The sequence below is a fragment of the Chanodichthys erythropterus genome, chromosome 12 (assembly GCF_024489055.1).
Source record: "Chanodichthys erythropterus isolate Z2021 chromosome 12, ASM2448905v1, whole genome shotgun sequence".
Classification (NCBI taxonomy): domain Eukaryota; kingdom Metazoa; phylum Chordata; class Actinopteri; order Cypriniformes; family Xenocyprididae; genus Chanodichthys; species Chanodichthys erythropterus.
In genome coordinates this window covers 24157778-24229866 of record NC_090232.1, presented here as the reverse complement: position 1 = coordinate 24229866, position 72089 = coordinate 24157778, and positions in this window count along the sequence as shown.

Sequence of the window (72089 nt, the reverse complement as noted above, 5' to 3'; positions counted from 1 at the left end):
GAAGTCAGCTATTTTGGTTTGAATGTAAATTTTTTGAAAAAACAGGCTATGAATTTTATACTACTACTCCTACAGGGTTTATCCAATTTACACCAAGCTTTTTTAACTTGTTGCGAACACATTGAAGTTGTTTAATTGCAAACGGATTTTGGATATCTCAAACGGTTTGGCCGTGGCGAGGCAACGAATTTATGGCGAGAAAAGGGAAACAGGAAATGTGTTATAACTTCTGCATACATTGATTGATGTTTATGAAACTTCAGGAGTGTGTTGGTTGTAGTAGTCTGATCACATGGATGTAACTATTGTGAGTCAAAGTTATAGCGCCACCAAATGGCAGCAAGAAGTGTATCACTTTTAAAATGCTTTGAGATCACCCTCTTATTTTTACCTGATTTGCTTCAAACTTCATCAGTGTAATGTCAATACACAGCAGATGTAGACCTATGACAGGATTTTTGATATTTGAAATATTGTTGCCATGGCAACAGGTCAAACTGTAATAATATTCTTGAGTGTTTTTGAGGCTCTTAACATGCTTCAAATTGCATGAAACTCGACACACACATCAATATTGTCAACCAGTAGACATGGACAAAGCCATAGAAATGGGCGTGGTGGAGGGGCTCAGTAGCGCCACCTTTTGACAAAAGTGGGGGTTAGTTTTTCCTACAGTCACCAAACTCGGTACACATATTATTCTCATCAAGCCGGACAATTTTCTAATTTACATTCATTAGCTCCGACCAACAGGAAGTCAGCTATTTTGGTTTGAATGTAAATTTTTTGAAAAAACAGGCTATGAATTTTATACTACTACTCCTACAGGGTTTATCCAATTTACACCAAGCTTTTTTTAACTTGTTGCGAACACATTGAAGTTGTTTAATTGCAAACGGATTTTGGATATCTCAAACGGTTTGGCCGTGGCGAGGCAACGAATTTATGGCGAGAAAAGGGAAACAGGAAATGTGTTATAACTTCTGCATACATTGATTGATGTTTATGAAACTTCAGGAGTGTGTTGGTTGTAGTAGTCTGATCACATGGATGTAACTATTGTGAGTCAAAGTTATAGCGCCACCAAATGGCAGCAAGAAGTGTATCACTTTTAAAATGCTTTGAGATCACCCTCTTATTTTTACCTGATTTGCTTCAAACTTCATCAGTGTAATGTCAATACACAGCAGATGTAGACCTATGACAGGATTTTTGATATTTGAAATATTGTTGCCATGGCAACAGGTCAAACTGTAATAATATTCTTGAGTGTTTTTGAGGCTCTTAACATGCTTCAAATTGCATGAAACTCGACACACACATCAATATTGTCAACCAGTAGACATGGACAAAGCCATAGAAATGGGCGTGGTGGAGGGGCTCAGTAGCGCCACCTTTTGACAAAAGTGGGGGTTAGTTTTTCCTACAGTCACCAAACTCGGTACACATATTATTCTCATCAAGCCGGACAATTTTCTAATTTACATTCATTAGCTCCGACCAACAGGAAGTCAGCTATTTTGGTTTGAATGTTAATTTTTTGAAAAAACAGGCTATGAATTTTATACTACTACTCCTACAGGGTTTATCCAATTTACACCAAGCTTTTTTTAACTTGTTGCAAACACATTGAAGTTGTTTAATTGCAAACGGATTTTGGATATCTCAAACGGTTTGGCCGTGGCGAGGCAACGAATTTATGGCGAGAAAAGGGAAACAGGAAATGTGTTATAACTTCTGCATACATTGATTGATGTTTATGAAACTTCAGGAGTGTGTTGGTTGTAGTAGTCTGATCACATGGATGTAACTATTGTGAGTCAAAGTTATAGCGCCACCAAATGGCAGCAAGAAGTGTATCACTTTTAAAATGCTTTGAGATCACCCTCTTATTTTTACCTGATTTGCTTCAAACTTCATCAGTGTAATGTCAATACACAGCAGATGTAGACCTATGACAGGATTTTTGATATTTGAAATATTGTTGCCATGGCAACAGGTCAAACTGTAATAATATTCTTGAGTGTTTTTGAGGCTCTTAACATGCTTCAAATTGCATGAAACTCGACACACACATCAATATTGTCAACCAGTAGACATGGACAAAGCCATAGAAATGGGCGTGGTGAAGGGGCTCAGTAGCGCCACCTTTTGTCTAAAGTGGGGGTTAGTTTTTCCTACAGTCACCAAACTCGGTACACATATTGTTCTCATCAAGCTGGACAATTTTCTAATTTACATTCATTAGCTCCGACCAACAGGAAGTCAGCTATTTTGGTTTGAATGTTAATTTTTTGAAAAAACAGGCTATGAATTTTATACTACTACTCCTACAGGGTTTATCCAATTTACACCAAGCTTTTTTAACTTGTTGCTAACACATTGAAGTTGTTTAATTGCAAACGGATTTTGGATATCTCAAACGGTTTGGCCGTGGCGAGGCAACGAATTTATGGCGAGAAAAGGGAAACAGGAAATGTGTTATAACTTCTGCATACATTGATTGATGTTTATGAAACTTCAGGAGTGTGTTGGTTGTAGTAGTCTGATCACATGGATGTAACTATTGTGAGTCAAAGTTATAGCGCCACCAAATGGCAGCAAGAAGTGTATCACTTTTAAAATGCTTTGAGATCACCCTCTTATTTTTACCTGATTTGCTTCAAACTTCATCAGTGTAATGTCAATACACAGCAGATGTAGACCTATGACAGGATTTTTGATATTTGAAATATTGTTGCCATGGCAACAGGTCAAACTGTAATAATATTCTTGAGTGTTTTTGAGGCTCTTAACATGCTTCAAATTGCATGAAACTCGACACACACATCAATATTGTCAACCAGTAGACATGGACAAAGCCATAGAAATGGGCGTGGTGGAGGGGCTCAGTAGCGCCACCTTTTGACAAAAGTGGGGGGTTAGTTTTTCCTACAGTCACCAAACTCGGTACACATATTATTCTCATCAAGCCGGACAATTTTCTAATTTACATTCATTAGCTCCGACCAACAGGAAGTCAGCTATTTTGGTTTGAATGTTAATTTTTTGAAAAAACAGGCTATGAATTTTATACTACTACTCCTACAGGGTTTATCCAATTTACACCAAGCTTTTTTTAACTTGTTGCGAACACATTGAAGTTGTTTAATTGCAAACGGATTTTGGATATCTCAAACGGTTTGGCCGTGGCGAGGCAACGAATTTATGGCGAGAAAAGGGAAACAGGAAATGTGTTATAACTTCTGCATACATTGATTGATGTTTATGAAACTTCAGGAGTGTGTTGGTTGTAGTAGTCTGATCACATGGATGTAACTATTGTGAGTCAAAGTTATAGCGCCACCAAATGGCAGCAAGAAGTGTATCACTTTTAAAATGCTTTGAGATCACCCTCTTATTTTTACCTGATTTGCTTCAAACTTCATCAGTGTAATGTCAATACACAGCAGATGTAGACCTATGACAGGATTTTTGATATTTGAAATATTGTTGCCATGGCAACAGGTCAAACTGTAATAATATTCTTGAGTGTTTTTGAGGCTCTTAACATGCTTCAAATTGCATGAAACTCGACACACACATCAATATTGTCAACCAGTAGACATGGACAAAGCCATAGAAATGGGCGTGGTGGAGGGGCTCAGTAGCGCCACCTTTTGACAAAAGTGGGGGTTAGTTTTTCCTACAGTCACCAAACTCGGTACACATATTATTCTCATCAAGCCGGACAATTTTCTAATTTACATTCATTAGCTCCGACCAACAGGAAGTCAGCTATTTTGGTTTGAATGTTAATTTTTTGAAAAAACAGGCTATGAATTTTATACTACTACTCCTACAGGGTTTATCCAATTTACACCAAGCTTTTTTAACTTGTTGCTAACACATTGAAGTTGTTTAATTGCAAACGGATTTTGGATATCTCAAACGGTTTGGCCGTGGCGAGGCAACGAATTTATGGCAAGAAAAGGGAAACAAAGTGTTATAACTTCTGCATACATTAATTGATTTTGATGAAACTTTGGCTTAGCCTTCGTTGTACAAGGCTGATCACATGGATTTGACTATTGTGATTCAAAGTCATAGCGCCACCAACTGGAAGCAGAAAATGTGTCACTTTCAGCATACATTGAGATCACCCTCTTATTTTTACCTGATTTGCTTCAAAATTCATCAGAATAATGTTAAAACTTGGCACATGTAATCCTTTGAAAATGGGAAGGGAGGAGGGGCTCTATAGCGGCACCTTGTAGTGCAGTAAATGTGGAGTGAATTTGACATAGTCCTTTGATGTTTAACCGTTTTAAGTGCCTATTGCCCGCTGTGCGCAGTTGCCCTGAAGCCACCGGGGTGGCGGTGCCACCGGGCTTGGGCCCGCCATCGCTGCTCGCAGCTATATTTATTATTTTTATTTTTTTTTTTTTTTTTTTTTTTTTCCGTCTTCCGGGGCTTTTTGGGGGCCTTAACATGCTCAAAAACTCTTGAAAATTGGCACACACATTGGAATCCGCGGCCATTAGGACGCCGGAGAGGCTGGTACCCGGGCGTGGCAGGGGGGCTCGACAGCGCCCCCTTGAAAAAAGTCTGAAAATTTGGTCCATATATTAAACACGCTTGCACGTATTAGTATGAAACTCGGTACACATATAGACCTCATCGGGCCGAACAACTTTCGCGCTCTAAGTTAATCGCCACGCCAACAGGAAGTCAGCTATTAAGGGTTGTTTGAAAAACGCATGCTCTGGAATTTGATATACTCCTCCTAGACGATTAATCCGATCGCCACCAAACTCGGTCAGCATGAAGTCAAGACACTGATGATTAAAAATTGCCAGGGGATTTTTGATATCTCGAACGGTTTGGCCGTGGCGAGGCAACGAATTTATGGCGAGAAAAAGGAAACAGGAAATGTGTTATAACGTCTTAATACATATATTGATCTTTATGAAACTTCACGAGTGTGTTCGTTATAGGAGTCTGATCACATGGATGTGACTATTGTGAGTCAAAGTTATAGCGCCACCAACTGGCAGCAGGAAGTGTATCACTTTTTGAAATGTTTTGAGATCACCCTCTTATTTTTACCTGATTTGCTTCAAACTTCATCAGTGTAATGTCAATACACAGCAGATGTAGACCTATGACAGGATTTTTGATATTTGAAATATTGTTGCCATGGCAACAGGTCAAACTGTAATAATATTCTTGAGTGTTTTTGAGGCTCTTAACATGCTTCAAATTGCATGAAACTCGACACACACATCAATATTGTCAACCAGTAGACATGGACAAAGCCATAGAAATGGGCGTGGTGGAGGGGCTCAGTAGCGCCACCTTTTGACAAAAGTGGGGGTTAGTTTTTCCTACAGTCACCAAACTCGGTACACATATTATTCTCATCAAGCCGGACAATTTTCTAATTTACATTCATTAGCTCCGACCAACAGGAAGTCAGCTATTTTGGTTTGAATGTAAATTTTTTGAAAAAACAGGCTATGAATTTTATACTACTACTCCTACAGGGTTTATCCAATTTACACCAAGCTTTTTTTAACTTGTTGCGAACACATTGAAGTTGTTTAATTGCAAACGGATTTTGGATATCTCAAACGGTTTGGCCGTGGCGAGGCAACGAATTTATGGCGAGAAAAGGGAAACAGGAAATGTGTTATAACTTCTGCATACATTGATTGATGTTTATGAAACTTCAGGAGTGTGTTGGTTGTAGTAGTCTGATCACATGGATGTAACTATTGTGAGTCAAAGTTATAGCGCCACCAAATGGCAGCAAGAAGTGTATCACTTTTAAAATGCTTTGAGATCACCCTCTTATTTTTACCTGATTTGCTTCAAACTTCATCAGTGTAATGTCAATACACAGCAGATGTAGACCTATGACAGGATTTTTGATATTTGAAATATTGTTGCCATGGCAACAGGTCAAACTGTAATAATATTCTTGAGTGTTTTTGAGGCTCTTAACATGCTTCAAATTGCATGAAACTCGACACACACATCAATATTGTCAACCAGTAGACATGGACAAAGCCATAGAAATGGGCGTGGTGGAGGGGCTCAGTAGCGCCACCTTTTGACAAAAGTGGGGGGTTAGTTTTTCCTACAGTCACCAAACTCAGTACACATATTATTCTCATCAAGCCGGACAATTTTCTAATTTACATTCATTAGCTCCGACCAACAGGAAGTCAGCTATTTTGGTTTGAATGTTAATTTTTTGAAAAAACAGGCTATGAATTTTATACTACTACTCCTACAGGGTTTATCCAATTTACACCAAGCTTTTTTTAACTTGTTGCTAACACATTGAAGTTGTTTAATTGCAAACGGATTTTGGATATCTCAAACGGTTTGGCCGTGGCGAGGCAACGAATTTATGGCAAGAAAAGGGAAACAAAGTGTTATAACTTCTGCATACATTAATTGATTTTGATGAAACTTTGGCTTAGTCTTCGTTGTACAAGGCTGATCACATGGATTTGAGTATTGTGATTCAAAGTCATAGCGCCACCAACTGGAAGCAGAAAATGTGTCACTTTCAGCATACATTGAGATCACCCTCTTATTTTTACCTGATTTGCTTCAAAATTCATCAGAATAATGTTAAAACTTGGCACATGTAATCCTTTGAAAATGGGCAGGGAGGAGGGGCTCTATAGCGGCACCTTGTAGTGCAGTAAATGTGGAGTGAATTTGACATAGTCCTTTGATGTTTAACCGTTTTAAGTGCCTATTGCCCGCCGTGCACAGTTGCCCTGAAGCCACCGGGGTGGCGGTGCCACCGGGCTTGGGCCCGCCATCGCTGCTCGCAGCTATATTTAGGGCCCAAGCGAAAATTCGCGCAGGGCCCTCTTGTTCTTCTAAGGATTATTATTTTATTTTATTTTATTTTTTTTTTTTTTTCCGTCTTCCGGGGCTTTTTGGGGGCCTTAACATGCTCAAAAACTCTTGAAAATTGGCACACACATTGGAATCCGCGGCCATTAGGACGCCGGAGAGGCTGGTACCCAGGCGTGTCAGGGGGGCTCGACAGCGCCCCCTTGAAAAAAGTCTGAAAATTTGGTCCATATATTAAACATGCTTGCAGGTATTAGTATGAAACTCGGTACACATATAGACCTCATCGGGCCGAACAACTTTCGCGCTCTAAGTTAATCGCCACGCCAACAGGAAGTCAGCTATTAAGGGTTGTTTGAAAAACGCATGCTCTGGAATTTGATATACTCCTCCTAGACGATTAATCCGATCGCCACCAAACTCGGTCAGCATGAAGTCAAGACACTGATGATTAAAAATTGCCAGGGGTTTTTTGATATCTCGAACGGTTTGGCCGTGGCGAGGCAACGAATTTATGGCGAGAAAAAGGAAACAGGAAATGTGTTATAACGTCTTAATACATATATTGATCTTTATGAAACTTCAAGAGTGTGTTCGTTATAGGAGTCTGATCACATGGATGTGACTATTGTGAGTCAAAGTTATAGCGCCACCAACTGGCAGCAGGAAGTGTATCACTTTTTGAAATGCTTTGAGATCACCCTCTTATTTTTACCTGATTTGCTTCAAACTTCATCAGTGTAATGTCAATACACAGCAGATGTAGACCTATGACAGGATTTTTGATATTTGAAATATTGTTGCCATGGCAACAGGTCAAACTGTAATAATATTCTTGAGTGTTTTTGAGGCTCTTAACATGCTTCAAATTGCATGAAACTCGACACACACATCAATATTGTCAACCAGTAGACATGGACAAAGCCATAGAAATGGGCGTGGTGGAGGGGCTCAGTAGCGCCACCTTTTGACAAAAGTGGGGCGGTTAGTTTTTCCTACAGTCACCAAACTCGGTACACATATTATTCTCATCAAGCCGGACAATTTTCTAATTTACATTCATTAGCTCCGACCAACAGGAAGTCAGCTATTTTGGTTTGAATGTTAATTTTTTGAAAAAACAGGCTATGAATTTTATACTACTACTTCTACAGCGTTTATCCAATTTACACCAAGCTTTTTTTAACTTGTTGCAAACACATTGAAGTTGTTTAATTGCAAACGGATTTTGGATATCTCAAACGGTTTGGCCGTGGCGAGGCAACGAATTTATGGCAAGAAAAGGGAAACAAAGTGTTATAACTTCTGCATACATTAATTGATTTTGATGAAACTTTGGCTTAGTCTTCGTTGTACAAGGCTGATCACATGGATTTGACTATTGTGATTCAAAGTCATAGCGCCACCAACTGGAAGCAGAAAATGTGTCACTTTCAGCATACATTGAGATCACCCTCTTATTTTTACCTGATTTGCTTCAAAATTCATCAGAATAATGTTAAAACTTGGCACATGTAATCCTTTGAAAATGGGCAGGGAGGAGGGGCTCTATAACGGCACCTTGTAGTGCAGTAAATGTGGAGTGAATTTGACATAGTCCTTTGATGTTTAACCGTTTTAAGTGCCTATTGCCCGCTGTGCACAGTTGCCCTGAAGCCAGCGGGGTGGCGGTGCCACCGGGCTTGGGCCCGCCATCGCTGCTCGCAGCTATATTTATTATTATTTTTTTTTTTTTTTATTTTTTTTTCCGTCTTCCGGGGCTTTTTGGGGGCCTTAACATGCTCAAAAACTCTTGAAAATTGGCACACACATTGGAATCCGCGGCCATTAGTACGCCGGAGAGGCTGGTACCCGGGCGTGGCAGGGGGGCTCGACAGCGCCCCCTTGAAAAAAGTCTGAAAATTTGGTCCATATATTAAACATGCTTGCACGTATTAGTATGAAACTCGGTACACATATAGACCTCATCGGGCCGAACAACTTTCGCGCTCTAAGTTAATCGCCACGCCAACAGGAAGTCAGCTATTAAGGGTTGTTTGAAAAACGCATGCTCTGGAATTTGATATACTCCTCCTAGACGATTAATCCGATCGCCACCAAACTCGGTCAGCATGAAGTCAAGACACTGATGATTAAAAATTGCCAGGGGATTTTTGATATCTCGAACGGTTTGGCCGTGGCGAGGCAACGAATTTATGGCGAGAAAAAGGAAACAGGAAATGTGTTATAACGTCTTAATACATATATTGATCTTTATGAAACTTCACGAGTGTGTTCGTTATAGGAGTCTGATCACATGGATGTGACTATTGTGAGTCAAAGTTATAGCGCCACCAACTGGCAGCAGGAAGTGTATCACTTTTTGAAATGTTTTGAGATCACCCTCTTATTTTTACCTGATTTGCTTCAAACTTCATCAGTGTAATGTCAATACACAGCAGATGTAGACCTATGACAGGATTTTTGATATTTGAAATATTGTTGCCATGGCAACAGGTCAAACTGTAATAATATTCTTGAGTGTTTTTGAGGCTCTTAACATGCTTCAAATTGCATGAAACTCGACACACACATCAATATTGTCAACCAGTAGACATGGACAAAGCCATAGAAATGGGCGTGGTGGAGGGGCTCAGTAGCGCCACCTTTTGACAAAAGTGGGGGTTAGTTTTTCCTACAGTCACCAAACTCGGTACACATATTATTCTCATCAAGCCGGACAATTTTCTAATTTACATTCATTAGCTCCGACCAACAGGAAGTCAGCTATTTTGGTTTGAATGTAAATTTTTTGAAAAAACAGGCTATGAATTTTATACTACTACTCCTACAGGGTTTATCCAATTTACACCAAGCTTTTTTAACTTGTTGCGAACACATTGAAGTTGTTTAATTGCAAACGGATTTTGGATATCTCAAACGGTTTGGCCGTGGCGAGGCAACGAATTTATGGCGAGAAAAGGGAAACAGGAAATGTGTTATAACTTCTGCATACATTGATTGATGTTTATGAAACTTCAGGAGTGTGTTGGTTGTAGTAGTCTGATCACATGGATGTAACTATTGTGAGTCAAAGTTATAGCGCCACCAAATGGCAGCAAGAAGTGTATCACTTTTAAAATGCTTTGAGATCACCCTCTTATTTTTACCTGATTTGCTTCAAACTTCATCAGTGTAATGTCAATACACAGCAGATGTAGACCTATGACAGGATTTTTGATATTTGAAATATTGTTGCCATGGCAACAGGTCAAACTGTAATAATATTCTTGAGTGTTTTTGAGGCTCTTAACATGCTTCAAATTGCATGAAACTCGACACACACATCAATATTGTCAACCAGTAGACATGGACAAAGCCATAGAAATGGGCGTGGTGGAGGGGCTCAGTAGCGCCACCTTTTGACAAAAGTGGGGGGGTTAGTTTTTCCTACAGTCACCAAACTCGGTACACATATTATTCTCATCAAGCCGGACAATTTTCTAATTTACATTCATTAGCTCCGACCAACAGGAAGTCAGCTATTTTGGTTTGAATGTAAATTTTTTGAAAAAACAGGCTATGAATTTTATACTACTACTCCTACAGGGTTTATCCAATTTACACCAAGCTTTTTTAACTTGTTGCGAACACATTGAAGTTGTTTAATTGCAAACGGATTTTGGATATCTCAAACGGTTTGGCCGTGGCGAGGCAACGAATTTATGGCGAGAAAAGGGAAACAGGAAATGTGTTATAACTTCTGCATACATTGATTGATGTTTATGAAACTTCAGGAGTGTGTTGGTTGTAGTAGTCTGATCACATGGATGTAACTATTGTGAGTCAAAGTTATAGCGCCACCAAATGGCAGCAAGAAGTGTATCACTTTTAAAATGCTTTGAGATCACCCTCTTATTTTTACCTGATTTGCTTCAAACTTCATCAGTGTAATGTCAATACACAGCAGATGTAGACCTATGACAGGATTTTTGATATTTGAAATATTGTTGCCATGGCAACAGGTCAAACTGTAATAATATTCTTGAGTGTTTTTGAGGCTCTTAACATGCTTCAAATTGCATGAAACTCGACACACACATCAATATTGTCAACCAGTAGACATGGACAAAGCCATAGAAATGGGCGTGGTGGAGGGGCTCAGTAGCGCCACCTTTTGACAAAAGTGGGGGGGTTAGTTTTTCCTACAGTCACCAAACTCGGTACACATATTATTCTCATCAAGCCGGACAATTTTCTAATTTACATTCATTAGCTCCGACCAACAGGAAGTCAGCTATTTTGGTTTGAATGTTAATTTTTTGAAAAAACAGGCTATGAATTTTATACTACTACTCCTACAGGGTTTATCCAATTTACACCAAGCTTTTTTTAACTTGTTGCAAACACATTGAAGTTGTTTAATTGCAAACGGATTTTGGATATCTCAAACGGTTTGGCCGTGGCGAGGCAACGAATTTATGGCGAGAAAAGGGAAACAGGAAATGTGTTATAACTTCTGCATACATTGATTGATGTTTATGAAACTTCAGGAGTGTGTTGGTTGTAGTAGTCTGATCACATGGATGTAACTATTGTGAGTCAAAGTTATAGCGCCACCAAATGGCAGCAAGAAGTGTATCACTTTTAAAATGCTTTGAGATCACCCTCTTATTTTTACCTGATTTGCTTCAAACTTCATCAGTGTAATGTCAATACACAGCAGATGTAGACCTATGACAGGATTTTTGATATTTGAAATATTGTTGCCATGGCAACAGGTCAAACTGTAATAATATTCTTGAGTGTTTTTGAGGCTCTTAACATGCTTCAAATTGCATGAAACTCGACACACACATCAATATTGTCAACCAGTAGACATGGACAAAGCCATAGAAATGGGCGTGGTGAAGGGGCTCAGTAGCGCCACCTTTTGTCAAAAGTGGGGGGGTTAGTTTTTCCTACAGTCACCAAACTCGGTACACATATTGTTCTCATCAAGCTGGACAATTTTCTAATTTACATTCATTAGCTCCGACCAACAGGAAGTCAGCTATTTTGGTTTGAATGTTAATTTTTTGAAAAAACAGGCTATGAATTTTATACTACTACTCCTACAGGGTTTATCCAATTTACACCAAGCTTTTTTTAACTTGTTGCTAACACATTGAAGTTGTTTAATTGCAAACGGATTTTGGATATCTCAAACGGTTTGGCCGTGGCGAGGCAACGAATTTATGGCGAGAAAAGGGAAACAGGAAATGTGTTATAACTTCTGCATACATTGATTGATGTTTATGAAACTTCAGGAGTGTGTTGGTTGTAGTAGTCTGATCACATGGATGTAACTATTGTGAGTCAAAGTTATAGCGCCACCAAATGGCAGCAAGAAGTGTATCACTTTTAAAATGCTTTGAGATCACCCTCTTATTTTTACCTGATTTGCTTCAAACTTCATCAGTGTAATGTCAATACACAGCAGATGTAGACCTATGACAGGATTTTTGATATTTGAAATATTGTTGCCATGGCAACAGGTCAAACTGTAATAATATTCTTGAGTGTTTTTGAGGCTCTTAACATGCTTCAAATTGCATGAAACTCGACACACACATCAATATTGTCAACCAGTAGACATGGACAAAGCCATAGAAATGGGCGTGGTGGAGGGGCTCAGTAGCGCCACCTTTTGACAAAAGTGGGGTTGATAGTTTTTCCTACAGTCACCAAACTCGGTACACATATTATTCTCATCAAGCCGGACAATTTTCTAATTTACATTCATTAGCTCCGACAAACAGGAAGTCAGCTATTTTGGTTTGAATGTTAATTTTTTGAAAAAACAGGCTATGAATTTTATACTACTACTCCTACAGGGTTTATCCAATTTACACCAAGCTTTTTTTAACTTGTTGCGAACACATTGAAGTTGTTTAATTGCAAACGGATTTTGGATATCTCAAACGGTTTGGCCGTGGCGAGGCAACGAATTTATGGCGAGAAAAGGGAAACAGGAAATGTGTTATAACTTCTGCATACATTGATTGATGTTTATGAAACTTCAGGAGTGTGTTGGTTGTAGTAGTCTGATCACATGGATGTAACTATTGTGAGTCAAAGTTATAGCGCCACCAAATGGCAGCAAGAAGTGTATCACTTTTAAAATGCTTTGAGATCACCCTCTTATTTTTACCTGATTTGCTTCAAACTTCATCAGTGTAATGTCAATACACAGCAGATGTAGACCTATGACAGGATTTTTGATATTTGAAATATTGTTGCCATGGCAACAGGTCAAACTGTAATAATATTCTTGAGTGTTTTTGAGGCTCTTAACATGCTTCAAATTGCATGAAACTCGACACACACATCAATATTGTCAACCAGAAGACATGGACAAAGCCATAGAAATGGGCGTGGTGGAGGGGCTCAGTAGCGCCACCTTTTGACAAAAGTGGGGGTTAGTTTTTCCTACAGTCACCAAACTCGGTACACATATTATTCTCATCAAGCCGGACAATTTTCTAATTTACATTCATTAGCTCCGACCAACAGGAAGTCAGCTATTTTGGTTTGAATGTTAATTTTTTGAAAAAACAGGCTATGAATTTTATACTACTACTCCTACAGGGTTTATCCAATTTACACCAAGCTTTTTTAACTTGTTGCTAACACAAACGGATTTTGGATATCTCAAACGGTTTGGCCGTGGCGAGGCAACGAATTTATGGCAAGAAAAGGGAAACAAAGTGTTATAACTTCTGCATACATTAATTGATTTTGATGAAACTTTGGCTTAGTCTTCGTTGTACAAGGCTGATCACATGGATTTGACTATTGTGATTCAAAGTCATAGCGCCACCAACTGGAAGCAGAAAATGTGTCACTTTCAGCATACATTGAGATCACCCTCTTATTTTTACCTGATTTGCTTCAAAATTCATCAGAATAATGTTAAAACTTGGCACATGTAATCCTTTGAAAATGGGCAGGGAGGAGGGGCTCTATAACGGCACCTTGTAGTGCAGTAAATGTGGAGTGAATTTGACATAGTCCTTTGATGTTTAACCGTTTTAAGTGCCTATTGCCCGCTGTGCACAGTTGCCCTGAAGCCACCGGGGTGGCGGTGCCACCGGGCTTGGGCCCGCCATCGCTGCTCGCAGCTATATTTATTTTTTTTTTTTTTCCGACTATTCGGGCATTTTTGGGGCCCTTACCACGCTCGAAAACTCTTGAAAATTTGCACACACATTGGAATCCGCGGCCAACAGAGCCGGGCAGAAGCTGGTACCCGGGCGTGGCAGAGGGGCTCGACAGCGCCCCCTTGAATGGGGTCCGAAAACATGGTCTATATATCAAACACGCTTGCACATACAAGTATAAAACTCGGTACACCTATAGACCTCATCGGGCCAAACAACTTTCGTACTCCAAGTTAAACGCCACGCCAACAGGAAGTCAGCTATTAAGGGTTGTTTGAAAAACGCATGCTCTGGAATTTGATATACTCCTCCTAGACGATTAATCCGATCGCCACCAAACTCAGTCAGCATGAAGACAAGACATTGATGATTAAAAATTGCCAGCTGATTTTTGATATCTTGAACGGTTTGGCCGTGGCGAGGCAACGAATTTATGGCGAGAAAAAGGAAACAGGAAATGTGTTATAAAGTCTGCATACATATATTGATCTTTATGAAACTTCACCAGTGTGTTGGTTGTAGTAGTCTGATCACATGGATGTGACTATTGTGAGTCAAAGTTATAGCGCCACCAACGGGCAGCAGGAAGTGTATCACTTTTTGAAATGCTTTGAGATCACTCTCTTATTTTTTACCTGATTTGCTTCAAACTTCATCAGTGTAAAGTCAATACACAGCAGATGTAGACCTATGACAGGATTTTTGATATTTGAAATATTGTTGCCATGGCAACAGGTCAAACTGTAATAATATTCTTGAGTGTTTTTGAGGCTCTTAACATGCTTCAAATTGCATGAAACTCGACACACACATCAATATTGTCAACCAGAAGACATGGACAAAGCCATAGAAATGGGCGTGGTGGAGGGGCTCAGTAGCGCCACCTTTTGACAAAAGTGGGGGGGTTAGTTTTTCCTACAGTCACCAAACTCGGTACACATATTATTCTCATCAAGCCGGACAATTTTCTAATTTACATTCATTAGCTCCGACCAACAGGAAGTCAGCTATTTTGGTTTGAATGTTAATTTTTTGAAAAAACAGGCTATGAATTTTATACTACTACTCCTACAGGGTTTATCCAATTTACACCAAGCTTTTTTTAACTTGTTGCTAACACATTGAAGTTGTTTAATTGCAAACGGATTTTGGATATCTCAAACGGTTTGGCCGTGGCGAGGCAACGAATTTATGGCAAGAAAAGGGAAACAAAGTGTTATAACTTCTGCATACATTAATTGATTTTGATGAAACTTTGGCTTAGTCTTCGTTGTACAAGGCTGATCACATGGATTTGACTATTGTGATTCAAAGTCATAGCGCCACCAACTGGAAGCAGAAAATGTGTCACTTTCAGCATACATTGAGATCACCCTCTTATTTTTACCTGATTTGCTTCAAAATTCATCAGAATAATGTTAAAACTTGGCACATGTAATCCTTTGAAAATGGGCAGGGAGGAGGGGCTCTATAACGGCACCTTGTAGTGCAGTAAATGTGGAGTGAATTTGACATAGTCCTTTGATGTTTAACCGTTTTAAGTGCCTATTGCCCGCTGTGCACAGTTGCCCTGAAGCCACCGGGGTGGCGGTGCCACCGGGCTTGGGCCCGCCATCGCTGCTCGCAGCTATATTTATTATTATTATTATTCTTCTCCAAAATGAATCGCATTTGAGAGGGCCTAAACGTGCTCGAAAACTCACGAAACTTTGCACACGCGTCAGAAGTGGTGAAAATTTACTTCTGTTATGGGTTTCGGAATTGGGCGTGGCAAAATGGCTCGATAGCGCCATCTAACATACAGCCCCGCTCGCTACATAACACTAGGGGTTTGAAATTCGGTACACACATTTATCAGCCCAGTACCTACAAAAAATTCTCTTGGAGCGAAATCTGAAACCAAACAGGAAGTCAGATATTTTGAATTAATTCACCGTTTTTTGCATTTTCCAGACGTCGTACTTTAACGAACTCCTCCTAGAGATTTAATCAGATCAATGTCATTTTTGGTCAGTCTAATCTAAAGGCCTTGGTGACGTTAAATTGCGAAGATCTAGAGTTTTCACTGAAGGGCGTGTCCGTGGCGGCCTGACAAAGTTTGATGTTTTCGCCATGAAAAAGGAAGTTGTTGTAACTCAGACAAACAATGTCGGATCTGCCCCAAACTTCACATGCTTTATTAGAGTCCTGACCTGAAGACATCTTCATAACAATATTCAGTTACAGTCATAGCGCCACCTGCAGGCAACAGGAAATGACATGTTTTACACTGTGATTAACTCCTCGAGGAGATTTAACCAGATCAACATCATATGTTGTCAGTCTAATCTTAAGACCTTAGCGATGATAAATGTCAAAGATCTTGAGTTTTCGTTGAAGGGCGTGTCCGTGGCGGCCTGACAAAGTCTGATGTTTCGCCATGAAAGAGGAAACTGTTGTAACTCAGGCATACTATGTCCGATCTGCTCCAAACTTCACATGTGTGATAAGAGTCCTAGCCTAAAGACGTCTATATGATAATATTCAGTTAGTCATAGCGCCACCTGCTGGCAACAGGAAGTGGCATGCTTTATACTGTAATTCACTACCAGAGTCACATTTCATCATGCCACAAAGTACCAGACATGCTAGAAACACGTTAAATCATGCAACACTTGGCTGAGTGCTAATTTATGCGATTAACGCCACGAAAGAAACAGGAAGTTGTTTTAACTCAGACATACGATGTCCGATCTGCTTCAAACTTCACATGTTCGAAAATAGTCCTGGGCTGAAGACATCAACATGGAAAAATTCAGTTACGGTAAAAGCGCCACCTGTTGGCCGCAGGAAGTGTGGCATTTCGAAATGACTTTGGCATAATTCCCCTGTATTCACTCACTTAAATGCATGACGCCTACTGTTCACTGTTTTCCTGAGGCCAACGGGTGGCGGTGAGCCCGGGTGCGAGGGCCCTCTCAACGCTGCTTGCAGCTTTAATTATTTTTTTTTATTTTTATTTTTTTCATCTTCCGGGGCTTTTCGGGGGCCTTAACATGCTCAAAAACTCTTGAAAATTGGCACACACATTGGAATCCGCGGCCATTAGGACGCCCCAGAGGCTGGTATCCGGGCGTGGCAGGGGGGCTCGACAGCGCCCCCTTGAAAAAAGTCTGAAAATTTGGTCCATATATTAAACACACTTGCACGTATTAGTATGAAACTCGGTACACATATAGACCTCATCGGGCCGAACAACTTTCGCGCTCTAAGTTAAACGCCACGCCAACAGGAAGTCAGCTATTAAGGGTTGTTTGAAAAACGCATGCTCTGGAATTTGATATACTCCTCCTAGACGATTAATCCGATCGCCACCAAACTCGGTCAGCATGAAGTCAAGACACTGATGATTAAAAATTGCCAGGGGATTTTTGATATCTCGAACGGTTTGGCCGTGGCGAGGCAACGAATTTATGGCGAGAAAAAGGAAACAGGAAATGTGTTATAACGTCTGCATACATATATTGATCTTTATGAAACTTCACGAGTGTGTTGGTTGTAGTAGTCTGATCACATGGATGTGACTATTGTGAGTCAAAGTCATAGCGCCACCAACTGGCAGCAGGAAGTGTATCACTTTTTGAAATGCTTTGAGATCACCCTCTTATTTTTACCTGATTTGCTTCAAACTTCATCAATGTAATGGCAATACACAGCAGATGTAGACCTATGACAGGATTTTTGATATTTGAAATATTGTTGCCATGGCAACAGGTCAAACTGTAATACTATTCTTGAGTGTTTTTGAGGCTCTTAACATGCTTCAAATTGCATGAAACTCGACACACACATCAATATTGTCAACCAGTAGACATGGACAAAGCCATAGAAATGGGCGTGGTGGAGGGGCTCAGTAGCGCCACCTTTTGACAAAAGTGGGGGTTAGTTTTTCCTACAGTCACCAAACTCTGTACACATATTGATCTCATCAAGCTGGACAATTTTCTAATTTACATTCATTAGCTCCGACCAACAGGAAGTCGGCTATTTTTGTTTGAATGTTAATTTTTTGAAAAAAACAGGCTATGAATTTTATACTACTACTCCTACAGGGTTTATCCAATTTACACCAAGCTTTTTTTAACTTGTTGCTAACACATTGAAGTTGTTTAATTGCAAACGGATTTTGGATATCTCAAACGGTTTGGCCGTGGCGAGGCAACGAATTTATGACAAGAAAAGGGAAACAAAGTGTGATAACTTCTGCATACATTAATTGATTTTGATGAAACTTTGGCTTAGTCTTCGTTGTACAAGGCTGATCACATGGATTTGACTATTGTGATTCAAAGTCATAGCGCCACCAACTGGAAGCAGAAAATGTGTCACTTTCAGCATACATTGAGATCACCCTCTTATTTTTACCTGATTTGCTTCAAAATTCATCAGAATAATGTTAAAACTTGGCACATGTAATCCTTTGAAAATGGGCAGGGAGGAGGGGCTCTATAGCGGCACCTTGTAGTGCAGTAAATGTGGAGTGAATTTGACATAGTCCTTTGATGTTTAACCATTTTAAGTGCCTATTGCCCGCTGTGCACAGTTGCCCTGAAGCCACCGGGGTGGCGGTGCCACCGGGCTTGGGCCCGCCATCGCTGCTAGCAGCTATATTTATTATTTTTTTTTTTTTTTTTTTTTTTTTCCGTCTTCCGGGGTTTTTTGGGGGCCTTAACATGCTCAAAAACTCTTGAAAATTGGCACACACATTGGAATCCGCGGCCATTAGGACGCCCCAGAGGCTGGTATCCGGGCGTGGCAGGGGGGCTCGACAGCGCCCCCTTGAAAAAAGTCTGAAAATTTGGTCCATATATTAAACACGCTTGCACGTATTAGTATGAAACTCAGTACACATATAGACCTTATCGGGCCGAACAACTTTCGTGCTCTAAGTTAAACGCCACGCCAACAGGAAGTCAGCTATTAAGGGTTGTTTGAAAAACTCATGCTCTGGAATTTGATATACTCCTCCTAGACGATTAATCCGATCGCCACCAAACTCGGTCAGCATGAAGTCAAGACATTGATGATTAAAAATTGCCAGCAGATTTTTGATATCTCGAACGGTTTAGCCGTGGCGAGGCAACGAATTTATGGCGAGAAAAAGGAAACAGGAAATGTGTTATTGTTATGATATAGACACGGAGGCAGAGATAAAAGCAATCCAGGTGAGTTTATTGGAACAATATGTGGAACACAGAGTGGTAATGGCTGTTATCAGGTTCTTGAGAGATGAATATAAAGTAATACTGTCCTTGTGTGGTTTGTGGATCCAGGAGTTGAGCTGAGATGGAGGGAGACGTTGGAGACACTCACACACACAGATGGGTAAGCACACGAAGGGACCAGGAGACGAAGGAGATGAAGGAGATCGCTGGAGCAGGTAAGTATGTTGAAGGGGAGTCCTTAAGGTAAGCATATACATGGCGTAGTGCAAACGAGACCGGACAGTGAGTGTGTGTGAGAGTGGTGGCTTTGTAGTGCTGGTGATTGCAGAGTGAATGAGGTGCAGGTGGCGGTGATTAATAAGCTGGTGATTGGGTGCGTGGGTACTGTGGTGAGGTGGAGCCTGGCGTGTCTGTGACAGTACCCCCCCTCCCACGGCCCGCTCCTGAGGGCCGCGGACCCCGACGTCGTGGTGGTCTTCCCCTGGGTCGCGGGGCAGGTCTGTCTGGATGGTTGGTATGGAAGTTCTGTAACAGAAGAGGATCAAGGATATCGTTCCTGGGAATCCATGAGCGTTCCTCGGGACCATAGTCCTCCCAGTCCACGAGGTATTCGAGTTTACCACCACGGCGCCGGGAATCCAAGATCTCGTGGACCACATAGGCTGTGCCGTCTTCTAGGAGAAGTGGAAGGGGGGGCTCGGCGGCTGCCACGTCAGGCTCTGTGGAGGGAACAACAGAAGGGTGGTGAGGTTTAAGTAGAGACACGGGAAATGTAGGATGGATTCTACTATACTGTGCCGGGAGTTGGAGACGATAGGTGACGGGGTTGATCTGCCGAAGGATGGTGAACGGGCCAATGAAGCGGGGACTCAGCTTTTTGCAGGGCAGACGCATCCTGATGTCCCGGGTGGACAGCCAGACCTTCTGCCCCGGCTGGTAGACAGGAGCCTCGGAGCGTCGAAGGTCGGCTGCCATCTTGCGTCTGCGCAGGGCCCTCTGCAGCTGGTGGTGAGCTGAGTCCCACACCCTCTCGCTCTCCCGGAACCAGTAGTCGACTGCCGGAACGTTGGAGGGTTCCCCGTCCCAGGGGAACATCGGGGGTTGGTAGCCGAGTACGCACTGGAAGGGTGTTAGTCCCGTTGAGGCTTGGCGGAGAGAGTTTTGTGCGTACTCGGCCCAACCCAGGTACTGGTTCCAGGAGTTCTGGTGGCCGTGACAGAAGGTACGCAGGAAGCGGCCGATCTCCTGGATCTTCCGTTCCGTCTGCCCGTTCGACTGAGGATGGTATCCAGACGATAGGCTGACGGTCACACCCAGGAGGGAGAAGAAGGCTTTCCAGACGTGTGAGACAAACTGGGGTCCTCTGTCGGAGACGATGTCTTCAGGTAATCCATAATAGCGAAAAACATGATTAAACATTAGTTCTGCGGTGGCCATGGCGGTAGGTAGACCCTCCAGGGGTATCAGACGGCAGGACTTTGAGAAGCGGTCCACCACCACCAGGATGCATGTGTGACCGTCAGACTCGGGGAGATCGGTGACGAAGTCCACTCCCAGGTGTGACCAGGGTCTCTCAGGAACGGGCAGAGGAAAGAGCTTGCCGGTGGGAAGATGGCGTGGGCTCTTGGAGATGGCACACTCCCTGCAGCCCTGCACGTACCTCCTGACGTCGTTGGCCATGTTGGGCCACCAGAAGCGTTGTTTGAGCAACGAGAGGGTCTCCTTGACCCCCGGGTGACCAGTGCCAAGTGAAGAGTGAACGTTGTGCAGGAGTGGAGTGCGACGTGTCCGTGTGATGTACTGCAAGCCCGGTGGGCAACCCGGCGGAGTGCGTGTGGAGGCATTGGCGGAGGGAATGGTTTCTTCGGACCACTGGATGGGGCTCACGAAGATGGACTCCGGCAGAATAGTATCAGGTTCTTCGGGCTTTTCCTCAGGAGCATAGAGGCGAGATAAGGCGTCAGCCTTCGTATTCTTTGAACCAGGACGGTAGGAGATGGAGAAGTTGAATCTAGAGAAGAACATAGCCCAGCGAGCTTGGCGAGGATTGAGTCTCTTTGCGGCCTTCAGATATTCGAGATTCTTGTGATCAGTGAGGACTTGAAATGGGTGAGTAGCTCCCTCCAACCAATGCCTCCACTCCTCAAGGGCAAGCTTGACGGCCAGGAGTTCGCGGTCACCGATGTCGTAGTTGACCTCCGCCGGGTTGAGCTTGCGGGAGAAGAAGGCGCATGGATGGAGTCTACTTGGTGTCCCCTGCTGCTGTGAAAGGACCGCTCCCACTCCGGTGGTAGATGCGTCCACCTCTACTATGAACGGGAGGTCCGGGTTAGGGTGGACGAGGAGGGGAGCGGTGGTGAAGGCCTTCTTCAGGGTCTCAAAGGCGTCGGTGGCTAATGGAGACCAGGACAGAGACTTGGGCTGGTGACGGAGGAGGTTGGTGAGTGGACTGACGATTGTGCTGTAGTTTTTGATGAACCGGCGATAGAAATTGGAGAAACCTAGGAATCTTTGGAGTTCTTTGATGGTGGTAGGAGTGGGCCAGGACTGTATGGCGGAGACCTTCCCCTCGTCCATCCGGATGCCACTGTGATCAATCACGTACCCCAGGAACTGGACGGAGGGTTGGTGGAATGAGCATTTTTCAGCCTTGAGGAAGAGATGGAACTGCCGTAAGCGCTGGAGGACCTCCGCAACGTGGTGGCGATGTTCGGCCAAGCTCCGGGAGTAGATGAGGATGTCATCTATATAAACCAGAACGGACTTATGGAGAAACTCCCGGAGCACCTCGTGGATGAAATCCTGGAATACGGAGGGCGTTGACCAGGCCATACGGCATCACGAGGTACTCGTAGTGTCCAGTGGGCGTGACGAAGGCGGTCTTCCACTCGTCCCCCTCACGTATCCGGATGAGGTTATACGCGCTGCGGAGGTCCAACTTGGTGAACACAGTGGCACCGCGGAGATGTTCCAGGGCCGCTGGGACGAGGGGAAGTGGGTATCGGAACTTGATGGTGATCTTGTTGAGTGCACGGTAATCGATGCATGGCCTCAAGCCTCCGTCCTTCTTTGCCACGAAGAAGAAGCTTGAAGCAGCAGGGGAAGTAGACGGGCGGATGTAACCTTGTTCGAGTGCCTCCTTGATGTATTCCTCCATGGCCTTCTCCTCCGGTATGGACAGGGGGTATATGCGTCCCCTGGGCACTGGTTCACCCGGCAGCAGATCGATGGCGCAGTCCCATGGCCGGTGTGGAGGAAGCTTGGAGGCGCGTTGCGGGCAGAAGACGTCGCTGAAGGGGGCGTAGTCAGGGGGAACATCCACCGAGCGCTTCTCAACAGGGCTCTCGATGGACGTGGCATTCACGAGAAGAGACTTGGAGAGTGGAGGTTTAGGAACAGGAAGCGCTGGGAAGCAGTCTGGGAAGCAGTGATCGCCCCACTTCAGGACTTCGCCCGTGCGCCAGGAGATGTTGGGGTTGTGTTGTTCCAGCCACGGGCGCCCTAGAACCACGTCAGCGGTGGATTCCTCCAGAACCAGCAAATGGATGTGTTCAGTGTGCAGGATACCGATGCTGAGTTGTAGTGGACCCACGCAGTGACGGATGTGTCTGCGGCTTAGGGGTTTGCCCGTGATGGAGTGGATTTGATAGCTCGTCGGTGAAGGAGAGATCTTAAGGTTGAGTTGTCTACAGAGGGTACCTGAGATGAAGTTTCCGGCTGACCCTGAATCAAGGAGCGCCACCACTGGAACAGAGATGTTAGCAGCAGTAAGAGTTACAGTTGTAGTGAGTGGTTTCATTTTCTGAATGGAGGGAAATATTGCACTCACCACGGGTCGAGGAGGACGGATTGGGCATGTGGAGAGATTATGCCCCATTGTTCCGCAATAGAGACAGAGATTCAGGGCCAGCCTTCTTTGTCTTTCGTTAGGGGTGAGACGAGAGTGATCAATTTGCATGGGTTCGTTGGCTGGTTCTGGGGAGCTGACGGGTTCGGACCGACGGAGGAGGTTAGTGGTGGATGACTGGCCCTGGTGTTCTTGAATGCACGACTGCATACGGGACCCCACGCGGATGGCGAGTTGGATGAAGCGTTCTAATCCCATGGAGTCCTCGTATGCAGCGAGATGCAGCCGCACGGAGGGTTCCAGCCCCTGACGGAACGTGGTGATGAGGGCTTGCTCGTTCCATCCGCTGGTGGCGGCTAGCGTTCGAAACTGCAAGGCATATTCGTTGACAGATAGGTTTCTTTGCTTTAGATTATAAAGTTTCTCACCAGTCGAGGAATCAGTCAGAGGTTTCCCGAATACTTCCCGGAAGTGGGAGACGAACGCCGAATAGGATTGGACGACTGGGCCTTTCTGGGTCCACAACGAATCTGCCCATTGCAGAGCCTTCCCTTGCAGTTGTGAAATAATGAACGCTATTTTAGCCGTGTCTGTGGTGTAGAGGTGCGGCTGCATCTCCAGGACCAGCTCACATTGGAGAAGAAATCCGCTGCATTCCTCCGCCGATCCAGAGTAGGGCGCCGGTTTGGCCATGGGACTGGCGGTGAATGCAGGTGAAGGAGTGGTGCTGGTGGGTGCGGAGACAGCCGTGTTGTGGGATGACGATGTTGAGGGCTGTGGTGTGAGTGCTCGACGCAGCACGTCCACGAGTTCCTGGAATGGATCGTTTGTCATCATGCCGTTAGTTGTTAGGGTCCGGTCTTCTGTTATGATATAGACACGGAGGCAGAGATAAAAGCAATCCAGGTGAGTTTATTGGAACAATATGTGGAACACAGAGTGGTAATGGCTGTTATCAGGTTCTTGAGAGATGAATATAAAGTAATACTGTCCTTGTGTGGTTTGTGGATCCAGGAGTTGAGCTGAGATGGAGGGAGACGTTGGAGACACTCACACACACAGATGGGTAAGCACACGAAGGGACCAGGAGACGAAGGAGATGAAGGAGATCGCTGGAGCAGGTAAGTATGTTGAAGGGGAGTCCTTAAGGTAAGCATATACATGGCGTAGTGCAAACGAGACCGGACAGTGAGTGTGTGTGAGAGTGGTGGCTTTGTAGTGCTGGTGATTGCAGAGTGAATGAGGTGCAGGTGGCGGTGATTAATAAGCTGGTGATTGGGTGCGTGGGTACTGTGGTGAGGTGGAGCCTGGCGTGTCTGTGACAGTTATAACGTCTGCATACATATATTGATCTTTATGAAACTTCACGAGTGTGTTGGTTGTAGTAGTCTGATCACATGGATGTGACTATTGTGAGTCAAAGTTATAGCGCCACCAACTGGCAGCAGGAAGTGTATCACTTTTTGAAATGCTTTGAGATCACCCTCTTATTTTTACCTGATTTGCTTCAAACTTCATCAATGTAATGGCAATACACAGCAGATGTAGACCTATGACAGGATTTTTGATATTTGAAATATTGTTGCCATGGCAACAGGTCAAACTGTAATACTATTCTTGAGTGTTTTTGAGGCTCTTAACATGCTTCAAATTGCATGAAACTCGACACACACATCAATATTGTCAACCAGTAGACATGGACAAAGCCATAGAAATGGGCGTGGTGGAGGGGCTCAGTAGCGCCACCTTTTGACAAAAGTGGGGGGGTTAGTTTTTCCTACAGTCACCAAACTCTGTACACATATTGATCTCATCAAGCTGGACAATTTTCTAATTTACATTCATTAGCTCCGACCAACAGGAAGTTGGCTATTTTTGTTTGAATGTTAATTTTTTGAAAAAACAGGCTATGAATTTTATACTACTACTCCTACAGGGTTTATCCAATTTACACCAAGCTTTTTTTAACTTGTTGCTAACACATTGAAGTTGTTTAATTGCAAACGGATTTTGGATATCTCAAACGGTTTGGCCGTGGCGAGGCAACAAATTTATGACAAGAAAAGGGAAACAAAGTGTGATAACTTCTGCATACATTAATTGATTTTGATGAAACTTTGGCTTAGTCTTCGTTGTACAAGGCTGATCACATGGATTTGACTATTGTGATTCAAAGTCATAGCGCCACCAACTGGAAGCAGAAAATGTGTCACTTTCAGCATACATTGAGATCACCCTCTTATTTTTACCTGATTTGCTTCAAAATTCATCAGAATAATGTTAAAACTTGGCACATGTAATCCTTTGAAAATGGGCAGGGAGGAGGGGCTCTATAGCGGCACCTTGTAGTGCAGTAAATGTGGAGTGAATTTGACATAGTCCTTTGATGTTTAACCATTTTAAGTGCCTATTGCCCGCTGTGCACAGTTGCCCTGAAGCCACCGGGGTGGCGGTGCCACCGGGCTTGGGCCCGCCATCGCTGCTAGCAGCTATATTTAGGGCCCAAGCGAAAATTCGCGCAGGGCCCTCTTGTTCTTCTAAGGATTATTATTAGGGCCCAAGCGAAAATTCGCGCAGGGCCCTCTTGTTCTTCTAAGGATTATTATTATTTTTAGGGCCCAAGCGAAAATTCGCGCAGGGCCCTCTTGTTCTTCTAAGGATTATTAGGGCCCAAGCGAAAATTCGCGCAGGGCCCTCTTGTTCTTCTAAGGATTATTATTTTTTTTATTTATTTTTTTTTTTTTTTTTTTTTTTTTTTTTTTTTTTTTTCCGTCTTCCGGGGCTTTTTGGGGGCCTTAACATGCTCAAAAACTCTTGAAAATTGGCACACACATTGGAATCCGCGGCCATTAGGACGCCGGAGAGGCTGGTACCCGGGCGTGGCAGGGGGGCTCGACAGCGCCCCCTTGAAAAAAGTCTGAAAATTTGGTACATATATTAAACATGCTTGCACGTATTTGTATGAAACTCGGTACACATATAGACCTCATCGGGCCGAACAACTTTCGCGCTCTAAGTTAATCGCCACGCCAACAGGAAGTCAGCTATTAAGGGTTGTTTGAAAAACGCATGCTCTGGAATTTGATATACTCCTCCTAGACGATTAATCCGATCGCCACCAAACTCGGTCAGCATGAAGTCAAGACACTGATGATTAAAAATTGCCAGGGGATTTTTGATATCTCGAACGGTTTGGCCGTGGCGAGGCAACGAATTTATGGCGAGAAAAAGGAAACAGGAAATGTGTTATAACGTCTTAATACATATATTGATCTTTATGAAACTTCACGAGTGTGTTCGTTATAGGAGTCTGATCACATGGATGTGACTATTGTGAGTCAAAGTTATAGCGCCACCAACTGGCAGCAGGAAGTGTATCACTTTTTGAAATGTTTTGAGATCACCCTCTTATTTTTTCCTGATTTGCTTCAAACTTCATCAGTGTAATGTCAATACACAGCAGATGTAGACCTATGACAGGATTTTTGATATTTGAAATATTGTTGCCATGGCAACAAGTCAAACTGTAATAATATTCTTGAGTGTTTTTGAGGCTCTTAACATGCTTCAAATTGCATGAAACTCGACACACACATCAATATTGTCAACCAGTAGACATGGACAAAGCCATAGAAATGGGCGTGGTGGAGGGGCTCAGTAGCGCCACCTTTTGACAAAAGTGGGGGTTAGTTTTTCCTACAGTCACCAAACTCGGTACACATATTATTCTCATCAAGCCGGACAATTTTCTAATTTACATTCATTAGCTCCGACCAACAGGAAGTCAGCTATTTTGGTTTGAATGTTAATTTTTTGAAAAAACAGGCTATGAATTTTATACTACTACTCCTACAGGGTTTATCCAATTTACACCAAGCTTTTTTTAACTTGTTGCGAACACATTGAAGTTGTTTAATTGCAAACGGATTTTGGATATCTCAAACGGTTTGGCCGTGGCGAGGCAACGAATTTATGGCAAGAAAAGGGAAACAAAGTGTTATAACTTCTGCATACATTAATTGATTTTGATGAAACTTTGGCTTAGTCTTCGTTGTACAAGGCTGATCACATGGATTTGACTATTGTGATTCAAAGTCATAGCGCCACCAACTGGAAGCAGAAAATGTGTCACTTTCAGCATACATTGAGATCACCCTCTTATTTTTACCTGATTTGCTTCAAAATTCATCAGAATAATGTTAAAACTTGGCACATGTAATCCTTTGAAAATGGGCAGGGAGGAGGGGCTCTATAGCGGCACCTTGTAGTGCAGTAAATGTGGAGTGAATTTGACATAGTCCTTTGATGTTTAACCGTTTTAAGTGCCTATTGCCCGCTGTGCACAGTTGCCCTGAAGCCACCGGGGTAGCGGTGCCACCGGGCTTGGGCCCGCCATCGCTGCTCGCAGCTATATTTATTTATTTATTTTTTTTTTTTTTTTTTTTTTTTCGTCTTCCGGGGCTTTTTGGGGGCCTTAACATGCTCAAAAACTCTTGAAAATTGGCACACACATTGGAATCCGCGGCCATTAGGACGCCGGAGAGGCTGGTACCCGGGCGTGGCAGGGGGGCTCGACAGCGCCCCCTTGAAAAAAGTCTGAAAATTTGGTCCATATATTAAACATGCTTGCACGTATTAGTATGAAACTCGGTACACATATAGACCTCATCGGGCCGAACAACTTTCGCGCTCTAAGTTAATCGCCACGCCAACAGGAAGTCAGCTATTAAGGGTTGTTTGAAAAACGCATGCTCTGGAATTTGATATACTCCTCCTAGACGATTAATCCGATCGCCACCAAACTCGGTCAGCATGAAGTCAAGACACTGATGATTAAAAATTGCCAGGGGATTTTTGATATCTCGAACGGTTTGGCCGTGGCGAGGAAACGAATTTATGGCGAGAAAAAGGAAACAGGAAATGTGTTATAACGTCTTAATACATATATTGATCTTTATGAAACTTCACGAGTGTGTTCGTTATAGGAGTCTGATCACATGGATGTGACTATTGTGAGTCAAAGTTATAGCGCCACCAACTGGCAGCAGGAAGTGTATCACTTTTTGAAATGTTTTGAGATCACCCTCTTATTTTTACCTGATTTGCTTCAAACTTCATCAGTGTAATGTCAATACACAGCAGATGTAGACCTATGACAGGATTTTTGATATTTGAAATATTGTTGCCATGGCAACAGGTCAAACTGTAATAATATTCTTGAGTGTTTTTGAGGCTCTTAACATGCTTCAAATTGCATGAAACTCGACACACACATCAATATTGTCAACCAGTAGACATGGACAAAGCCATAGAAATGGGCGTGGTGGAGGGGCTCAGTAGCGCCACCTTTTGACAAAAGTGGGGGTTAGTTTTTCCTACAGTCACCAAACTCGGTACACATATTATTCTCATCAAGCCGGACAATTTTCTAATTTACATTCATTAGCTCCGACCAACAGGAAGTCAGCTATTTTGGTTTGAATGTTAATTTTTTGAAAAAACAGGCTATGAATTTTATACTACTACTCCTACAGGGTTTATCCAATTTACACCAAGCTTTTTTAACTTGTTGCGAACACATTGAAGTTGTTTAATTGCAAACGGATTTTGGATATCTCAAACGGTTTGGCCGTGGCGAGGCAACGAATTTATGGCGAGAAAAGGGAAACAGGAAATGTGTTATAACTTCTGCATACATTGATTGATGTTTATGAAACTTCAGGAGTGTGTTGGTTGTAGTAGTCTGATCACATGGATGTAACTATTGTGAGTCAAAGTTATAGCGCCACCAAATGGCAGCAAGAAGTGTATCACTTTTAAAATGCTTTGAGATCACCCTCTTATTTTTACCTGATTTGCTTCAAACTTCATCAGTGTAATGTCAATACACAGCAGATGTAGACCTATGACAGGATTTTTGATATTTGAAATATTGTTGCCATGGCAACAGGTCAAACTGTAATAATATTCTTGAGTGTTTTTGAGGCTCTTAACATGCTTCAAATTGCATGAAACTCGACACACACATCAATATTGTCAACCAGTAGACATGGACAAAGCCATAGAAATGGGCGTGGTGGAGGGGCTCAGTAGCGCCACCTTTTGACAAAAGTGGGGGTTAGTTTTTCCTACAGTCACCAAACTCGGTACACATATTATTCTCATCAAGCCGGACAATTTTCTAATTTACATTCATTAGCTCCGACCAACAGGAAGTCAGCTATTTTGGTTTGAATGTTAATTTTTTGAAAAAACAGGCTATGAATTTTATACTACTACTCCTACAGGGTTTATCCAATTTACACCAAGCTTTTTTAACTTGTTGCGAACACATTGAAGTTGTTTAATTGCAAACGGATTTTGGATATCTCAAACGGTTTGGCCGTGGCGAGGCAACGAATTTATGGCGAGAAAAGGGAAACAGGAAATGTGTTATAACTTCTGCATACATTGATTGATGTTTATGAAACTTCAGGAGTGTGTTGGTTGTAGTAGTCTGATCACATGGATGTAACTATTGTGAGTCAAAGTTATAGCGCCACCAAATGGCAGCAAGAAGTGTATCACTTTTAAAATGCTTTGAGATCACCCTCTTATTTTTACCTGATTTGCTTCAAACTTCATCAGTGTAATGTCAATACACAGCAGATGTAGACCTATGACAGGATTTTTGATATTTGAAATATTGTTGCCATGGCAACAGGTCAAACTGTAATAATATTCTTGAGTGTTTTTGAGGCTCTTAACATGCTTCAAATTGCATGAAACTCGACACACACATCAATATTGTCAACCAGTAGACATGGACAAAGCCATAGAAATGGGCGTGGTGGAGGGGCTCAGTAGCGCCACCTTTTGACAAAAGTGGGGGGTTAGTTTTTCCTACAGTCACCAAACTCGGTACACATATTATTCTCATCAAGCCGGACAATTTTCTAATTTACATTCATTAGCTCCGACCAACAGGAAGTCAGCTATTTTGGTTTGAATGTTAATTTTTTGAAAAAACAGGCTATGAATTTTATACTACTACTCCTACAGGGTTTATCCAATTTACACCAAGCTTTTTTTAACTTGTTGCTAACACATTGAAGTTGTTTAATTGCAAACGGATTTTGGATATCTCAAACGGTTTGGCCGTGGCGAGGCAACGAATTTATGGCAAGAAAAGGGAAACAAAGTGTTATAACTTCTGCATACATTAATTGATTTTGATGAAACTTTGGCTTAGCCTTCGTTGTACAAGGCTGATCACATGGATTTGACTATTGTGATTCAAAGTCATAGCGCCACCAACTGGAAGCAGAAAATGTGTCACTTTCAGCATACATTGAGATCACCCTCTTATTTTTACCTGATTTGCTTCAAAATTCATCAGAATAATGTTAAAACTTGGCACATGTAATCCTTTGAAAATGGGAAGGGAGGAGGGGCTCTATAGCGGCACCTTGTAGTGCAGTAAATGTGGAGTGAATTTGACATAGTCCTTTGATGTTTAACCGTTTTAAGTGCCTATTGCCCGCTGTGCGCAGTTGCCCTGAAGCCACCGGGGTGGCGGTGCCACCGGGCTTGGGCCCGCCATCGCTGCTCGCAGCTATATTTATTATTTTTATTTTTTTTTTTTTTTATTTTTTTTTTTTTCCGTCTTCCGGGGCTTTTTGGGGGCCTTAACATGCTCAAAAACTCTTGAAAATTGGCACACACATTGGAATCCGCGGCCATTAGGACGCCGGAGAGGCTGGTACCCGGGCGTGGCAGGGGGGCTCGACAGCGCCCCCTTGAAAAAAGTCTGAAAATTTGGTCCATATATTAAACACGCTTGCACGTATTAGTATGAAACTCGGTACACATATAGACCTCATCGGGCCGAACAACTTTCGCGCTCTAAGTTAATCGCCACGCCAACAGGAAGTCAGCTATTAAGGGTTGTTTGAAAAACGCATGCTCTGGAATTTGATATACTCCTCCTAGACGATTAATCCGATCGCCACCAAACTCGGTCAGCATGAAGTCAAGACACTGATGATTAAAAATTGCCAGGGGATTTTTGATATCTCGAACGGTTTGGCCGTGGCGAGGCAACGAATTTATGGCGAGAAAAAGGAAACAGGAAATGTGTTATAACGTCTTAATACATATATTGATCTTTATGAAACTTCACGAGTGTGTTCGTTATAGGAGTCTGATCACATGGATGTGACTATTGTGAGTCAAAGTTATAGCGCCACCAACTGGCAGCAGGAAGTGTATCACTTTTTGAAATGTTTTGAGATCACCCTCTTATTTTTACCTGATTTGCTTCAAACTTCATCAGTGTAATGTCAATACACAGCAGATGTAGACCTATGACAGGATTTTTGATATTTGAAATATTGTTGCCATGGCAACAGGTCAAACTGTAATAATATTCTTGAGTGTTTTTGAGGCTCTTAACATGCTTCAAATTGCATGAAACTCGACACACACATCAATATTGTCAACCAGTAGACATGGACAAAGCCATAGAAATGGGCGTGGTGGAGGGGCTCAGTAGCGCCACCTTTTGACAAAAGTGGGGGTTAGTTTTTCCTACAGTCACCAAACTCGGTACACATATTATTCTCATCAAGCCGGACAATTTTCTAATTTACATTCATTAGCTCCGACCAACAGGAAGTCAGCTATTTTGGTTTGAATGTTAATTTTTTGAAAAAACAGGCTATGAATTTTATACTACTACTCCTACAGGGTTTATCCAATTTACACCAAGCTTTTTTTAACTTGTTGCGAACACATTGAAGTTGTTTAATTGCAAACGGATTTTGGATATCTCAAACGGTTTGGCCGTGGCGAGGCAACGAATTTATGGCGAGAAAAGGGAAACAGGAAATGTGTTATAACTTCTGCATACATTGATTGATGTTTATGAAACTTCAGGAGTGTGTTGGTTGTAGTAGTCTGATCACATGGATGTAACTATTGTGAGTCAAAGTTATAGCGCCACCAAATGGCAGCAAGAAGTGTATCACTTTTAAAATGCTTTGAGATCACCCTCTTATTTTTACCTGATTTGCTTCAAACTTCATCAGTGTAATGTCAATACACAGCAGATGTAGACCTATGACAGGATTTTTGATATTTGAAATATTGTTGCCATGGCAACAGGTCAAACTGTAATAATATTCTTGAGTGTTTTTGAGGCTCTTAACATGCTTCAAATTGCATGAAACTCGACACACACATCAATATTGTCAACCAGTAGACATGGACAAAGCCATAGAAATGGGCGTGGTGGAGGGGCTCAGTAGCGCCACCTTTTGACAAAAGTGGGGGGGTTAGTTTTTCCTACAGTCACCAAACTCGGTACACATATTATTCTCATCAAGCCGGACAATTTTCTAATTTACATTCATTAGCTCCGACCAACAGGAAGTCAGCTATTTTGGTTTGAATGTTAATTTTTTGAAAAAACAGGCTATGAATTTTATACTACTACTCCTACAGGGTTTATCCAATTTACACCAAGCTTTTTTTAACTTGTTGCTAACACATTGAAGTTGTTTAATTGCAAACGGATTTTGGATATCTCAAACGGTTTGGCCGTGGCGAGGCAACGAATTTATGGCAAGAAAAGGGAAACAAAGTGTTATAACTTCTGCATACATTAATTGATTTTGATGAAACTTTGGCTTAGTCTTCGTTGTACAAGGCTGATCACATGGATTTGACTATTGTGATTCAAAGTCATAGCGCCACCAACTGGAAGCAGAAAATGTGTCACTTTCAGCATACATTGAGATCACCCTCTTATTTTTACCTGATTTGCTTCAAAATTCATCAGAATAATGTTAAAACTTGGCACATGTAATCCTTTGAAAATGGGCAGGGAGGAGGGGCTCTATAACGGCACCTTGTAGTGCAGTAAATGTGGAGTGAATTTGACATAGCCCTTTGATGTTTAACCGTTTTAAGTGCCTATTGCCCGCTGTGCGCAGTTGCCCTGAAGCCACCGGGGTGGCGGTGCCACCGGGCTTGGGCCCGCCATCGCTGCTCGCAGCTATATTTATTATTATTATTATTTTTTTTTTTTTTTTTTCGTCTTCCGGGGCTTTTTGGGGGCCTTAACATGCTCAAAAACTCTTGAAAATTGGCACACACATTGGAATCCGCGGCCATTAGGACGCCCCAGAGGCTGGTATCCGGGCGTGGCAGGGGGGCTCGACAGCGCCCCCTTGAAAAAAGTCTGAAAATTTGGTCCATATATTAAACACGCTTGCACGTATTAGTATGAAACTCAGTACACATATAGACCTTATCGGGCCAAACAACTTTCGTGCTCTAAGTTAAACGCCACGCCAACAGGAAGTCAGCTATTAAGGGTTGTTTGAAAAACTCATGCTCTGGAATTTGATATACTCCTCCTAGACGATTAATCCGATCGCCACCAAACTCGGTCAGCATGAAGTCAAGACATTGATGATTAAAAATTGCCAGCAGATTTTTGATATCTCGAACGGTTTAGCCGTGGCGAGGCAACGAATTTATGGCGAGAAAAAGGAAACAGGAAATGTGTTATAACGTCTGCATACATATATTGATCTTTATGAAACTTCACGAGTGTGTTGGTTGTAGTAGTCTGATCACATGTATGTGACTATTGTGAGTCAAAGTTATAGCGCCACCAACTGGCAGCAGGAAGTGTGTCACTTTCAAAATGCTTTGAGATCACCATCTTATTTTTATCCGATTTGCTTCAAACTTCACCAGAATAATGTCAAGACATGGTGAATGTAGACCTTTGAAAAGAATAGTGATATCACAAACACTGTTGCCATGGCAACGCATCAAACTTTAATATTAGTTTTGGAAGCTTTTGAGACTCTTAACATGCTTCAAATTGCATGAAACTCAATGCACACATCAGAGATATCAACCAGCAGACATGGGCAAAACCGTAGAAATGGGCGGGGAGCAGGGCCTCTATAGCGCCACCTTTTGACAAAAGTGGGGGGGTTAGTTTAACCTACAGTCACCAAACTCGGTACACTTATTCTTCTCATTAACCTGGACAATTTTCTAATTTACAGTCATTAGCTCCGACCAACATGAAGTCTGCTATTTTGGTTTGAATGTGGATTTTTTGACTAAACAGGCTCTGAATTTTAAACAACTACTTCTAGGGTGTTATTCCATTCAGACCAAAAATGTTTTACATGTTGCTAAGACATTGAAGATGTTAAATTGAAAATGGATAATGGATATCTCGAACCGTTTTGCCATGGTATTAGATTGAAGTAATGTAAAAAAGGTAAACGGAATGACTCATATTCTCTATTAAGAAAAACACTATACACAATTAATTTATGTATAGAATAATATAGATGTTTGAAATAAACACATTTTATTCATTTATTCATCAAGCATGTGTAATTAAAAATAGGCAGATTAATCCATTTTTCAATCAAATATAATTAATGTCATACATAGAGTAACAACTAGAGGGCAGCATATACCTGTTTTTAAAACAGGGTTGTATAAATCAAACATATATAATCATTTTGATATATATAGAACAAATAATTTGTTTTAATTATACTATTTGTGCAGGTATATTTAAAAAATTATCAAAGACTACTTTGTCATAATTAAGATTTTTTTTTTGTTTTGTTTGTTTAAAATGATCTTCTCAGTCTATCTCAGTCTCTCTCCCTCTCTGTCCTCCCCCATATTACCTCAGGCTCATTCGGGTGTGTGTGTGTGTGTGTGTGGGGGGGGGGGGGGGGGGTGTCTGTGTGTGGGTCTATGTCTGTGTCACACTGCCTATATATATCTTTTTCTCTCTCTGTGTATGCATATGTGTGCTTTACAGTCTTATTTTTTTCTAAATATTGAGTTATTTATTTTTAACAATTACAATGAGAATTTTTGAATTATTTATTTACTGATATCATTCAAATTTATATAAAAAAAACCCTGTTTCAGTAAAATTTCACATGATTATGAAAGTGGCTGTTTAAAATAAACTTGCATAAGTGAGCAGAAAATTCAAGATATGAACCTTATTAATACCTGAGACTGACATTAAAATTGTCTTTGCAGGTTCTGTGATTTGGCTCTATTTATTATTTATTATTTTTCCATTTTATTTTTTATCTTATACCACACATATTAAAATTAAATGAACGCATGCTTTTGGTGCATAAGATTGGTGCACAAACAACAGCTCATGGAGGTCAAAAAACACATGAATAGAAGAGTGAGGATTATACAACATCAACAATCACAGACATTCACATTATGGCTGGATTAGTTATTTCAGAGCATTGTGGAGTTTGCACAAATAACAGTATATAATTTGGTCTAGAATTTTTATAGGGGTTGTCTGAAGCCGACTTCAGACTGCATGATTTTCAAACTAGTCTGGTCACTGTCCTTTTCACACTGCATTACTTTCGCTTTCGATTCAGTCGCTGTTGTGTTCAAAATGCATGATGGATCGGCGACAGAAGGTTTCACACTGCATGAATTTAGAATAGGAAGAATCGCCGACACATCTGTCTGGCACTCAAACTACGTTTCACAACCAAACACACGGGAGATGTGACAAGGAAACAACACAATATCACGTATGCAAGACCGGAGTTCTCAAGCGAGACTGGGTTTATTATTAAAAACGGTAACCCGCAAGAAGCTTGCAATATGAATGGCCTGTGTGCTGATTTGCAGCGAAAACAAGAAAAATAAAAGAAGAATATGGAGGAGGAAATGGTTGGAGAGACTGCGACAGAGCACTCGCATAACAGAGCACTGACTTGCCTGTGATTTCGGGCATTTGTGTGCGATTTCACAAAACCTGTCTGCGAGCTAAAATCGGGGCTAAAATTATGGAGTTTCTTTTGTGTCTTTTTTATTCAAACAAACATATTGTGTTTGAGAGTAAAACTAATCATTTTGTAATTAAAAAATATATATATTGCAAAAAAAAAGTCTTCTTAAGGTTCAAAAATAAAAAGTTGATAACAGAATTATTTGCAGTGCGTGTAAATCTTTAAAAACCTTTATTTATTTTTTTTGCACTTCGAGAACTTTTCATCCCAAACCCACACATTTTGCTCTCTTTTCTGCTGTCTTTTTTGCGGGTCAAAATATTTTGCTTGCGAGGTGAATAGGTTTGCAAGCTGAAAAGTTTTGCAAGTTGAAAAGTTTTGTTTGCACGTGAAGCTGTAGCTCAGTGGGCGGTCTCTACCAACCAGGATGAAAGGCATTTTTCTATTGGTCACCCTCGATTGAAGTGACAAGTTGGCCACGCCCACTACGGTTTCCCGCCGCTGCTGCTGCCACCGAGAAGATAGAGAAGCGAGAATGGCGAGCAACAGGTCGTTTACTGGGTAAGATAACTAATTTAGTATCATAAACGCAGTGACAAGTGAACTGGATGATTCTCTCTTCTTATGCTGTCCCATTTAAATACTTAACGTTGGCTAGACCAGTCTGTAGTTAGTGTTACCGTTGACTAGATTTTATTAACGTTAGCCAACACTAGCAGCCAGAGCCACCTTTAGTAACGTTTGCCGTGTGGTCGATGTCCAGTGTTGCTAGCTGAGCTGACATTCATAATCACATTGTCTAGGTCCGAAACCGCCTACTTCTCTACTATTTAGTAAGGGAAAAGCAGTAGGCGAGCGAATAAGTATGTCTGAAGCAAAAAGAGTAGGCGAAAATTACCTGCGTGACGTACTAATTCTCGCGAGATTCGGACGAGCGCCTACTTAAAGTGCGTCCGAAACCGCCTACTTACCTAATATATAATAGGGAAAAGCAGTAGGCGAGCAAATAAGTATGTCAGAAACCTCAGTAGTCATAAAATAGTAGTCGAGGAGTTCCCGGATGGCCTACTACTTCCGCCCGGATTCTGAAGTATTCCTCGCTGGATTTTCTATCCCAGGAGGCCACGGCTGAGGATACGTCATAAACAAACACGGAGGAGAAAAATGTGTCAAAAGTGAGTATTGAAAACCAAAAACACATTTGCTGAACTACTGTAGAGTAAACTGCTGAATGTGTAAAGATGCTAGACACTATTGTTGTGATTTTGCAGTAAAATCACGATTTATTATGTATAGATAACGGGATCTCTAGTAAACACCTTAATTTTCCAAAGTGGTTTTACATATTCTAAACCATATACATCTTAAAGATGCTTACTAAATGTTTATTTAACATCTGACACGAATATCTTCTGCAAGTATTATGATTTATGAGTGCTGGATTATGTATTATGAGTGATGTGTTTGTGCTAGTGATGTCCAAATGAAGCAACGAATCAGTATTGAACCACTCCATCAATTGTTTTGAAAATGGGTTCATTCATTCAAAGCTTCGTTTCAGTGACATCTAGTGGCGAAATTGTAGATAGCAATATAATGTCTGTATAAGTATAACTAGGGTTTGTGTGAATGATGTAAATAAACCAGCCACGAAATAAATAAGCCAGGTGCAGTAGGATAACCAAGGTATAATAAAGCAATTTAACTTATAAAAATAAAAATGTTCCCACATTGGAGAACAGGTTCTCTTCCTAGCTGGCTCCATGAAGATGATGAAACAATGCAGTGAAAATAACAACTATGCAAACTCCTAATACAACAAATCCACATCTTGTGCATCATTTTGGGTGTCTATATAGTCCTATTACGCACCTAAAAAGCTGCTGAAGCGTGCGCGCAGCAAAGTCTCGCGTCATGAAGCCTCTCGCGATGCGAAGCAGTATCGACTGGTCTGAACCACTCACGTGATTCACTTAGATTTTTTTTTTTTTTTTTTTTTTTTTTAGTATAGCCTACTTTTATTAGGACGTTTGAGTGTTTCACATCATGTTTCACATGCATTCTGTTTTTTTTTTTTTTTTTTTTTTTTTTTTTTAGTATAGCCTACTTTTATTAGGACGTTTGAGTGTTTCACATCATGTTTCACATGCATTTTGTTTTTTTTTTTTTTTTTTTTTTTTTTTTATTGCAAAAAGGTACAAATCACAGGTGATTAGCCATAATATACACAACATACAAAAAAACATAGAGATAAACGGATAAACAAAAAAATAAAGTAGCCAGGGGAAGCTTACAGGTCATTACAAAGTAAAGGAGGACCATATGCTGACAGTTTTAACAGCCTTTTTGTTGTTTGAGCCAGAAATCAGATTAATATAATGTTCAACATCATGAATAAAAAGTACAAAACAAGGTTTTTTAGAGCTGAATTTACATTTATGAATGTGAAATTTTGCCAAAAGTATTAATAAATTTATAAGGAAGTACGTTTTTTCTTTACTATGACTTTTATAAAAACAAAAAATAACATCCTTCCACAATAAGGCAAAGTCTTTATAAATATGGTCAATGATGAATCTGCTGAGCTTTTGCCAAAAGATTCTGGTGTGTGGGCAATACCAAAATAGGTGCAAAACTGTTTCTGGGTGGTTTTCACAAAAAGAACAGTTTGTATTGATGTCCCTTTTAAATTTAATCATGTAATGATTAGCAGGGTAATATCTGTGAATTATTCTGAAAGATACTTCTTTCACCTTGTTTACTAATAAATATCTGTGAGGAATCATCCAAACCTTTTTCCAGTCAATGTCATTTACAAATCGGTTCCAATAAAATGTAACATTTGGAATAGAAACACTCTTTCTGAAATAACGCGCGAATGTTCTTATTATTATGTGGAAGATGGGAAAAACAGATTCTTCCAACTGGTGAGTCAGCCACATCAGGAAGGGAGACAGAAGTAGGTGAAAGTCTGCTAGAATACTTAAAAAGCATGATTGTGCCTGATGGAATGGCATCAAATACGATTGCGAATTCTTTCGGCGTAACAGGAATGTTATATGCTGATAGAAATTCTCTATAGGAGAAAAGTCGCCCTTCTGCATTAAATAACTGGTCCACCAGCAGAATCTGATTACGTACCCAACTCTCAAAATAAAGAGACTTGTTCTTATATAAAATATCTTTGTTATTCCAAATTAGGTACCTGTGGGGTGAGAAATTATGCTTGTAAATAAGAGACCAAGCTAAAAGGACCTGCTTATGAAAAGTGGACAGTTTTACAGGAAGTTTGTCTACATTGTAGTTACAATTCAAAATAAAGTCCAGACCACCAAAACGAGAGAATATATAATGGGGAATAAAATTCCAAATCGAAACTGGGTTTTTAAGAAAATGCTTAGCCCAGTTAATCTTAAATGTATTATTTAGAGTATTGAAGTCCAAAAAATTAAGCCCACCAGATTCATATTTATTCATAACAACACTTTTTTTGATATAGTGGATACGATTTTTCCAGATGAAGTCAAAAAGCATTTTATCAATGTCTTTACAGATTTTACTGTCCAAATGTAAAGAGAGAGCTGCGTATGTAAGCCGTGATATCCCTTCAGCCTTGGTAAGCAACACTCTGCCTTTTAAAGATAAGTCCCTTTGCAACCACTGGTTCAGTTTGTTCTGAGTTTTTTAATGATTGGAGAAAAATTTAACTGAGATCTAATTTTCTGATCTTTAGAGATAATAATACCCAAGTACGTTACTTCTTTCTTGATCGGAATGTTGCAAATAGTTTGTATATCGCAGTCTTTTAAAGGCAGCAGCTCACATTTATTAATATTTAGGCATAAACCAGAGGCCTCTGAAAACTGGTTAATTACTCGAATGGTGACAGGTATCTGGCTTGCATTTTTTAAAAAGATTGTGGTATCGTCAGCAAGCTGACTAATGATGATATCCCTACTTGCAATAGAGATTCCTTGTATAGCACTATTACATACATAAGTTGTGAGAATCTGTGTACAAAGTAGAAACAAATAAGGGGAAATTGGGCATCCCTGACGAATGCCTCGTTCCAGATTAAATCTGGGGGAAGTTCCATTTTTCAGTTTTATAGAGCTATTGCCATTAGCATATAAGGTTTTAATTGCTTTGCTGAAAAAGTCCCCAAAACCAAATTTCTCTAAAGATAGAAAAATAAATTGATGTTCTATTGTATCAAACGCCTTGTAGAAGTCTAAGAGGAGGATGAAGCCATCTTCAGATATTAAGTCAGAGTAGTCAAGAATATCTAATACTAGTCTAATATTATTAGAGATATGCCTGTTTCTCATAAAGCCTGATTGCGTCTCATCTATAATAGTTTCAAGAGTTTCTTTAATTCTATTGGCAAATATTGACGCCATTATTTTGTAATCATTGTTTAGCAGACAAATGGGTCTCCAGCTGTCAATAAAGAGCGGATCTTTCCTAGGCTTGGGAATCAGTGTGACCAGCCCTTGAGTGAGGCTAGGAGGAAGGGAATTATTCTCTATACTCTCCATAAAAACCTGTAATAAAGGGGCTAAAAGTTCTGAGAATGCCTTGTAAAATTCTGCAGTCAACCCGTCAGTGCCAGGGGACTTGTTGTTTTTAAGTTGAGCAATGGAATCAATGACCTCTGCCAATGTAAGAGGGGTGTCACAATAATTTTTGTCTGCCTCGTCAATATTTTTAACATTATTTATTGAGTTCAAAAAATGAGATGTAACTTCTTTATTAAATTTTGTGCTGTATAAATTGCTATAGAATTTTGAACAAAAATCTGAAATTAATTCAGCATCATCAGTAACGACCCCATTAATATTTAACTTGTAGATGGAATTAATTTTAGATCGGTATCTTTCAAGACGGAAAAACTAAGAAGAATTTTGCTCCCCCTCCTCCAGCCATCTTTTTCTAGACCTTACGAAAGCTCCCTCTGCTTTTTGTCGATATAATTCGTCTAATCTGTTTTGGAGTTGTAAAAGAAGTAGTTTATCCTCCTCTGAAACTTCCTCGGGTGGTCTCTGATAAAATGAGGAAATTGTATTTATGATTTCATCTTCTTCTGCTCTTTTAGCTTTGGCAGTAGAACTTCCATACTGTCTCAAGAATTTTCCAGACTCGAACTTAAGCAATTCCCAGTTAGTGTTGTATGATTTTTCCTTTTTAGCCTTGTTGTAAAAATGAGTTATTAATCTAATAATTTCAGCCTTAACCTTTTCATGTTTTAACAGGGAATTGTTTAATTTCCAGTAGCAAGATCTATAAAAAGTATTAGAAGCACTAAATTGAATGTTTATATGAATTGCTCTATGGTCAGTAAGGGGTGTGGCATGGATATTAACTGTAACTTTCTCTTTATCAATGTTACTGGATAATAGCCAGAAATCAATACGAGATTGGCTGGATCCTGACCTGTTGCTCCAAGTAAAGGATCTTCCATCAGGAAATTTCTCTCTCCATACATCTACAATGTTAAATCTTCCCATTAGTCTTTTAATATTTGTGCTGATGGATGAGGGCCGCCCAGGGGGCCACCTATCAATAGCATTATCTAGGGCAACATTAAAGTCTCCGCCAATTAAAATTAGAGAGTTTGGGTATCTGGTGAGCCAAAATGTAATTCTTTCCTCTATTAAATCAAGTAATTTATCATTCTCAAGTTTATTATTGTAGCCGTAAATATTAATAATTATGCAATAAATGTTGTCAACTCTTATTATAAGACACACGTAGTTCCCTAGGGAGTCACAGTCTGAGTGTAAGATATCACCTGAGAAAGTATTTTTAAGCGTGATTACTCCAGCAGATCTTTCCGTGCCTTGAGAGAACCAAATATCGTTAGCCCATTGAGATTTCCAAAAATTGACATCAGCAGATATGGAATGGCTCTCTTGAAAAAAACAAAAATCAGTACGAAGTTGTTTGGCAAATAAAAATAAGGCTTTCCTTTTACAAATCTGTCTTAGTCCCCTGGCATTTAAAGAAACAATAGATAAAGACAAAGTTATTAACGAACACGAACAAGGAATAAACTAGAAAGTGATCAATAACCAGTTAGTTAAAAAGGTAATACCAGATAAGGAGACCGAGCTCTGCTTCATATAGACAACAAAAAAACGGTGTAAAATATATATATTGTTTAGCCAACAAAAAAACGCAGCGTCCCTAAACAGCTGCCTCGTTTATTAAATGGTCTAATAAAAAACGTATTAAAAAAAAAAAAATAAATAAAATAAAAAAGTGGCAGCTTTTCGTAAATTAACGTGCCTTTGTAAAGTCCTAGTAACAGTCCAACAAGAACTATAACATTACAAAATCAACTCTGAATGCAGTGCAAATCAAACCAGTGGGTGTCCTTGTGTTAACAGGCAGCAGGCAAGTCCTTATCTCAGGTGGGCAGGGGGACTTCTGATCCGTTGACAAATCCGCGACCACCAACGAAGAAGGCTGGTTTACCCTCCTCTCTGGCTTTTTTAATCACTGGCCAAAGTTTGCTTCTTCGTTCTCGGTCTTCTTTAGAGAGATCCTCCGCAAATCTTAATCCGTTGTCGCGCAGGTGCGGTGATGTCTTCGCCGCTTTCCATACGCCGTCTCTAAAGACACGTGCAATGAATTGAATGATGATGCCTCTGGGTTTGTAGTCATTCTGCCGCTTAGTGCCGAGCCGATGTACGGTATCGATAGCGTCAGCCAGCCTATTCTTTTCCTCCGGCAGAACAGCCTGACAGACCTCGATGGCCTTCTTCCGTACGTTTTCTTTTTCTGATTCTTCAACTCCATAAAGTCTAAGGTTCCATCTTCTGGAGTATCTCTCTAACTCCGAGACCCTTTGCTGACATGTGTCTATTCGTTTTTCTTCTTTTGCCATTTTCACCTCGAGTGTACACACTTTGCTTTTTACATCCTTGATCTCTGCACACACAAAGTCAATTGTCTTTTTAAGACCTTCAATTTTAAGTGCATTGGTACTGACCATGCTTTCAATGTTGTCTGACCGCGTGTTTATCAGAGCTGAGAGGCTAGCTATGATATCGTTGTAGTTGGCTTGTTCAGATCCGACTGAGTACATAATTTTCTTCGAAGCTGGCGACTTACTGGGAGTGACAGGAAGCATTGGAAATTCATCCATAAAAACTTCCGCAGAGGTGACAGGCAAGGAAGTGGAGGTATAATTGTGACAGTTATCAACTAAAACATTGCCAGCCTTAATGTTGCTAGCATCTGAATTTAGCTTCTGCCCGGTGCTTTCTTGGCCTCTTTTCCTTTCGCGTTGGTTTGGCATTGCTCAATATCTCGTTGTACGAGTGCTGTAGTATTAATGAAAGCAAAATAATAGTGTTTGGCGAGATAATAAATTTAGTTTCACCGTTCCCAAAACTTTCTTTGCAGAGCTCGGTAAAAAGCACCTACTCATTCGGCCATCTTGGCGTCCTCGTCCACGTGATTCACTTAGTGATTCAGTTACTGCTTCGGACGTCATCAGTCACGTGTGTTTTTCCGCACCAAAGCAAGCTCCGAAGCAGTAGTTCAAGAAAAATGCTGCTCCGAGTTCGAAGCTTGTGTCGGAGCATCGGTGTCAGACGGTCATCTCTAGTTTGTGCTATTATTCACTGTTGTCAACACTGCTTACATTACATGAATGAAAAGAATGTAAATAAACAAATCTACAGTAACTACACAAGTTTAATCTATTTTATTTGTCCATTAGTACTGTTAATAAATTAAGGAACATTTGTATTGGATAAGTGAGTTAACACATCATCAACATGTGAATGTAGATTTGAGCACATAAATCTCAGAGGAAACTTGAATCTGGGGAATGATGCCATCAAAGGCTTTGAGTGAGGATACTACAGAAATGAATACAAAGTCTATTTAAATCTAAAGTCTAGTTTATTTTAATTATTGGAATTTAAACAGTTATTACAGCACTTTTCTGATTCTTGATGTCTGTGCATTTGCTGCAAAGCTTTGGTGGAGCAGGACCTGCAAGAAAAGCTGACGACAGTATTTGTTAGGAAAAAAAGAGGAAAACCTGAAACTAAATAAAAATGTATATAAAGTAACAAAATATAAAGTAAGATCACTTTGTTATTTCTAATGCAAAAATCAAGTGACATTGTGCTGTTAAAATGACTGCTTTTGTATTATATTTGTGCATTATTGTACAATGTGAATGTCCTCAGACTGGATGGAGAGACACAGCAGATCCTGGGAATGGTTCAATGTCATGGACGAGATCCTCCATCACTCCTCCTTTCAAGTGTCTCTATCAAGGACACACTGGAGGAGACGCTGCAGAGATCGAACCAGCAACCTTCTGCTGACCAGCTCAGTGGTTTAGACCATAAAACCACAAAACGAATGAAGCCACGACAAAAATTAGCAAGTAATGGTAAAAATATGAAATGCCATATGCAAGAAACAGAATGCTGACCTGAATTAATTGTAAAATGTTTTAATCTGCTGATGGAGCGCACATGAATGTTTGCAGCAGCAGATTGTCCCGCACATCTTCTCCCACTCCTGCTCCAGAGTTGAGGGGTTCAGGGGTCCATCATCATCATCATCTTCATCTTCAGCAGTGAGGGACATGATGATGAAGGTGTTCATCAGCTGCTTCATCAGAATAAAGCTGCAGAATTGGCACAGCTGTGTTGAGATGACAACAGGACTGTAAATACCTGATTGTTAGATCAATACATTTGAATAAAGCTTTGTTTTGTGTGTTGTTGACTTGTATATGCATTTATTTGTCATTATTACTTTTATTAATTCTTTACTTATTAATTATGCTATTATCAGTAAATGTATATATTAAGCAATGAATTAATGCATGAATTCACATCAGCTGTGTTCATGCACAGCTGTCATATAACTAAACATTTTCCTTGTTTTATTAAAGTAGTAAAATGAAAAGTAATAAGTTTTTGTCAGCATTTATCATCATTATTGTGTGTGTAAGTGTTAGGGTGTGTTAGAAAAGCAGCTCATTCTGGTGTAATCTTAATTTTAAGTATTTTTTACTACTTTGAGTACAAAGACGAGATCTTCGAGCAGCTGTCTGATGTTGCCTCTGTGCAGACATCACTAACACTGAGGAAAACCACTCTAGGTAGGGTTCAGTTACTGGTGCTGTGAGGTGTTGGTGCACCTGTCACTCATACCTTTATTTTTATTGCAGGATCTACAATTCGTATAGTTTGGTCTGGGGTAAAAATATCCGCTTGTTAACTCGTGACGTAAGAAAACAACAAACGGTGCTAATATACAGACATAATGTGGTGTAATACTACAAAAAATATATATAATCATAACCTTTACCTCCATACCAAAATCCCAGATGGCCAGACAGTGATTCATCTTTTATAAATCGTTAAAATATTAATGTCTGTGACGCTGTGACCATGGAGACTGTTGTATAGACTAAGTATTTTAAACGTGTAACTTTAAAATGATAAATGTTTATTATGAATAAATAGCGCTCATAAACGGCCGCGGAGATGGCATTCTCAAATCAAACTAGCCGGGGCTTGGACCCAGAAACGGCGTTCCTTACGTCACGAGTTAACAAGCGGATATTTTTACCCCAGAACCTAGGCCCAACTCTACGAACATCGAAAATAGTGCCTCTCAACCTTTACGCTGAGAAAATCTAAATGTGATTATGAATGTCAGCTCAGCTAGCAACACTGGACATCGACCACACGGCAAACGTTACTAAAGGTGGCTCTGGCTGCTAGTGTTGGCTAACGTTAATAAAATCTAGTCAACGGTAACACTAACTACAGACTGGTCTAGCCAACGTTAAGTATTTAAATGGGACAGCATAAGAAGAGAGAATCATTCAGTTCACTTGTCACTGCGTTTATGATATTAAATTAGTTATCTTACCCAGTAAACGACCTGTTGCTCGCCATTCTCGCTTCTCTATCTTCTCGGTGGCAGCAGCAGCGGCGGGAAACCGTAGTGGGCGTGGCCAACTTGTCACTTCAATCGAGGGTGACCAATAGAAAAATGCCTTTCATCCTGGTTGGTAGAGACCGCCCACTGAGCTACAGCTTCACGTGCAAACAAAACTTTTCAATTCGCAAAACTTTTCAACTTGCAAAACTTTTCAGCTTGCAAACCTATTCACCTCGCAAGCAAAATATTTTGACCCGCAAAAAAGACAGCAGAAAAGAGAGCAAAATGTGTGGGTTTGGGATGAAAAGTTCTCGAAGTGCACAAGGAAAAAAAGGTTTTTAAAGATTTACACGCACTGCAAATAATTCTGTTATCAACTTCTTTATTTTTGAACCTTAAGAAGACTTTTTTTGCAATATATATATTTTTTAATTACAAAATGATTAGTTTTACTCTCAAACACAATAGGTTTGTTTGAATAAAAAAGACACAAAAGAAACTCCATATAAAATCATGCAGCCTGAACTCGCAATGAGAAAAAACTCAGACATTTCAGATTATGATGATATTCTGCACTCATTTGAAATAGACTTATAACATTCTGTGACATGAAAGTCATCTCAATTTAAACAATCTCATGCATTTGATATACTCCTCCTAGGCAATTAATCCGATCACCACCAAACTCGGTCAGCATGAAGTCAAGACATTGATGATGAAAAATTGCCAGCAGATTTTTGATATCTCGAATGGTTTGGCTGTGGCGAGGCAACAAATTTATGGTGAGAAAAGGGAAACAGGAAATGTGTTATAACTTCTGCATACATATATTGATCTTTATGAAACTTCACGAGTTAATTGGTTGTAATAGTCCGATCACATGGATGTGACTATTGTGAGTCAAATTTATACTGCCACCAACTGGCAGCAGGAAGCGTGTCACTTTCAAAATGCTTTGAGATCACCATTTTATTTTTATCCGATTTGCTTCAAACTTCACCACAATAATATCAAAACATGGCAGATGTAGACCTTTGAAAAGAATTGTGATATCTCAAACATAGTTGCCTTGGCAACACGTCAAACTTTTATAATATTCTTGGGCGTTTTTGAAGCCGTTAACATGCTTCAAATTGGATGAAACACTATACACAATTAATTTATATATAGAATAATATAGATGTTTGAAATAAACACATTTTATTCATTTTCCTCCATTTCAAAAAGCATGTGTAATTAAAAATTTTCAATTTCAATTTTTTTTCAATCAAATATAATTAATGTAATACATAGAGTAACAACTACAGGGCAGCATATACCTATTTTTAAAACAGGGTTGGATAAGTCAAACATATATAATCATTTTGATATATATAGAACAAATAATTTGTTTTAATTATACTGTTTGTGCAGGTATATTTAAAAAAATATCAAAGACTACTTTGTCATAATTAAGATTTTCTTTGGTTTTGTTTGTTTATTTAAAATGATCTTCTCAGTCTGTCTCAGTCTCTCTCCTTCTCTCGGTCCTCCCCCATATTACCTCAGGCTCATTTGGGGGGGTTGGGGGGGCGGGGTGAGTGGGGGGGGGCGTGTCTGTGTGTGGGTCTATGTCTGTGTCACACTGTCTATATATCTCTTTTTCTCTCTCTGTGTATTCATATGTGTGCTTTACAGTCTTATATTTTTCTAAATATTGAGTTATTTATTTTTAACAATTACAATGAGAACTTTTTAATTATTTATTTACTGATATAATTCAAATTTATTATATGAAAGTGGCTGTTTAAAATAAACTTGCATAAGTGAGCAGAAAATTCAAGATATGAACCTTATTAATACCTGAGACTGATATCAAAATTGTCTTTGCAGGTTCTGTGATTTGGCTCTATTTATTATTTATTATTTTTCCATTTTATTTTTTATCTTATACCACACATTAAAATTAAATGAATGCATGCATTTGGTGCATAAGATTGGTGCACAAACAACAGCTCATGGAGGTCAAAAAACACATGAATAGAAGAGTGAGGATTATACAACATCAGCAATCACAGACATTCACATTATGGCTGGATTAGTTATTTCAGAGCATTGTGGAGTTTGCACAAATAACAGTATATAATTTGGTCTAGAATTTTTATAGGGGTTGTCTGAAGCCAACTTCTGACTGCATGATTTTCAAACTAGTCTGGTCACTGTCCTTTTCACACTGCATTACTTTCACTTTCAATTCAGTCGCTGTTGTGTTCAAAATGCATGATGGATCGGCGACAGAAGGTTTCACACTGCATGAATTTAGAATAGGAAGAATCGCCGACACATCTGTCTGGCACTCAAACCACGTTTCACAACCAAACAGGTTGTGAAAAGAGATGTGACAAGGGAGATGTGACAAGGAAACAACACAATATCACGTATGCAAGACCGGAGTTCTCAAGTGAGACTGGGTTTATTATTAAAAACGGTAACCCGCAAGAAGCTTGCAATACGAATGGCCTGTGTGCTGATTTGCAGCGAAAACAAGAGAAAAAAAAAAGAAGAATATGGAGGAGGAAATGGTTGGAGAGACTGTGACAGAGCACTCACATAACAGAGCACTGATTTGCCTGTGATTTCGGGCATTTGTCTGCGATTTCACAAAACCTGTCTGCGAGCTAAAATCGGGGCTAAAATCATGCAGCCTGAACTCGCAATGAGAAAAAACCCAGACATTTCAGATTATGATGATATTCTGCACTCATTTGAAATAGACTTATAACATTCTGTGACATGAAAGTCATCTCAATTTAAACAATCTCATGCATGTGGCTTTTGTGGTTTGTCATCATAGGAGCATCAGCTGCTGCAGTGAATGTGGTTTGAAATTGACATAGTCTTTTTATGTTTAACCGTTTTAAATGCACATTGCCCGCCGTGCACAGTTGACCTGAAGCCACCGTGGTGGTGGTGCCACCGGCTTTGGCCCGTCATCGCTGCTCGCAGCTATATTTATTAGGGCCCAAGCGAAAATTCGCGCAGGGCCCTCTTGTTCTTCTAAGGATTATTATTTTTTTTTTGTTTTATTTTTTTATTTTTTTTTTTTTTTCCGTCTTCCGGGGCTTTTTGGGGGCCTTAACATGCTCAAAAACTCTTGAAAATTGGCACACACATTGGAATCCGCGGCCATTAGGACGCCGGAGAGGCTGGTACCCGGGCGTGGCAGGGGGGCTCGACAGCGCCCCCTTGAAAAAAGTCTGAAAATTTGGTCCATATATTAAACATGCTTGCACGTATTAGTATGAAACTCGGTACACATATAGACCTCATCGGGCCGAACAACTTTCGCGCTCTAAGTTAATCGCCACGCCAACAGGAAGTCAGCTATTAAGGGTTGTTTGAAAAACGCATGCTCTGGAATTTGATATACTCCTCCTAGACGATTAATCCGATCGCCACCAAACTCGGTCAGCATGAAGTCAAGACACTGATGATTAAAAATTGCCAGGGGATTTTTGATATCTCGAACGGTTTGGCCGTGGCGAGGCAACGAATTTATGGCGAGAAAAAGGAAACAGGAAATGTGTTATAACGTCTTAATACATATATTGATCTTTATGAAACTTCACGAGTGTGTTCGTTATAGGAGTCTGATCACATGGATGTGACTATTGTGAGTCAAAGTTATAGCGCCACCAACTGGCAGCAGGAAGTGTATCACTTTTTGAAATGTTTTGAGATCACCCTCTTATTTTTACCTGATTTGCTTCAAACTTCATCAGTGTAATGTCAATACACAGCAGATGTAGACCTATGACAGGATTTTTGATATTTGAAATATTGTTGCCATGGCAACAGGTCAAACTGTAATAATATTCTTGAGTGTTTTTGAGGCTCTTAACATGCTTCAAATTGCATGAAACTCGACACACACATCAATATTGTCAACCAGTAGACATGGACAAAGCCATAGAAATGGGCGTGGTGGAGGGGCTCAGTAGCGCCACCTTTTGACAAAAGTGGGGGGGTTAGTTTTTCCTACAGTCACCAAACTCGGTACACATATTATTCTCATCAAGCCGGACAATTTTCTAATTTACATTCATTAGCTCCGACCAACAGGAAGTCAGCTATTTTGGTTTGAATGTTAATTTTTTGAAAAAACAGGCTATGAATTTTATACTACTACTCCTACAGGGTTTATCCAATTTACACCAAGCTTTTTTTAACTTGTTGCTAACACATTGAAGTTGTTTAATTGCAAACGGATTTTGGATATCTCAAACGGTTTGGCCGTGGCGAGGCAACAAATTTATGGCGAGAAAAGGGAAACAGGAAATGTGTTATAACTTCTGCATACATTGATTGATGTTTATGAAACTTCAGGAGTGTGTTGGTTGTAGTAGTCTGATCACATGGATGTAACTATTGTGAGTCAAAGTTATAGCGCCACCAAATGGCAGCAAGAAGTGTATCACTTTTTAAAATGCTTTGAGATCACCCTCTTATTTTTACCTGATTTGCTTCAAACTTCATCAGTGTAATGTCAATACACAGCAGATGTAGACCTATGACAGGATTTTTGATATTTGAAATATCGTTGCCATGGCGACAGGTCAAACTGTAATAATATTCTTGAGTGTTTTTGAGGCTCTTAACATGCTTCAATTTGCATGAAACTCGACACACACATCAATATTGTCAACCAGTAGACATGGACAAAGCCATAGAAATGGGCGTGGTGGAGGGGCTCAGTAGCGCCACCTTTTGACAAAAGTGGGGGGGTTAGTTTTTCCTACAGTCACCAAACTCGGTACACATATTATTCTCATCAAGCCGGACAATTTTCTAATTTACATTCATTAGCTCCGACCAACAGGAAGTCAGCTATTTTGGTTTGAATGTTAATTTTTTGAAAAAACAGGCTATGAATTTTATACTACTACTCCTACAGGGTTTATCCAATTTACACCAAGCTTTTTTAACTTGTTGCTAACACATTGAAGTTGTTTAATTGCAAACGGATTTTGGATATCTCAAACGGTTTGGCCGTGGCGAGGCAACGAATTTATGGCAAGAAAAGGGAAACAAAGTGTTATAACTTCTGCATACATTAATTGATTTTGATGAAACTTTGGCTTAGTCTTCGTTGTACAAGGCTGATCACATGGATTTGACTATTGTGATTCAAAGTCATAGCGCCACCAACTGGAAGCAGAAAATGTGTCACTTTCAGCATACATTGAGATCACCCTCTTATTTTTACCTGATTTGCTTCAAAATTCATCAGAATAATGTTAAAACTTGGCACATGTAATCCTTTGAAAATGGGCAGGGAGGAGGGGCTCTATAGCGGCACCTTGTAGTGCAGTAAATGTGGAGTGAATTTGACATAGTCCTTTGATGTTTAACCGTTTTAAGTGCCTATTGCCCGCTGTGCACAGTTGCCCTGAAGCCACCGGGGTGGCGGTGCCACCGGGCTTGGGCCCGCCATCGCTGCTCGCAGCTATATTTTAATTTTTTTTTCCAACTATTCGGGCATTTTTGGGGCCCTTACCATGCTCAAAAACTCTTGAAATTTTGCACACGGGTCAGAACCCGCGGCCATTAGGATGCCGCAGAGGCTGGTACCCGGGCGTGGCAGGGGGGCTCGACAGCGCCCCCTTGAAAAAAGTCTGAAAATTTGGTCCATATATTAAACACGCTTGGACGTATTAGTATGAAACTTGGTACACATATAGACCTTATCGGGCCGAACAACTTTCGTGCTCTAATTTAAATGCCACGTTAACAGGAAGTCAGCTATTAAGGGTTGTTTGAAAAACGCATGCTCTGGAATTTGATATACTCCTCCTAGACGATTAATCCGATCGCCACCAAACTCGGTCAGCATGAAGTCAAGACACTGATGATTAAAAATTGCCAGCGGATTTTTGATATCTCGAACTGTTTGGCCGTGGTGAGGCAACGAATTTATGGCGAGAAAAAGGAAACAGGAAATGTGTTAAGTAGAGTATCATATACACTGTGTCAGAATGATGATTTATTACCCTGATTTATGGCCCTAATTTATGACCAAATTTCTGTGTGTTGTCAGTCAAGCTGACTGGACAGTGGATGTCAAATATGTTTTATGAGGGCTGTGAACCTTGATTGGCAGGTCAGTGGTTGTCAATGGTTGTTTTTTATGGCTGAATTTATGGCTGTTGTCCCCTGATTGGCAGGTCAAGAGTGTCAATGAGATATAGGGTGAGTTTGATTTATAGTTAGATATATTGGTAAATTTATGGTGGTTGTATCTCAGCCCCAGATTTGGCATTTTTATGACACTTTGGTGAATCCTGGGTATCTGGCTCCTTTCAGTCTGTTGGGAACTGATGGTTGCCATGTTTTTCATTTGATTGTGGAGTGGAAGTCACCCTAGCAAATGTCACACCTCAGTGTTAAAATCAGTGCTGTTTGGGGTCAATGGGGTATATGTTAATTGAGTCAGAATATCTGAGTCAAGACATTAAGGATGTATTACCCCTACACCACACTGGCTATATTTATTTAAAATTACATGTCTGGGCATGTTCTTTTTTAGAACAACTGTGTGTGTGTGTGTGTGTGTGTGTGTGTGTGTGTGTGTGTGTGTGTACTTGTTTTTGTGAAATATCAGGACACAAATGTGTATAATGACATGGGTATGACATAGGTATTACAAAAAGAGGTGAAATATGAGGACATTCAGCATGTCCCCACTTTTCAAAAGGCTTATAAATCATACAGAATGAGTTTTTGTGACAAAGTAAAAGTGTGCACAGTTTCCTGTGAGGGTTAGGTTTAGGGATAGGGGTAGTGTAGGGGGATAGAAAATACGGTTTGTACAGTATAAAAACCATTACGCCTATGGAATGTCCCCACATTTCACAAAAACAAGTATGTGTGTGTGTGTGTGTGTGTGTGTGTGTGTGTGTGTGTGTGTGTGTGTGTGTGTGTGTGTGTGTGTGTGTGCGCGCGTGTTGGCACCATAGGATGATCAGTAATACCAAAACTATAGATTAATGTTAGTTCCTAAGACAAAGAATCAGAAATATTCATAAGCCAAAGAGCCCTCATTACCCACACACCCCAGAATAGGTGTTGTTTGGGAAGTGTTCTTTCTGGAGCATCTGTATCTGTGTTTCCAAACTCACCGATATGATCTATGTTAAAAAGACAAAAGAATGAAAAACATTTATTTAACTCAAAGTGAAGGTGTGTTACATATCCCTTGTTCCCCTGGACTCCATATCCCATGATCCTCCTGTTCTCCACACCTGCATCCACTTCCTCGTCAGCTCCCCATCATCACTCATCACCTGCACCTGGACTCTATTGTTAGCACTCCCTTTATATTGCACTCACTCCCTTCACTCCTCGTCCGTCTTGAATGTTATTCTACGTGTATGTTTGGTTCTCCTTGCCTGTGTTCAGTAAAGTATTATCATTGATTGTGGAAATCCTATCTGCCTCATCTCTACACCAGCAACACATAACAGAAAGACTGACCAATACCGCTGGATTTCCACTAGAAGATGGAAACTTATCCCTGCTCCCTGGCTCTTGCTCCTCCAATGCCTCCCACTCCTTTATCGGTTGGCGATCGCCTCATCGGGCTTCTTCAGGTTGGTCGTTCACTGGAGAGGTAAGTGGAGGAGTTTGTTGAGCTGGCTTATCTGACTGACTGGCCGGATTCTAATTTAATCGCCCTGTTTTTGGACTGTCTGGATGACAACACTCTCCGTCTCCATGAACCTGATTATCGTCTCTCCTTAAGTGAAACTATCAATTTTATTTTGTTTTTGAATAATTCCAAATTCTATGTGGATGAGTGTTGGTCTCCAGTCAGTCCAGAAACACGGTCGGCTGGGCCAGTTAGTCAGCCTCCGTATTCCTCCGCTTACCCCTCCAGTGAACTTCCTTCCTGCCCCACACTCTCCTGCTGGGTCCGGAAAGCGGAGGAGGAGGAAAAGCCCTGTTGTGAGCCCTTTCCAGCCTTCATAGAGCCCGCTCCAGTATCTCCAGAGCCCGCTCCAGTATCTCCAGAGCCCGCTCCAGTATCTCCAGAGCCCGCTCCAGTATCTCCAGAGCCCGCTCCAGTATCTCCAGAGCCCGCTCCAGTATCTCCAGAGCCCGCTCCAGTATCTCCAGAGCCCGCTCCAGTATCTCCAGAGCCCGCTCCAGTATCTCCAGAGCCCGCTCCAGTATCTCCAGAGCCCGCTCCAGTATCTCCAGAGCCCGCTCCAGTATCTCCAGAGCCCGCTCCAGTATCTCCAGAGCCCGCTCCAGTATCTCCAGAGCCCGCTCCAGTATCTCCAGAGCCCGCTCCAGTATCTCCAGAGCCCGCTCCAGTATCTCCAGAGCCCGCTCCAGTATCTCCAGAGCCCGCTCCAGTATCTCCAGAGCCCGCTCCAGTATCTCCAGAGCCCGCTCCAGTATCTCCAGAGCCCGCTCCAGTATCTCCAGAGCCCGCTCCAGTATCTCCAGAGCCCGCTCCAGTATCTCCAGAGCCCGCTCCAGTATCTCCAGAGCCCGCTCCAGTATCTCCAGAGCCCGCTCCAGTATCTCCAGAGCCCGCTCCAGTATCTCCAGAGCCCGCTCCAGTATCTCCAGAGCCCGCTCCAGTATCTCCAGAGCCCGCTCCAGTATCTCCAGAGCCCGCTCCAGTATCTCCAGAGCCCGCTCCAGTATCTCCAGAGCCCGCTCCAGTATCTCCAGAGCCCGCTCCAGTATCTCCAGAGCCCGCTCCAGTATCTCCAGAGCCCGCTCCAGTATCTCCAGAGCCCGCTCCAGTATCTCCAGAGCCCGCTCCAGTATCTCCAGAGCCCGCTCCAGTATCTCCAGAGCCCGCTCCAGTGCTTGTGGGGATCTTAATTGTATTTGAGGGAATGAACTGGCCCTCAGCCGCCGCCGCCGAGCCCTCAGCTCCAGCCGCCGCCGAGCCCACTCCTATTATGAACTGTGTTATTGTAATATCCAGCCCAAAGACTGTTTTCCCTCCCTGCCTCCCTCTCCCGCCTCCCATTTATGTTTACACTGAACCTCCACCACAAGCCCCCTCGCCCAGATCTCCACCTCGGACCTCTGGGCGATTACCTTCACCCCGGCTCCAACCTCCCTCTGCTCCACCGTTGCCCATCAGTCCACCAGCTTCACCAGTATCCATCCTGCCTCCACTCACACCTTGTCCACTTGTCCGAGCAAAAACTAATCTAGGTGTTATCTTTTTGAGGTCGGAACAAAAAACTTTGTGTTGGGTGATCCAGACAAAGCTTCATGCTAAAAGAAAATACTATGGAAGTCATTTTCAAAAAACTGAAAGTATGCTTCAACATGTAATTATATAACTAATTTATACGACATTTTCAATAGGTATATTATGGTTTCATGTTGCTTTTAAAGTTTAGTTTGTTTGTTTTTTTACTAACACTTTTTTTAACTTCAACATCCAGCACAAAATAAAGAAAGTAGCTTAGTATGTTTCAGCTATTTCCATTTTCTATGACCCTCAAATAAACAGGTAACGGAATGTTCAATGAAAGAGACAATATAGAGTTAGATATTTTTCTGTGTGTGTAAATAGTTGTGCTAAAATCTGTGTATTTTTACACATGGACATATTTTATTAGGGCTATGTTACACCACTGTGATGCAAAGTTCCACACTTTTGCAAAAGCTATAGATAATTTTCAAACATAATCTTTATATAAAATTATGTGTATCCAAAACACAAAAAGAGAATCAGTTGTGAGAATTTGTAAATGTAGTTTTGCAAATTTTTATTACTCTCCTAGTTTTAGTCATCTTGTTCAGATAGCAGATGACACTGTTCACATTGTTTGTTAGACTGTGTTTTGTTTTTTGCTGTCAACATTCAGAATAGGAATAAAAATGAAGAATTTAAGTGATAATCTTTCTGCTTGAGAGTGTTCGATTAATCGAGGTTTCTTTTAGTGCAATTTTCCAGCTTTCTATGATATGGATCTCATGAAGCATCAACACTAAAAGTAAGTCTTGCTGTTTTACACTTAAGTACACTATCACTTACACTAAGCAACACCCTGAAAGCTGGACATTCATTAAAGTTTGAGGTTGTTCAACAGCATTTCACACTCTGGTAAAACTCAAAGATAAAATTAAAAAAATATATGCACAAATCACCATGTAAATTCAAGTGTCAAATCACTAAGAAAAGGGTACAACATACAAGAGAAGTACCATTTATAATTAATACAGAAAACAGAAAAAGCCATTCGTGAGCGATTTCTAAGGTTGTTACAAGTTTGTAAATCTGGTTTTGTAAATGACGTTTTTATTACTCCACTAAATTTAGTGTCATCTGCTATCTGAACAAGATGACTATTCACATTTTGTTGGTTGGGATGTGTTTTTGTTTAAGGCGAAGACAAAAAGTCTGCTTTTCCTCACATGGGAAAGTATGTGTGATGAAACTTTTTAAATATATGACTGAACTTTCTTATTTGACAAACCAGCATTTCAAACAATTTTCCTAAGTTGTTTAACGTCTGCAGAATAATTTCTTTCAACATCCCACTTGAGGTGAAAGATTATAGTATGTTTTCAACTATTATCACCATCTTCTCTGGCTCAAATAAAGCTACTGTATGCGCTAAAAATCTTTGTAAATTTTTGCTCTTCTGTCAAATTTGTTAGAGGGACTATGCTGCAAACACATTAAGAACCATAAAGTTACATGTCCTTGTAAAGGCTATATATAAAATCACAATCTTTATACAGGTATATTTGCATAAAAGTACATTCAAGAGACTAATTTACTATGAACTTGTGTAAGGCATATAGGAAAAAAACAACAACAATTAGCTATAAAGAATATAGAATTCCTCTCTCCTGGTCTATTGTGAAAGTTTATGTTGTTTTGTAAATGACATTTTTCCACTAGTCCATGATGTTGTTTACATTTTGTTTCTTTGTTTTTGTATGTTTGTAAAGACTACTCTCAGAATGTGGTCAAATATGTTCACAGGAGTTAATGAAAACGCTATCGAATACATCATAAAGAGAATTAAACGGCTTCTTCTAGTTCTTCGACATGACACTGCTTAAGACTAAACAAATGATATTTCTTTTAGGTCATCTTTCTGGTCTGTCTACGATGTGGGATCACAAGACACAACTCCCCAACAAGAAAAGTGAGTCTTGCTGTTTTTCTGTTATACAGCTATTACACTTCAAACTTTTCTAACTATTACACTTAAAGCTGTGCATTTCATGGCACAGTCATAGATACACAGTTCTTTTGTGTTTGTCTTTAAGTAAATTAATTATAGTTGATAAGTAGTAGTTTTAAGTGAAAGGTGGGATAATGCAAGCCCTTTTTTTATTCTGTCAACTCCAATAATTTGACAAAAGTGTTTTTTGGTGTCTGTCCTTTAAATCTGATCCAGAAAACAGACGTTGTGTTCTATGTCTATACCATTTGTTATTCTTTTTATGAAAACGTGATGAGCAGTTTTTGTCCTCAGCACCAAAATACTAAAATGTTCTAAACATAAATGTTAATAGTTATAACTAGCAAATGCAAGTGAACTTTTTTACTGAGATAATTTACAGTTATTTGTGAAACAAACTCAGTCTCGGTCAGTTGGATTCTTGTTTCTTTTGAACATTGTTATTGTACCGCATGTTTAACAATGCTGATGTTCTCGGCCTCAAACTTCACACAAGTCACAAGGTTTTTCCCAGCAGTCAATTGACTCTGAAACCAGCTCAAATATTAAGATGTAACAGTTTGGAAACATTTGTGTTTATTATGCTTCTTCGATTTGTTTGCACTTTTCCTGAAACACACTGCTTTCGAAATTGTTTACCAATTTTTAATATCAACATTTTCAGCGTATTGCTGTGTGTTTGTATTGTTTGTGTGTGTGTGTGTGTGTGTGTGTGTGTGTGCTTTCCTTACACATGGCAAAACAACTTTGAAAAATTTTTGTTTTTTTCCTTGAATCTGGTGTAATGTTAGTGAACTCTAGGTGTTCTTAGCTTTTTTTGCCCATGTACATTCCCCATGAATTTGCTTGACTTAATAAAATAATGGTTTAAATCTTCGTCTTTGTCATCCGAGTTTTTAAATAGCGCTGACATAGATTTTTTGGGGCGGTATGTGGATACTGAATTTAGCACAAGGAACTCTGAAATATGTTATCTTGTAAAACACCTAAGTATTGTAAAACAATGGTATGAAGACCTCTTTCTATCAGCGACCCCTGACTGCTGAAGGTGTCACATCCTTGGAACATTACATCCTTGGATGTTTCACAACTACAGGCCCTATCTCCTGAATTTGGCATTTAAATAAGGTTTAAGATAAAGTAAGTAAAACACAGAGACATTCTACAGCTCTAGCATTACAACGGCAACTCCAAAAACTCTTGAAACATCTGTGATGTCTGTAACACCGACAAGAAGTTCTGTTGAAACGGATCAGTTTCAAATAGATGTCCCAATCTCTGTGTTCATTGCTATGTTTGTTTAAAAGTGTTTGTTTTGAAAAACACTAAAATTACCAATATGTAGTGTTATATTCAATATGTACAGTGCATTTTAATTTCTCAAAACAATTTAATATGACAATGTTACTAAAAGTCTTAAACTGAACATCTTACCATTATCTTCAGTATAGATGTTAACTTAAAGTTGCCATAGAATGAAACTCCATCCTATCTACATGTTATGGATCTTATTGTGAACAATTCATAAGCGCTTGTTTTGTTTGTTTTTTGTTTTGATCATTTTATTTGTTTTTTTAATCAAAATATCATAAGAAGATTGAATGTGTGAGTAAACTTCTCTCTGGTGATGTATGCAGGACTGTTACATTTTGCTCTCTGTTGCACATTGTGTCGTAAATTTTATTTAATTATTTATGACTTCCTGACGACAAACCCCCATACACCCTGCACAACAGGGGGCAAGGGCAGTCCCCAATTGGCTGTCCTGATAAGCTCTACAGAGAGCTCAGTTATCGCAAGAAATCTGGGTTTCCTAACCGATCTGTGTGAGGGAGCTGGTGCTGCAACCTATAGACAACTGTACCAACGTGGACTGCTGTGCTTCTGCAAACATCTCTTTGAGCAACATTTGAGGGAACATTGTCTGGTTGTTACATGGACTGCCAAAATCAATTTCAACATTCCTGTTTGTCTGAGCCTGACGCTTCTTCGACTCACACTTTGGGGGATCAGACCCAAAAACCTAAACTTCAAACCGTGAATGCAGAAGGCCTAAGGACTGATTCACAGGAGATTTCAGGAACTATTAGAATCTTTCAGCATCGAATAGGGGACAAAGTTTATACCATTCACCAAGTTGAGTTCTGAAAAATCTATCTTCAATGCAGAGGATTTCTGAAATGTCTACGCAAAAGCTGATTGAGAACGACCCACCTGTGCACCGACACCCCGCATGCCAGTGTGCCACGGGCAATGAGTGCCCTCTAAAAGGGATCTTGGACTGTATGTTTAAAGATTATTTCAGAGGACAGATGGTTAGCCTGATGCACCAGATCATCGATGCTGCATTTGATTCGAATAAGGACTGTGAGGGGGATACCAAACGTGTAACAAATCTCAAAAATGAGATGGATGTAGTAAGAGACCTGGCAAATTCATGGTATTCTGATGTGACGAGTATGTGTGTTTATACCAAAGAGCCAATCTGTTTAATAATAAGAAAAGTTCTGGATGTGATGTCTGGATGTACTGAAGAGTTAGGAGTTACCGTGATTCTCTGTATGTGTACAATTTTTACAGATGTTTGTGTCTCACTGTGTTCAAACAATGCTGTTGATACTACCATCAGCGAAATTGTGAAGACGCTGGTCAATTACACCCTAGACCGAAACATGATAGCCTGCCGAGATTTTCTTTTATGGTTAGACCACTTGTAATTTCATGATTACGGTTTTACTTATGTATGTAATGTCATTCTTCAAACTTCAATGTATATTCAACAATGTTGAAATAAAAGTTTGAATCACTTGTTATTTTATGACCATGTCTGAGCTCATTAAAAAAAAAAAAAAAAAGAGTATTACACAACTTGCAATCCTGATTCTATATTTGGTAAAAAACCAAATAAAATGATCAAAACAAAAACAAACAAAACAAGCGCTTATGAATTGTTCACAATAAGATCCATAACATGTAGATAGGATGGAGTTTCATTCTATGGCAACTTTAAGTTAACATCTATACTGAAGATAATGGTAAGATGTTCAGTTTAAGACTTTTAATAACATTGTCATATTAAATTGTTTTGAGAAAAATTAAAATGCACTGTACATATTGAATATAACACTACATATTGGTAATTTTAGTGTTTTTCAAAACAAACACTTTAAAACAAACATATAGCAATGAACACAGAGATTGGGACATCTATTTGAAACTGATCCGTTTCAACAGAACTTCTTGTCGGTGTTACAGACATCACAGATGTTTCAAGAGTTTTTGGAGTTGCCGTTGTAATGCTAGAGCTGTAGAATGTCTCTGTGTTTTACTTACTTTATCTTAAACCTTATTTAAATGCCAAATTCAGGAGATAGGGCCTGTAGGTGTGAAACATCCAAGGATGTAATGTTCCAAGGATGTGACACCTTCAGCAGTCAGGGGTCGCTGATAGAAAGAGGTCTTCATACCATTGTTTTACAATACTTAGGTGTTTTACAAGATAACATATTTCAGAGTTCCTTGTGCTATATTCAGTATCCACATACCGCCCCAAAAAATCTATGTCAGCGCTATTTAAAAACTCGGATGACAAAGACGAAGATTTAAACCATTATTTTATTAAGTCAAGCAAATTCATGGGGAACGTACATGGACAAAAAAGCTAAGAACACCTAGAGTTCACTAACATTACACCAGATTCAAGGAAAAAAAAAAATTTTCAAAGTTGAACATACACACACACACACACACACACACAAACAATACAAACACACAGCAATACGCTGAAAATGTTGATATTAAAAATTGGTAAACAATTTCGAAAGCAGTGTGTTTCAGGAAAAGTGCAAACAAATCGAAGAAGCATAATAAACACAAATGTTTCCAAACTGTTACATCTTAATATTTGAGCTGGTTTCAGAGTCAATTGACTGCTGGGAAAAACCTTGTGACTTGTGTGAAGTTTGAGGCCGAGAACATCAGCATTGTTAAACATGCGGTACAATAACAATGTTCAAAAGAAACAAGAATCCAACTGACCGAGACTGAGTTTGTTTCACATATAACTGTAAATTATCTGTAAATTATCTCAGTAAACAGTTCACTTGCATTTGCTAGTTATAACTATTAACATTTATGTTTAGAACATTTTAGTATTTTGGTACTTAACTATAATTAATTTACTTAAAGACAAACACAAAAGAACTGTGTATCTATGACTGTGCCATGAAATGCACAGCTTTAAGTGTAATGGTTAGAAAAGTTTGAAGTGTAATAGCTGTATAACAGAAAAATAGCAAGACTCACTTTTCTTGTTGGGGAGTTGTGTCTTGTGATCCCACATCGTAGACAGACCAGAAAGATGACCTAAAAGAAATATCATTTGTTTAGTCTTAAGCAGTGTCATGTCGAAGAACTAGAAGAAGCCGTTTAATTCTCTTTATGATGTATTCGATAGCGTTTTCATTAACTCCTGTGAACATATTTGACCACATTCTGAGAATAGTCTTTACAAACATACAAAAACAAAGAAACAAAATGTAAACAACATCATGGACTAGTGGAAAAATGTCATTTACAAAACAACAAACTTTCACAATAGACCAGGAGAGAGGAATTCTGTATTCTTTATAGCTAATTGTTGTTGTTTTTTTCCTATATGCCTTACACAAGTTCATAGTAAATTAGTCTCTTGAATGTACTTTTATGCAAATATAATACCTGTATAAAGATTGTGATTTTATATATAGCCTTTACAAGGACATGTAACTTTATGGTTCTTAATGTGTTTGCAGCATAGTCCCTCTAACAAATTTGACAGAAGAGCAAAAATTTACAAAGATTTTTAGCGCATACAGTAGCTTTATTTGAGCCAGAGAAGATGGTGATAATAGTTGAAAACATACTATAATCTTTCACCTCAAGTGGGATGTTGAAAGAAATTATTCTGCAGACGTTAAACAACTTAGGAAAATTGTTTGAAATGCTGGTTTGTCAAATAAGAAAGTTCAGTCATATATTTAAAAAGTTTCATCACACATACTTTCCCATGTGAGGAAAAGCAGACTTTTTTTGTCTTCGCCTTAAACAAAAACACATCCCAACCAACAAAATGTGAATAGTCATCTTGTTCAGATAGCAGATGACACTAAATTTAGTGGAGTAATAAAAACGTCATTTACAAAACCAGATTTACAAACTTGTAACAACCTTAGAAATCGCTCACGAATGGCTTTTTCTGTTTTCTGTATTAATTATAAATGGTACTTCTCTTGTATGTTGTACCCTTTTCTTAGTGATTTGACACTTGAATTTAAATGGTGATTTGTGCATATATTTTTTTAATTTTATCTTTGAGTTTTACCAGAGTGTGAAATGCTGTTGAACAACCTCAAACTTTAATGAATGTCCAGCTTTCAGGGTGTTGCTTAGTGTAAGTGATAGTGTACTTAAGTGTAAAACAGCAAGACTTACTTTTAGTGTTGATGCTTCATGAGATCCATATCATAGAAAGCTGGAAAATTGCACTAAAAGAAACCTCAATTAATCGAACACTCTCAAGCAGAAAGATTATCACTTAAATTCTTCATTTTTATTCCTATTCTGAATGTTGACAGCAAAAAACAAAACACAGTCTAACAAACAATGTGAACAGTGTCATCTGCTATCTGAACAAGATGACTAAAACTAGGAGAGTAATAAAAATTTGCAAAACTACATTTACAAATTCTCACAACTGATTCTCTTTTTTGGTGTTTTGGATACACATAATTTTATATAAAGATTATGTTTGAAAATTATCTATAGCTTTTGCAAAAGTGTGGAACTTTGCATCACAGTGGTGTAACATAGCCCTAATAAAATATGTCCATGTGTAAAAATACACACATAGATTTTAGCACAACTATTTACACACACAGAAAAATATCTAACTGTATATTGTCTCTTTCATTGAACATTCCGTTACCTGTTTATTTGAGGGTCATAGAAAATGGAAATAGCTGAAACATACTAAGCTACTTTCTTTATTTTGTGCTGGATGTTGAAGTTAAAAAAAGTGTTAGTAAAAAAAAACAAACAAACTAAACTTTAAAAGCAACATGAAACCATAATATACCTATTGAAAATGTTGTATAAATTAGTTATATAATTACATGTTGAAGCATACTTTCAGTTTTTTGAAAATGACTTCCATAGTATTTTCTTTTAGTATGAAGCTTTGTCTGGATCACCCAACACAAAGTTTTTTGTTCCGACCTCAAAAAGATCACACCTAGATTAGTTTTCTTGAGCCTTGCAAGTTTGTACTATATGCTTAAAACTTAATGATCAACATGATTCCCTTGTGGTTGTTAAACACCTCAGGTAAATAATTTTAAATGTAGTTTTGTCAAAAGAAAAAAGGTTCATCCATACATTAAAAAAAGTTTTCTAAGTGGGAATTATGTATTTGTCACAAACAAATTCAAAGAGTTTACTCATGTGAGGAAACCAGTCGGCTACATTAGTAATAAAAATGCTGGTCATCAGACTGTTTTAAAAGAAATTAAAGAATAAAATAAAGTAAAAGTTTTGTTTAAACATGCCTTGCTTTTAATGGCAAACAGATGTATAAATGTTTAAATGATTAAAATCACTTATATCTTATTTAACTCAGAAATTTGAAGTAAATGTGTATTTGTTCTTTTGCAACACACGCACATATGCATGCACACACACACACACACACATATATAGAGAAAAACACCTGTTTATTTGGTGTCAAAGACGATGGTAATAGTTGGAACATTCTACACTCATCTCTTTAATTTTGTGCTGTATGTTGAAGTTAAAAAAGTGATAGTAAAAAACAAACAAACTAAACTTGACAACATGAAAACATAATATTCCTATTGAAAATGTTGTATAATTGAGAATATTGTATAATTACATGTTTAAGCATACTCACAGTTTTCTTTTAATGAATCTTGATCACTCAACACAAACTTTTGTGTTCTGCCCTCACAAAGATAACACCTAGATTAGTTTTTGCTAGTGTGAGGAAACCACTCAGCTACATTAGTTATAAAAATGCTGGTCACCAGACTGTTTTAAAAGAAATTAAAGAATAAAATAAAAGTAAAAAGTTTAAAGAAAATAGACAACATGTCTTTTGTGGCAAACAAATGTATAAATATTTAAACTTTTAAAATTGTGTGTCTTATTTTACTGTATTTGTATGTATTTGTTCTTTTGCAGCACACATACACACAGACGCGCACACACACACTAACTATTAAAACTAAAACATTTCAAATGTATCAAAAGTAAAGACACATTCAGATCTGAAGAAGACTTCAGATGCCTCAACCCCTGTGGAGATATGACCCCAACCCCCTGCCAGGACCCCAAACTCTGGATCAACATGCAAAATTTTTCTATATATCCTATTTATTTGTTAACATATTCTCATAACTTCAGTGAGCACATTGTTTCTGCCATAATTTAATACATTGTTTAAATTAATAAATTGTTAGCTAACTGGGTGATTTGTATATACATTTCTGAAATTGCACAACTTGCATACTCTGATACCAGATTATTGAAACGTTGACATGCACTCCCTGTAAAGCTGCTTTGAAACAATACACATTGTGAAAAGCACTATACAAATAAATGTGAATTGAATTGAATAATGTTATGTAGACTAAATCAGCATAAGATGTTTTTGTGTGAGAGCCCAGCGAATCACCAGAAAGGTTTTGATGAAGACATCTAAGCAATGTCGTAAAACCATTAGCACAAACACAGAGGATCCCCCCACCGGGTTGACTCAGAATCACCTTCACTGTGAGTTAAATAAATGTTTTTCATTCTTTTGTCTTTTTAACATAGATCATATCGGTGAGTTTGGAAACACAGATACAGATGCTCCAGAAAGAACACTTCCCAAACAACACCTATTCTGGGGTGTGTGGGTAATGAGGGCTCTTTGGCTTATGAATATTTCTGATTCTTTGTCTTAGGAACTAACATTAATCTATAGTTTTGGTATTACTGATCATCCTATGGTGCCAACACGCACACACACACACACACACACACACACAGTTGTTCTAAAAAAGAACATGCCCAGACATGTAATTTTAAATAAATATAGCCAGTGTGGTGTAGGGGTAATACATCCTTAATGTCTTGACTCAGATATTCTGACTCAATTAACATATACCCCATTGACCCCAAACAGCACTGATTTTAACACTGAGGTGTGAAATTTGCTAGGGTGACTTCCACCCCACAATCAAAGGAAAAACATGGCAACCATCAGTTCCCAACAGACTGAAAGGAGCCAGATACCCAGGATTCACCAAAGTGTCATAAAAATGCCAAATCTGGGGCTGAGATACAACCACCATAAATTTACCAATATATCTAACTATAAATCAAACTCACCCTATATCTCATTGACACTCTTGACCTGCCAATCAGGGGACAACAGCCATAAATTCAGCCATAAAAAACTAGGGCTGCACGATATATCGCATGAGATTGTCACGCGCAATTCATCAATAAAGCCGGTTCCCTGATTACCGCTAAATCTCCATCACCTGCTTTCAAATGCAGCGGCATTTAATAGACAGAGCCGTAGTTCAATGAAAAGCCACGCAATATCGCGTTCATATCGCAGATGAATCGCCTTCGATAATGAACGCGATATTGCGTGGCTTTTCAGTGATCTACGGCTCTGTCTATTAAATGCCGCTCCATTTGAAAGCAGGTGATGGAGATTTAACGGTAATCAGGGAACCGGCTTTACTGACGAAATGCGCGTGACAATCTCATGCGATATATCGTGCAGCCCTATAAAAAACAACCATTGACAACCACTGACCTGCCAATCAAGGTTCACAGCCCTCATAAAACATATTTGACATCCACTGTCCAGTCAGCTTGACTGACAACACACAGAAATTTGGTCATAAATTAGGGCCATAAATCAGGGTAATAAATCATCATTCTGACACAGTGTATATGATACTCTACTGTGTTATAACGTCTGCATACATATATTTATCTTTATGAAACTTCACGAGTGTGTTGGTTGTAGTAATATTCTGATCACATGGATGTGACTATTGGGAGTCAAAGTTATAGTGCCACCAACTGGCAGCAGGAAGTGTATCACTTTTTGAAATGCTTTGAGATCACTCTTAATGAGCAAGCCATTGAGTTATTCATTCAACCGATGTGATGAGTGAGTCACTTAATCATTCATTCAACAGATTCGTTCAAAAGGACTGATTCATATATAAGATCTTTTTGTTAAAATACATTCTATTAACCATAGGTCTTCGACTCTGCTCTTGGAGGCCCACTGCCCTGCAGAGTTTATATCCAACATGCTTCAGCTTGTGATTTTCTAACAATCCTGAAGAGCTTGATTAGATGCATTAAGTGTGTTTGATTAGCTTTGGAACTCTGCAGGACAGTGGGCCTCCAAGAGCAGGGTTGAAGACCTCTGCAAGTCTTAACACAGTTTGTTGTCCATTGACTATTAGTATGCCATTCATGGGTTTATCTTCCCCTAAATTTAAATATTGAGCCACTCAGCCACAAGATCCCACAATATTAAAATATGACAATATTTCTCATCGAAGTGAAAAGCTATTTCGCGGTATCAGTTTTACAGTGCTTGCATTATACTGTCTTTTGGTGCATATAATTCATACTCAGAGAGAACTGAATTGACATTACAATATGGCAGCCACGATTCTTTGATTAAATTTGAGTGTTCAATTTTTTTAAAAAATCTTGTGTCTTGTGACTTTATGTGGTCTTCCACTTCTGTTGCTGTTGGTCCTAAAATCGTCAACTTCCCAATACCACTTACAGTTGACCTTAGAATATTTAGCAGGGATGAAATTTCACAAACTGGCATCCTATCAGTACCATGCTTGAATTCACTGAGCTCTTCAAAATGACCCTTTTTCCCCAAAAAAAATATTTGTAAATGCAGACTGCATGGCTAGGTGCAAGATTTTATACACCTGTGCCAATGGTTCAGATTGACAGCTGAATTCAATAATTAAGAGGTGTCTCCCAAAACGTTTGTGCATATAATGTATATTTGTGTCTTTATTCACCATTTTATTGCTAAATTCTGAACTGATGATAGTGATCTATCTACCATTCTCTCCACCTCATACAAACAGGCACATAAGGGAAAGGTGATCCAGTGAGCTGTCCTGCTAGGATTGAGTTACAGCATAGTTTTCAGTGGCTCTGTGTGCTATATACCACAGTCTGGTTTTCCTTTCTCCCCTCTCTTACTCACTATCATTAATTTCTAATGAAAGCTCTCGGATGCATCACATACTATCCCACGAATACAGACTGCCTCTGTCCTACACTCTAATCAACCACAGAACAGCAAAAGTCCATATTTTTATTCCCCTGCTGACTTCCAAGCTTGCTCACATTTTCACATGTTCATTCTCTCTCTGGTGCTTCAACCATAGACTTCTACACGTTATTAGGCAAAAAAAAAACAAAAAAACAAAACACATTTTCATGACTAGCAGCCAACCTTGCCTTACCAATGGGCTAGATTAAATGTATAATCTTTTGGCAGATATAGGCCTTTTTATGTAAACCAAACACTGTTTTTCTTAATAATCTCACATCAAACATTAAGTGGGGCATATATATATATATATATATATATATATATATATATATATATATATATATATATATATATATATGTAACATTACCACATATAAAGGGTCTTTCATTAGAAATTTTGCTATATCATGTATATTGCGGTATGTGAAAATGCAGCACTATTGACATGAATTGACATGAATGAGAATATAAAGAGTGACAATATATCCTGAAAAGTTAGTCCAGTTAGTCCAATTTAAAAAAAAAAAAAAATTCCTGATAATTTACTCACCCCATGTCATCCAAGATGTCTATGTCCTTCTTTCTTCAGTCGAAAAGAAATTAAGGTTTTTGATGAAAACATTCCATAATTATTCTCCTTATAGTGGACTTCAATTGGCCCCAAACGGTTATAATGTAAAAACATTTTGCTTTGTTCGTGACTTCCGCTGCAAATTCATTTAAAAGGATTACGTTAAAAAAATTACACTTTAAAACCTTCAAATGAATAACATTTCTGTAATCTTTTAACCATTATTTATCATGTAATACTGATTTTGTTCACCATGGGACACAAAAGGCATTTTCTCAGACACAGGACTAGAAAATACACCAAAACGCAACACAATTTCACAAAAGACAAATTTAATCCGCTGTAATCCACTTATTTAGAATCCATACAACTGTGAGGAACAGATCCAAATTCAATTCTTTATCCAGCAATCTTTATCTCCATTCTCAACAGCGACCATAAAACTTGACACGTCGTGTTGCACATTGGCTCTCACCTGCTTCATCACAGATTTTGACATGCCGTGAAGTGAAGTGAACTTAAGTGAAGTGAAGCGAAGCGGAATACCATTTTCGTGAATTAATAACTTATATTAGTTTTGTATCGGGTGCAGAGCAGAATTTATCACCAGAGAGGACTGCGACTGCAATATATTGTCATTTAAACTACTATTGGTACCGCTTTTGACATTTTCTTAATAAAGAAATCACTGTGATTACACTTTTCTGTCTGTTATGCTACATATTTTTAAGAAATGGTTATTAGTAGAGGCTCAAAATATCTTTTTAATGCTATGTGTTAATGTGTTACTAAAATTGTCATTTTCCCTAATATTTCTGTCCATTAAGTTGTATATGAAGAGTTCAGATGCAAAAGCCGCTAAACGCCACCTCTGTTAAAAATGAGATAATGACATTGAGCTAATGCTTACGGCACATAGTACACGTTCAAAGGGAAGGGAAATACACGTTCAAGGGAAATTATAAAACGCATATTTCTGGCCCTTGATTCTGATTGGTTGAGATGCGTTCGAAGCCGTTGTAAAATTCCAGAAAACATACAGCGGACTGCATTACATAAGTATCGATGCGCTACAGAGTGTGTATGTTGCTGCGTCTGTCTAAGCAACCACTCTTAGCAACTTAAACATATGTTTGTTCTTAATTGATTTTGTTAATTGAAGCTCACTGCATTATGTACAAGATTATTGTGAGAGGGATATCGAGTGACCGAGTGCATTACCTGCATTAAGATTTAGCATTTTCCTTAAGGTCAGTCCGATGTTCATAATAAAAAAATCAGTTTGAATGTCTGCTGTGATCTTGTCCTTTTAACATTTAATGTGTTTTCCCATGCCCAGCTGACACTGACAGCGCTTATCAAAGCATTTGTCCTTTGCGTCGTTCCATGTTCACAACAAGTTTCAATATAAAAGTCTTTGTAAGAGTGATGTGCTAATAAAGACAATCTTTGCCACCATCTAAAGGGACTATTTTTTCCAGCGGAAGGAAGGCTTTTAATGATTATTCTTTATGAAAATTGCATTGATACATATTTTTTTGGCTTCAATATTTGTATTGTGTGGTGGCCTCTTATAAAAGCAATAAGCCCCGTGAAGCTGTGGTTTACAGTGAATTTATAACAGCTAAGATGGTTTTAGGCACTCCGCTCCATGTCGTGCCTAACAACACCCCTTAGCTGTTATGAATTCACTGTAAACCATGGCTTCTTGGGGTTTATTGCTTTATTATACAGATATCTTTATGATATAAAAGATTTGTAAATATATTTTTTTTTTTTTTAAATAAGTTTTTTTTTGCTGTGAATGCTCAATATGTTTACGCTTAATGTTGCCAATACATACATGTTTGTACCTTTCATCATTTATCCAAACATACAAAAAAAGTATGTTTTGTGTCTGTAAAAGTTATGTATTAATACTTATTTAACAATGAATTAGACCACTCAATAACAGCCACAATTAATGGGAGTATAACTTTCACTTTAGAATAGGGGTCAAATTGTGTTTATTACACTATTTTAGCAATTTATTACTGTAAAACCAGCACTAATTAAACAGTTACTAGCTTCATATTTTTCATTTAATAGATAGTGAATCACTGAAATATAGCAAGTATATTACTACACAAAAATAATAAATGGTTTACCAAGTTGTAAATAGCTAAAATATGTTTACTGTACATTCAGTTAGCTTTTTACAATGCATATTGCAGTCTTTATATATTTGTTCATTAATTACTAACTTATTTTTGCCTATTTATCACATGAATGTGGATCCTTCAATGGCTAATATGCCCTTACTATATGTTAAGGAGATAAGCAGATACTATCGTGCCCCCTTCTGCTTCGGACAGTGACGCTGATGACGTGTTATGTAGTGCGCCCGAGCTTCGTTTACAGTCTGAGGGAGACGCACGCTGTATTCAAGCTATTCTACATTGTTTAGTATTGTTTTGGTATTGCTATATTTTTTTTAAATGGTGCATAGGTGTGCATGTCGCGGATGTCGTAATCATGTCACAGTCCGGAGCAGAAGGTGGCGGTAATGCACCAATAAGCTGGATGCCAACCGCCGTAGAAGCAGCAGCAGCAGCAGCAGCATCACTGTGGATATACACAGACCCGGAAGAGAAGACAATGCTGAATAAAGTCGTATTTTTTGTTATTTTTGGACCAAAATGTATTTTAGATGCTTCAAAAACTTCTAACTAACCCACTGATGTCACATGGACTACTTTGATGATGTTTTTATTACCTTTCTGGACATGGACAGTGCACCGTACCTACACTTCAATGGAGGGACAGAAAGCTGTCGGACTAAATCTAAAACATCTTAAACTGTGTTCCGAAGATGAATGGAGGTCTTACGGGTTTGGAACGACATGAGGGTGAGTCATTAATGACATGGTTTTCATTTTTGGGTGAACTAACCCTTTAACTGATGTATAAATGTGAATAAGTTATTCATTAATTACTACTGTATTTATGCTTAAGTAATGTATAATTCTGGACACTTAAAATAAAGTGTTACCAAAAACTTCATAAAGAGATTGGAAAACAAATATTTATGTATCGAGTGGTTTAGTCCAAATTTTCTGAAGAGAATTGATCGCTTGTTATGATGAAAAGATTTAATTTAGGCTTTTACTCACATGTTCAGCGAACATTAGCAGAAGCTCAACCTAACTTGAATAACGCACAAGAGCAAACCTCTTCCGGAAGCTCAAACATGCATGTGCACAAATTTAATTTTCATCATAGATTCTCTTCAGAAAATTTGGACAAAACCACTCAATTCCAGTCTCTTTATGAAGTTTTTGAAGCATAAAAGTGGTAGTTACAAAGGCAGTCAATGGAAGGAAATCTGACTGCATTCTATCAACAAAAAGATCTTCATTTGTCCTCTGTAGATGATCAAATGTCTTACGGGTGTGGAACGGTAAGTAATGTCAGATTTTTCATTTTGGGGTGAACTAAACCTTTTAGCACAATAAGCAGTGAAAAAGAACTCAATGCAGTGCACGTATTGACTGACATGAAGCATAAGCGCATGCACAGAAAGCCACATCTCTCAGCATGCAATTGCGAATTCAGTTCAATTTCACGTTTTATGCAATAAGAATGCAATAACCTACCAATAACGAACGATTACTCATCCCTGATCAATTGCTCCTGTCTGCTTCGCTGCTGAGTGGTTTGCATTTGTAGCTCTCTATAACTTTGATTTTAATCTCTATTTACTATCATTCCTTGTTGTTGATATTGCTAAATATAACTTATCACCATATATCTGATAATGTCTAATATTGACTATCACATTAATCTGATATCGCTAGCTTTTAATCTAAATTGCTATTGCTAGCAAAATGTGTTAGCAAAATGTGTCATCCGTGCTTACCGTCTTTTTTCTCATGTGTGCTCTTTTTTTCTAAGAATTCATTAAACAACTGTGGTAAGCCAGAATCAGTCAACAAACACATTGACTCATGTCAACTTCTCCTGTTGTCACTTGCACTGCTTGTCACGTTTAACATAGCCTTCTCTGTCATCGACAAGGGTTTCACATGTCAAGTCAAGTCAAGTCACCTTTATTTAGAG